A 72,089-nucleotide genomic window follows, 5' to 3' on the forward strand; every position below is an offset into this window, starting at 1 on the left:
TGGACAAAATTCTCTCCAAATGATAAACTATTGAGCATGAGAACATAAATGTTAGGTATTGTTTCACATTATCAATCTATGGATATTTGTAACTATTGGACAATTCAGTGTAATATTTGAATTTGGGCAATACCACTAGACAATTAAATCAATGATCCATTGTTTTCTTGTTAACATATAATATATGAAATACTAGTATGATTTCAATAAATTGATTAACAGAAATAGATCAATTGGTAAAAGTTGTAGCATACAAGATTAAAAGTGTTGGAACCGAAAAGTGTATCAGAAAGGAAATTTTAAGATATGTACTGAGATATACATGCATATAGGAGAAAATTGAAGATATGCATAGAAACATCATAAATACTTTAACAAATCATAAAAATAGATCAATAACATTAAATATGAGACCTCAATAAAGTATATATACATTGCATTAACGTATTTTAGTGGTCTTTATGAAGAAATACATCGTAGTCAACATATATCAACATATAGACATGTTTAAAAGGGTTATACTTACAAAATATCAATACCTAATAATAGAATACATGTAACACTAAAATGATGAATAATAAATTAAATATGATTAAGCATCTAACATTAGATATTCACAATTAAAAAAAGGCATAGTATAGAGTATACATTCGTGAATGATGGCATTCATTAATAACCTATATGATACAAAAAAATAAAAAAATATTAAAAAATAAATTATAAATAATTAATTATTATTTGTTTTTTAATTCCTAAAATTATAAAAATAAAAAAAATATATATTAAAGAATAAATTTCAATTTTTTCTATGGATATGATATATCATCCATAGATCTGCAACGTACTTAGTGTTTATGAGCAGATAACAAGAAATATAAATAATTAATATTTATTGTTTAATTTCAAAAATTGCAAAAAAAAATAAATATAAATATTAAAGAAGAAACTTCAATTGCCTTATGCATATGATAGAGCATCAATAGATCTATAACATATGTAGCCTTTATGAGTAGATCTAAAAGGCATACATTTTCAATTTTTTGTTATTTTATATTTTCCCAAGTTCTTATATATATACTCATAGCACAAAAAAAATCCAATACAAGAAATGTAGATCAACATAGATTTAAATATTCTAAAGCATTCATGCGAAAAAAAAAAAAAGAAATCATGTCATATTATAAGAAAAGTTGAAAATTTTACCTGTTTTCTCAATATTTTCAATCTTGAAAAGCCTTCAAAATTCTTAATAATCTACACTTGTTTATTGCATTTTTGTAGATCTAAGGCCCGGTTTGGTTTGCAGGAATAGGGGTTCGGAATTGGAATCAGAATGGACTATTTTGATTCCAACTTTTTGGTTGGACAGAATTGGAATCTCATTCCCTTTCCTGGTGGAATGGCTTTCCCCCATTTGAGGGAATGGTCATTCCCTCCCCCTCACTTGAGAATGAAATTCTATTCCTACTGATTCCAATTCTCATTCTCATTCCTGTCTGAACCAAACAAACTATAGGAGTAGACATTCCAATTCCAACTACGAACAAACGGACCTTGGCATTTTATGAATGGGTTTTTTTTAAGTTTTAAAGTCATTTGGGGGTGAAAAAAAAAAACTTATTTCACGGAAAAGATGCACTATTTCTCTTTTTATTTTTTTGGGCAAATTTCTTAAAATAGCCTTATGGTTTAACTAATTGACTAACTCTACCCTTACTATTTACATATTATCTTAAAGTACCCTTACTGTTTCTGACAATTGTCTTAAACCTCCCCTACTGTTCACATGTGCCTTCAAGTAACTATATATTTTTTGGAAAATCCTAAAATACCCTTTTGTCTGAAGTCATGGAAGAAGACGAGCGGTGACAGAGATGCCTAGAAGGGTGAAGATGAGCAGGGCTTCAACTGGATGTACAGTGGGTTCCACGACTGGTTGAGCAGCCATAGCGCTCAACTAATGCTTGCAACATGTGGTAGGAAATCTGGACTGGTGTGTTGTTCTCCCATTATTTATAGAGTATGCAGAGAGGAAAAGAGCCGTAGAAGCGTAAATTAGGATCATGGAGAAATCAATGATGGCATTACTAATCGTTGTCATTGCAGGAGCATCCTTTTGTGAGGAGCCACCACCATATAGCCTTCTCTAACTGTGATTGTTGTTGGTGCAGCCAACAACAACGTTTCACCTTTGCTGCCGTACGTAGAGGGAGTGATAGAACGCTACCACCTTCGGAACTCGTTTCACCTTTGCTGCTGCCGCTTTCAGGCATATAAAAAGAATCCACTCAATTACAAGCCTAACTTTTAGTTTCTTGCGTGAATTTTTCTCCACAGGAATATTTTTGTAAATATCTTCGTCGTCATCATCATTATCATCTCCTTTCGCCCAGGTGACGCCATCAATGGCGTTTTTGGTGTCACGGGAGCTGTCTATAAATTTTCTCTAGGAGTTGTGTGGAAGTGATACTATTAGTCGGAGAAGCCCTTTTAGGCGATGACATGTAAGGCAGTTTGGAAGCTTGGTTCGATAAGGTGTTCTCTTCAACCAAATTCACTGTAGTATGAGGTATGACCAGACAGATCAACATATCTAGCTTTGGGTTTTGAAAAAACAAACCTCAGCATCAACTTTCTCTGAACAAGGCCTAATGTTGAGATTTTGGGAGGCTTGTTTGCACTTGGAATGACCTTTGACATATCTGGAGAAGGATAACTCATAAGTGTTGACAGTTGCGTTTCGGATTTAAGTCCATCCAGCTCCCAGTGTCCTGCATTTGAAGCCGGAGATCCCAAGCTAGAATTTTTCCGAGCTAAAGCTTCTGAGTCCTTCAAATATGAGTAACAAGCTCCTGCATCTTTTGATATGCGTGTTTTAGCTTCTTTGTTCACTTATGAAGCTTCTTCTTTTGCTTGAGATCATGACAACCACTTCAACCCCATCATTATTGTTCCTCTCTGTAACACTTTTGTCAGTGTTTAGAGTAGCTTTTCCGTTAACGTCCATGGAAAACCACTCACTTTCTCTCTCAATCACTGAAAACCAGAAGCAATAGAAGCTCGTTTGCAGGTCTACACCTTGCTAACCTGTAGCAAACCAATTCCTATACCACTACCAGTTTTTCCTGTAAAGATACGAACACCACTTGCTATATTCAGAATTTTTAGCAATTTAAATTCAAATTTGTTCAAACATCCCATGGCCTTCTAGGGTTAGCTTCTCTATTCAGGAAGGCTGTAAAGCTAATGGCAATGGGGGTTTCCACTCAGAGTGGTCAGTCGTGTTTTTGGAATATCAGACGCCACTTGATTGCCATAGAGAAGTTTAATTTTAAGGTCTTCAAATCGATTGTATTCTTGGAATATCAGATGCCAATAAATGGATCGAAACCGAATGAATGTGGCCTGGAAGTTCCAGAACAAGAGAGCTACTCAACAAAATACTATCTTCTAGACTTTTCCCGCCTCAGCTTCATTTGTCATATTCCAGCATCGGACAACGTTTTTGCCGCTGCATTAGCTAGAGATAGATATATGGAGAGAGAGAGATTAGGCGCCACTGCCATAGAGGGAGTGATAGAATGCTATCACCTCTAGAACATGTTTCGCCTTTGATGTTGCAGTTTTCAACCCCTTCGTCGGTGGTGGTGGCAGTAGCAGTGGTGAGGAGGAAGAAGAAAGAAGAGGGAGTGAGAGAGCTGAAAGGGGAAATAGATTACGGTCTTCAAAATTTTCATTAGTGGAGTTTTATTTTGAAATTTTGAATAGTGGACATTATGTTTTTTCCTGTCAATTGTCATAAAAGTTATGGGTATTTTATGTAAATAATAAAAATAGAGTTAGTCAATTAGTTAAACTATATGGGTAGTTTAAAAAATTTGTCCTTTCTTTCGATTTCTTATTACAAATATGTGCATATCAACCAATATGCCACCGATACACCTCAATACACTACCAATATACTTTAATATGTGATCGATATGGAGCAATATAGTGGGGAAATTAAGAACCACCTTGTTTCCTATTGTTCTTGCATTGTATATATACGATACAATACACCTTTATCGGGCATGTTGTGTTGAAATTTTAAATGGTGGTAGCACATAGGGTAGGAGAGAGAGAGATGGTTAGTATGTGTTAAGGTTATTTATATCACATTAAAAAGCAAATGAGTGATGAAATTATATCAAGTGGGTTGGGGTTGTTTCTACCATTTAAAAATTACTTTTTATAAAACCAAAAGAAAGTGTGGTATAAGGGAAGTATGTAATTTAGAGAACATTTTGGCAGGTAAATGGAAGTTTTAGATATTGTAAAAAATAAGGGGATATTTTTTATAATTTGGCATTTTAAAATTTTGATTTTACATTTGCTTCGATAGGAGTTTACAACTAGTGATATGGCTATGTTTTGTTGCACATAAAATGAAGAAAGACATAAGATTCTTCTGAAAATTGATATTAAATAATAGTTGAATTCTATGATTCCAATGTGAAACTGCATTAGCTGGTTGGGACAGTGTTAGGAGTGTTGTGTTAGTAGCTAATCACTACCCATTGCATGGACTTCCCTAAATGGATTACCTGTTGGGCACGAACCCGGTTGAGCTTACTCCATGGATTCTTGATAGAGTTGCAACTTGGGCAGCCTTAGATTCAGCAATGGGCCTAGCCCGAGGACCAAGCCTGATACTGTGTAAATTTTTTAAGTCAGTTACTTGTTTTGAAACCCTAGTTCTTGAGGACATTTCTGTTTTGTCTCTTCATTTGTCATTCATTGGTATTCATTCAAATTGGCATGTGTTTCTGACTGGTTAAATATTTTTAGGTATGATTTCTTTCCAATGTTACAACATACTTTTCCATAAACATGTCTGTGAGTCTATGTTTTCTCACCCAAGGATTTAAGTATTGACACGATATGCCCGATACTAGGCGTATCGTATCAGTATCGGCTTTATTCGGCACACGATACACTACGATTGGAGGTATATCCTATCAGTCGTGTGTATCAAAGCGTATCAAGTCGATACGGGCGTGTATCACCTTGTATCGGTGCGTATCATTCCAATACCATGTGATACAGATTGATACACAAATTTGTTTATTAAAAATTAAAGACAATCACACAGCTCAAACTTGGGTCCTCCTAGATGGCAGGCACATTTATCTTAAGACAACTCGTAAACCATTAAGACAACTTTGCACTTGTGTAAATATTTAAAATAACAATACTTTTATTACATATAGCATCTACATAGTACATGTAATTCAAATAAATAACATATTTATGTACAATAATTTTAACTAAAAATTATAAAGAACAATAGTCAAAATTGATATTTTATAAAACAATAGAATAAATAATCTATCAAATCTACATGATTTTAATCTCTAGAAATTTATGCAAATAAAATATTAATAATAAAATAATTATTTTAATACTTGAAATTAATATATATTAAATTATTAATTAATTAACGTTTTAATTTACATTACATTAAATAACAACATATTAAATATTTCCAAAAATAAAAAATATTTAGAAAATATTTGAGAGTATGATATTATAAAATCTATCAACTCTACTAATCAACATTTATACCAAAAAATGATTTTTAATTTTAGAAAAAACTATAGAAACAAAATTATCAATAATGTAATAATTTTATTAGTAATTAAAAATTTGCATATTATATCTTATAAATTTTAAGAGATTTGATATATTTTAAATTGAAATTATATTTTTTATAAATTATTAATTGACTTTTAGTTTACATCTGAGAATTTAATATTTAGTTGACTTTTTTGTTAATGTTAAAAATTAAAAATAGTACAATAGAAAATAATTGATATAATAATTAAAATATGATATGTGCATATGTTATGTGTCTTGACTCTTGATTGATGCATTATCAATAAAATTATGTGATATTTATGCATCATGCTATATTAATTGTAATAAATTTTATCATATATACCATTAAAATGTACATTTCCTTTATATTTATACATTATTTATGACTATTTAATTTTAAATTTAGTGTTTTTAATATATTTATAAAATTTGTAATGTTTCTTAGTCGTATCTATGCATTTCTAAAGTGTACCCGATGTTACCCATAAACATCTTGGGCTTATACTGTTACGCACGATAGAGAATCACAGCAAATTAAGCAGATATACAGGAGAGACGTCTGGGTGGTGGCTGGCAGGTTGAATTCAAAGTGAGTGGTCCAATGTCAAATCCTCCTGATTGTTCTTGGACCTGGCATAAAACCCAAGAAGGATTTGAAACAATCCTGAAATAAATGAAAACCTGAAGTTTGATAGACATGGAAACCTATAGGAATTGCACATCAAAGCTTTTATATATATTCAATTAATATGAAAAATGGATTCTACATTTTACAAGGGCAATATATATTTATAGCAACGTTACAGAACCCACACTAGAAGATGAATGAGAAGCAGCAAGCAGAGCAGCTCCAATTCCTGACCCATCTTCTAAAATTTTGAGGACAACATATGGAGCAACCTCTTCCCCTAATATCTCGGCCACAGCTTCGCTCAAGTACTCCCTGAACATGGAATAACTGGCATATAGGCCACCCTCTATCGCTACAACCGTTCTTCTCATTCGGCTTGATGGTTCTCCAGTCTTGGTTCTTACACTCATTACGCCACCACTCCCATCCCTACCAATCTTCTTCAAGATTCCTACAATACCAGCTGCTGCCAATCGGGCAGCCCTCCGTGTCACGATGTCACATACTCTGACAATCACCTTTCTTACCTTCAGAGGGACATTGGTTAACTGAAAAGGAACACCATGACAAAAAGAGAATCAGAGGACTTGACAACTTTGATACAGTTAAATGATACACGAGGGGAAGCTATGTACCTCGAGAGTTTCTTGCAGGATTCTTGATACTTCTCTCAAGTCAGGAGATTCATCCTCATGTATGGCAGCCATAAGAGGCGTCCTAGATTTGTTTAGAGGAAAACATTTAAATTTGTTGCATATTTATTCAAGAATTTCAGCAAAAATAATTGGACCAAGTTGCAAAGACAACTACTTGCATAAATATGGACAACTCTGGTGTATGAATTTTCAGTCATTGAAGATTGTATATAAACTCCATCATTAATTGTCGTCATATCATTAAGTAGACGCCAAAGATAATTGCATGATTAGCAAAGAATTACATTTGGAGCATATCAAAAAAATATGCAAAAGCCACGTAGGAGTTGAACCACACCACAATGATGTTCCAAGAATATTGTGAAATTTGCAGGAAAGATACAGTTATAGAACTCCACCAGATAAAGGGAGGAGAGTGTGTCAGGTTGGCAGCCAGCACTAAAATTTCTGCAAAAATTCTCATGATATGGGTCCTGATTTATCTTTCTGTGAACTAAAACGGATTGAGAAAACAGGATTCATGTAGCCAACCCCATATAATTGGGACAAGGCATTGATGATGATGATGATACAACTAGTAGAAGGATCCAAAAGAGAATCCTATCAGAGATCCTTAGAGAAGCGATTCTACACAAGTATAACAAGCCAAAAATAGTTTAACCATCCCTAATAAGGCAAAGAAACAAGCCATAATAACAATTTACCTTGCACTAGAAAAACTGAAAACCAGGAAAAAAACTGTTCATCTATGTCGGTAAAGGGAGGGGGATAAGAAACAACTAGGCATAGGACTCACATAAATGACCAAAAGCAATACATGAAAATATCAATTAGAGAACGAAAACATGACACATACCTCAAGATAAAGGGCTCTGAAAGCCTACATGTGGCATCCCCAAAAATATCAGACTCCTCTGCCATCCTAAGCATTACCCTTCTTACAATATCACCAAGATACATTCCTGAAATCATCTTCTCAAATCCCTGAACATTACAAGGGCATATTATAAATTAAATCATCAATGAGGAAGGCAGATTTGAACAAATGTTTGTGCTGTAACAACAGTTGGCTCTTGCCTGATCATTAGGATTAGGACTATCAGCATCTAGATCAGTATCATATGAAGTTCTTGGCAGATGAGTTGACCAGAAATTTCCCCATTCCATGTTTACAACCTGATTAATAGGATATGACTTAGTAGTGGACATATAAATAGAGCAGGTGCATTTGTCCTTAAACTCAGCAACTAAAATATTCAGCTACATAGAAAAGATACCATGCCTCCAGATTTTGTTAGAAGGCCTTGGGACTTGATAATTGCATCTGTTCGCTCCACATAGCATGCATTTGTGCCTGTTCCAATAATCACTGCAGCAACAGTGTCCTCATCATGATAATGTCCAAGAGCTAATGTTCCCACAGTATCATTCACCTGCTTACATAGACCAGAAGATTATGCTCACATGACCTAGCTACACTACTAGTATCTCTAACCATGACAAATACAAATACAACTACATGCATATTTGTATGACAAATATATTCATGCCTATGCATATGGTCTTGAATCAGTGTTTTAAAAGGCGTGGGAGGCATACGCCTGGAGGCGCCCCCAAAACGCCCTGAGGCGTATGCCAGAGGCAATAATACCTCTGAGGCATACACCTTATACGCTTTTTCATGAGGCGTGCTAGAGATGTACGCCTCATGCACACCTCATGTAAAAAAACAAAAAAAAAGGAAAGGAAAGTTAAGGAAAAGAAAGGGAAGGGGAAGAAAAAGAAAGAGAAGAAAAAAAAAAAAAGAGAAAAAGAAAGAAAAGAAAAGGGAAGGGAAGATGAGGGGAAAGAAAGTCGGCCGGGGGCTAAGCCCCCGGACCCCTTGGCTGGGGGGGCAAAGCCCCCCTTACAACTAGTGCTATGCATCTTCATTTTTCTTAATATATAAAGAAAAATGAGAATTTTCTTCCTCCTTCCTCCTCATCCCCCTCCTCTTAAGGAGGCTTACGCCTCTACGGAGTGGAACGCCTCGTGTCACGACTCCGCGTTTTTAAACATTGGTCTGAATGTTACAAATGAGGAAAAGCTACCCATTACACATCAAATACAAATAACGAAAATCCCAAAGTAGAAACGTTGTTTTGAAATGTAAACAGATTTTTTTTCTCAATCCCTTCCAAAATTGACCAATTGTCGGTGGCTTATGAATAAAGTTTTCAATCTTGAAATTTACTATTCATAGTAAAAAATAAATTACTATTTAGTAGTAACCTTTGGGATGGTAATTTCCATAAATACTAGTTACATTAGAATGATAAGTTGAAAACTGACCATTTTTAGTAATTTTTTTATTTCTTTACATTTAGTTTTAGTAGAACTAGTAAAATGTTATAATAGTTGTTTTGGAGTTAGATTGGGAACTTAACTAGTAATATTGATAGTAGGGGTGTTCAAATTCGGATGGTAAACCGAAAACCGAACTGAACCAAACTGAATAAGCTAGTTCGGTTCGGTTAATTCGGATGTTGTTCGGTTCAATTTTTGCTTCTTTAAAAAATCGGTTTAAATTTTGGCTTGGTTGAGATTTTCAACCAAACAGAACTAAAAAACCAAACTAGTGGTTGTATCTAATTAACTCTATTAAATATATAATATTCTATTTAAAACTTTATACTTATTAATTAATAATCATTATCTTTTACAATGGCCAATTTGCAATTCCCCATAGTGCTTTACAGCTTTAGGTCTATTCTAGCTTTTAATTAATAATAGTTAATTAATTATCTAAAGACTCTAAACAACTAAGGCATTAAAACCTAGATTAATTATTAATTATTCATTAATTGTTTGTGAATAATGGGTGTAGTTGTTTTAAATAATTAGTCATTAACTTGTTCATTAAATGAATGTAGTTGAATTAATTGTACATTAAGACCTAGATTAATTATTAAAACCTATACTAAAGTCTAATAATTAATTGTTCATTAATTATTAAAACCGAACTGAATTCGGTTAGGATTGGTTCGGTTCTGAACTCTAATTCAGTTTGATTGGGAGAGATGGTCAAACCGAATAGTCAGTTAGGTCATCAGTTCTAACTGAACCAAACCAACTGATTGTACACCTCTAATCGATAGATTGTACACCCCAAATTGATACAACCTTTCTATTTTTATTAGTCTGAATACAAGGATAAGAGTCCAAGCACAAGTAGGAAGTGGCTATTTGTTGTTTCTTATTGACCTATAAAAGAGTGGCAATTGTCAACAGGTCTTATCAAAACACCCATTCACCATATCATTTTTTTCCAAGAAAAACTTTATTAAAGACAAAAAAGGATTACATCCACAACAGGTGTTAAGATAGCATCCAAAAATCTTCGCAGCTTCCTTCCTCATCCCAATTTTCTCCTTCAAGAGTATCTGCAATTCTCCCCGCATTTTCTTCTTTCCTCTTCCTTTCAAATGCTTTCCTAACAAGAATTTCCCCTCCCAAGAAGTATAAGCCTAGAGACTTTCCGATTTCCACTTCTCTATCAACTAAGCTCTTCAAAGTTAAGCTTCCTCTTTTTTCTTCTCCTCCATCTCCACATTTGAAGAGGATTCAATGCTCTTATTTTCAATTGAGCACTACAAACTCCCTTCCAAGCCAAACTTTCTCAGATCCTTATCTTGGGAGATTGCTGAAAGAATCATGTTCCCATCTTCAACCTGCGAGGGTTGTTTCTCCACTTGGGTGATCTCCAAATTTGAACTAAAAGAGTCGGGAGTCTCCACTTCATTTGAAGCCTTCGAGATCGACAGTTTTGGCTTACCTCCTTTTCTAAGATATACCCTTTTACCATTCACCATATCATTGCCATACCAATTTCTGTTTTATTCAATCGAGTGTCGAGTTTTCTTCTACTTTTCCCTATATTCAGCTACTATAGAGTTGTTTATTTATCTACTCTTCCATATTGTTCTATTGTTCAATAATAAGTTCTTTTTCTTCAATTAGTTTATTGTTTGGTGAAATCCAATTGCATCAGAGTTCCAACTCATCCCATTCAAAGGACGCAAAGAGAGTTTTTATGCAAGAACAAATAGTGAAATGTGACAAAATACAGGATAAACCAGCGTTCTGAAAGCATTGAGTGCTACTGTTATCATAGGCAAGCACCTTGGTTGCCTGGGAAGAGAGGTGAGGTAGGGGAAACCCAATCGCACCTGACTCTCTTAACTCTATTTCTGGTAGGCGTACCTGACTCTATGTGCACACCTCATGAGTCAAGTGGCAACCAAGGCACTGCCACTCACACCTAGCTCTCTAGAAGTATGAATTTGAGCATGCATTGGGTGAGGAGATCAGCTAATGGGATGGTGGATACTCTAGCTAAACAAGGGGTGAATACATACTACAACAATAGCGTATAGGAAGGGTTTTAGTATTATTTCATGTGTATAAACAGGATATGAAGGCTCTTGCACGTGAGAAAACCCTAATTCAAATCCAGTTAAAGTTCGAAGGGTTTTACTTTTAGTATAGGAAGGGCTTTAGTATTATTTCTTTTATTCATAACTTTTTCATGAATCTGTAGGTTTTCTATGGTTCAAATGAAGTTTATAAAATTTTTAATGAAGATAACAGACAATCACTAGTGAAAGATGGTTGTTTTTTGCTATGAAACCTACTAAATTACCCTAGGATTTATGATTTTTATTAAAAAACTCCATCACCTAGGCAACTAGAAGACAAGGCACCACCAGTTGCCTAGCCTTGCGCCCTTGCCTTGGCACCTTGAAAACTATAAAAGCAATACGACATACTACGAGAGAAAGTAGATTTCTGGTATAAGAGCTAGAGGCAATAGTCTAGTTGGTTCAAAGATCAGAAGATGGTTTAGCAGACAGATTGTTACATGTCATGGTTAAAGAGGGTTAGGTGGAGTTTTCCAGCCAATGCTATGGGATGTTATCATATTTGCAAATGCCATTCTTTTTGATAAAACTTTACAATTATCAAACACAGGAAAAATAATAGAGAGAGAATGTGTGTGTGTCAATCACAGAGAAAACAAAAAAGGGGGATTGAGGAGTGATTAGAGAGAAAAGGAAAGACACCGATTTGAGATAGAGGAAAAAAGGTATTTCTGTTGTGATTTACTCAAATCAACATTGTGGTTCTCTAAATAGAAAATTAATTTATTATGCTGCCTTATACACACTTTTAACCTTATCCATACAACACAACGTGGTTAAGATGCAGTAGACCTAAAATTTGTAAACCAGCGATACAAAAATACTAAGATGAGGCACAAGGTACCAACCAGCGGGTTGGCAAGGTCTCCTGCTGGTCGTAGCGGAGACTTGGGATCAAATCCCACCTGCACCTGGTTTGGGGGTTATGGGTTAGGGGGATGAAGTATACAACCGTTGTGTAGCCCTTCAAAAAAAATTTAAAAAAAAAATGCTAAGATGAGGCAAAGGTAAACCTGAAAACAACACATTATTGCCTTGAAAACTATGAGTCTCAATCAAACTCGTATAGTTATACTACAACCAACAAAATGGTAAAAGGTAGATTACAAATAGGTTTATCTTAAAAGCAATAAGGAGTAGTTTTTGGTCAATTCCTACCCTAAATTGAAAGCCTCCCAACTCCTAACTAATTTCATTCAAGAAAAAGATTGCAGAACGTATCGTCACAAGAATGACAACATGAACAATACAAAAACATCATAAAGCTTGTTGAGTTGGGCCGATTTCTAGTTATTGGGCTCAGTTATTTATCTCTTAGTTTTAATTTGTTAAGTCAGGAAGTTGTTGGACTTTAGGCCCATTAGTTTATGTTTTTTAAGTTGTGACTGCTCAGCCACTTAAGTAGCCGTCCTACTAAGGGCATTCTTGTAATCTCTTATTCTTTAAAGTATATAATACAATGAGGGGTTGGCGGCCAAAACTAATTTCAATTCTGGTTGACATCCTACTCTTTTCTTCTATACTGCTGAAACTCTTGTCAGACAATGTATGCCCTTAGCTCCAATCAGATTGATATACTCATTGTCATTTATTGTAAATGAATAAAGTGCATAATTGATTCATGTTATTATGGTGTGTTTTTGTGTAATACCGTTAAACTGGACACTTATGAGACTCGTATTAGTTTAAAATTTTCACAGCCATTGGATAGATCTGGGGAGATTTATCCTACCAAGGCTAACACTGGTGTGCCACCAAGTTGGTTGGGGTGGCTTGCCTCAGCTACCAGGGTGAGACCTGAGGTACATGCAGTGTGGGTTTTCTTAAAACCCTGAACCGGACCAAATTCCAGTATTGCCCTGGACCTTGGAGATAAATGGGCAAAACTGGAATGTTACTCCTGACCCCTAAACTTGATTATGGTACTACACTAGGTGTCGGATTGGGATGTCTTTGATATGCTGGGACAGTTCGAGGGCAATAATGGAATGATTGGGGTATGCTGGAACAGTCCGAGAATTCACCTGAGTGGGTGATCATAGTGACAGGATCAACCCCTTTGTTGGACAAAGTGAATGATCGGGGAATGCACTCTCTCTAATGGAAACCTAAACTACCAGTAGTGGATTTCAAATGTGTTTGAAAATTTGTTTTAAAAAATATATTTATATAGGGTTATACTTATGTATTATGGTTTCACAAATTGTTTGCAACAAGGTTTTAAATCCCAGGATCCATGTAAGTAGAGAGTGCAGTACTGTACCTTGCAATCGAGGGAGAGGTCCTCTCTTATCAGGCAGTGTTTGATCATTAAGGGCTGAGAGGTCAAGTGTAAGACCATTGAGGGTAATACCTGATGGGCTAATCTTGCATCTGCCCACAATCCTTGGGTTTTCATAAGGTGGTTGGACCCAAGGACCATTTAGTGTAAATGTTGGGCCCATTAAGAGCTCACGGTGATAGACTCAGGGGTTCACTGTCCCATATAGTGAATTCGGCCAGGCCTTGTAACAGAGGCTAGGCTAAACCCATGTGGCTAATGTGTAGATTGATGTTAGGGTCCCATGCCATACAAAGAGAGCCAAGCTAGCCAGCATATTAAAAGGTAAGTGAATTATGTGACTAATGGGCCTAAAGCCCATTTTGAACTAGCTTAAGCCAGTTAATTAAAAGGGGGCGAAATCTAATTTATAACCTGATCAGGATTAATTGAAGGATAAGATATGTCTTGTCCATTTAAGAGTCCAGATCCAAATATCAGATTTGGATCAAGAAACTCTCTCCTAATTGGATTAGAAGGCTGATCCAAAGAAGGCTATAAATAGGGGTGAATTCCTCAATTTTAACACACCCAATAACCTGCAGAATTCTCCCCAATTCTTGGGGCCCCTACCCAGTTCAATTTCCACCTGTGGAGCTGATCAATAAAGGTTCTTAATATTGTTTCTTGCTAGAAGAAACAATATGAAGTCGTGCTCACCAGCCCTTGTTCGATTCCTATTGAAAATATCAGGTTCTTGCTAAAGAACCATCCTACTGATCCTACCTCACCATACACTGTGTCATCTTCAATGGAGGCGGGTTTTGGTTTTCTCTTTGGGCGTGAACACTTACGTTGGGAGTTATTGTTATTTCGTATCAAGTATATCCCTCTCTTCCTTTTTGGTTTCAGATCTGGTCAGGTTTTGATTTAAGAACAAACCTTGAAAATGCAGTTTTCTAAATTAGGGAATACGATTCCCGGATGGGAGAGAAAGAAATTTTTGAAATTTCGCCCAACCTTTATGTAGGGTTCGGCCATCCATATGATAGATCTCCCATCCCTTCAACTCTTCACCTTCTTCTTCTTTCTCTTCACAAGGAATTCATCTAAATCTGCAATCAGTGATTTGTACTTGGTATCAAAGCAGGCTAAAGGTTCCTTGAGCTATTTTCTCATGCAACCCTAGATTGATCGACTGCATGGTGATTTAAGAGCCTGATCGAAGATCTCAGGTAAGCCTAGTTTTTGGATTTGTTATGGATCTGTTTTTCCCTATAGTTTGTCTAGGATTTCCCATCAAAATCAGGAAAAACTAGAGAAAGGGGGAGAGTCATGTTTCTATTGGACTCTTCAATTTTGACCTAGGAAGTAATTGTGCTACTTCAGGTGCTAAGCACCTAACACTGTTTTTCCTTGTTGTGGAAGCATGCCATTAATTAATAGAGGTATTGGCAGATGTCCTTGGAGATTCAATAATTTAAATTAAGCCAGGGAGATCAGCTCTCCAATTTCAGCCTTCAATCTTCATTTGATGGATGAAATGAAGGGGAGAGATGGCTAGGGGAGGATTGAAGGAGCAAGGAGATTTTATCATGGCAACAAGCTGGAGAAGGACCTTGAAGGTTGAGGCTAAGCAGTTTCTTTTTGAAAGCTTTAGGGTGAAAGGGAAGAAAGCTCTGAAAATCAGAGAACTAAACAAGGCTATGGTATTACTGGTTGGGAAAGAAGCTGTAGTTTGGTTTCGGACATTCTTGGAGAAAGCAGTTCAGATGAGTGGAAAGTTAAAGTGTAAAGAATCAAATGAGGTTAATGGTAAGAGATTTGTAGCAGAGAGGAGGAAGAACTCTAGGAAGGTTTGTGGCTTTGTTGGAGTTTTTTGGGGAAGGAAAAAAACAAATGGTTTGTTTCCCTGAAGAAAAGTTGGGGATTGGATGGAAAGAAGTGTCAACTATTTTGAAGGACTTCTTTGCCCGAGAGGGATTTGGAGAAGGTAGCAGCTCTGAGAGGAAGAACAGTTACAGGTAGTGAATGGAGTTGGTGGAGCTAGGAAACAAGAGTTCCAGAAAGAGGTTGCAAGTGTACAAATTCTAGGTAAAGCAGCAAAAGATTGCAGAATAGTATGCAATGAGCTCAAGAATGAGTGGGAGAAAAAGTTTATAGTAACTTCTACAGTACCTCCAAAAAACTGGAGGATAGTTGCAGAAGAGTTAATAAAGAAGTTAAGTTTGAACTATACTATCATCTTAACCCCCTTTGAGTCTTATAAGGCCTTGCTTGAGGTAGTTGGAGAGGAGTTACAACTATATGCTTTGTGTTGTAAATTGCACTCAGTTTCTGTATCTATCACAAAATGGACCCCTCATTCAAACTCTAAGGATCTGCATGCAAGGGACAAAGTAATAGTTCGGATATTGGGTCTACCATTTCATCTTTGGACTTCAGAGGTGTTTGATTCTATAGTTGCTCTATGTAAGGCAAGACTAGAAGGTTCCTTTGTGGAAGACCTCCATTCAGCTGCAATTTGCTTGAGTAATGTGCATCTGGAAGATATCCCTCATTCAGTAAAGCTGATGGTTGATGGAGTGTTCTATGTAGCCTGGCTGGTTACAGTCATTAAAGTTGCCTTGTGGAGTGAGGGGAGAAGGAAGGAGGATGAGAAGGTTGAAGAAGAATGGCTATGTGGAAGTGAGGGATTGGTGTATTCAAATTTAGCTGACAATTATACTAAAATGGGATTCTTAGGAAAGGATAACTTAAAAGGAAAGTTACCAACAACCAAGGGGAAAGAGCCATTAGGAGAAGAGGAAAAGGCGATGAGCTAAAGGTCTTGTGCTCAGGTTCTGACAGAAAGAGGGAGTAGAGAGAAGGCTATTCGACAGGTTTCACCAAATAAGAGTGGTTCTAGTCAAGGTGGAGAGAAAGGACCGAAACATTCTTTAAAAAAGCAAGGGGGTAAGGTGGTAAGAGTAGAGGGACACGCGGGCACAAGTAGAGAGGGAATGGGCCTAAAGAGGGCAGGTGGGGTGGGCCCACGTGGGCACAAGGGATTACTACAGCCCAGAAGAGGGCAATTGGGGTGGGCCAAGTCATTTAAAAGGCTGATTGTCAACAGGTCCTTAAAGGAGTGTTTGGGTTTGGCCCAGCCAGCCCACTTAAAATTAAGTCATGTGACCACTTAAGTGGTCACGTGGGCCAACTAAAGGGACAGATGATGGACTCTAACTGTGGTCCATCATCTTTTCCAATTCGAAGGGACGCAGGGAGGGGAGGTCCTGGGAGTTTCAGCTCGTTGCAGTGGAGACCTGTGTCAGCGCCAGAGCTAGGCTCGCCGGAAAGACGTAATCCAAGAAACAAGGGAGCCGGTTTAACAGAGGGGGTAGCAAAGGAGGACGATTTTCTGGAACTCAGTGAGGAAGATTCTGAGTTTGACAAAAAAAAAATTCAAGTATTGGGAGTGTTCGGCCAGAGAAATCCCTTAGGTTTCGAGGGGATGAAAGTTTTGACATAAGAGTATTATGATCACCTCTGAAGCCGCCTTAGAGGAAGACGAAGGCAAAAAAGATGACGGTGAGACTATTATGATCACCTCTGAAGCCGCCTTGGAGGTGGGTAGGGAAGAAGAGATGCCAACCAGCCTGGGTATTGGGCATTGCCCGAGGGATCCGGAAGCCATCTCGAGGTCTGAACAGGTGCAGGGCATTAAAGTTTTGGTTTCTAACTGTTCTTCTGAGCAAAGTAGGGGTGTAACCAGTAAGGAGGCATCGATTTCTCAAGTTCAGCCGCCCATTCAACTTCAATCTAACACCGAACCTCCGAAAACCGGTTCTTGTAGGTTTAGTCCCAAGACAAAAACTTTCTTTGGGAGTCCTTCAACAAAACCATCCTCTCCAGGTATGTTAGTCTTTGATTTTAAGAATAGTAATGAGCCTTCTATGAGTGCAACAGATTTCATCCAGACCCTTCCATTGTCTGCCACAATCTAGCAGGTTCCGATTAGAGGTAAGGAAGAAGGGTTTAATGGAGGCACAAGGTGATAAAATCTAGGATTTAGTCTATGATTTCTTTGAGGAGTTGACTAGGAGGGATGCAAGTTGGATACATTAAAGAAGACTTGAATCTACAGGAGGCTAGCTAGAGAAAAGGGAAGGAAAGGAATGAGGGTGAGGGAATGGGGAAGCCACTGATGAATCAAGTGGCTGAAGAGATGGGCCTGAAACTGAAAGAAGTAGCGAGTGTCATAGCATATTCCAAAAAGAAGGGGAAGAAGGAAAAAGATCATCTAAGAAAGAGGAAGCTTTCGGAGGTAGAAAGATTAAAATCAGATGTCGCAGCAGACTTAGAGTTCAATACAAGGTGGGAAAGAAGGAAAGGAACCAAGTAAGGGATGGTGGTGTCTAGGGTGGAAATTTAAGTAATCCTATGAAGATACTGAGCCAGAATGTAAGAGGGTTGGGTAGTGCTAGGAAAAGGAGGGTAATAAAGGATTTGATTAGAAAGGAAAACCCAGATATAGTCTTGCTTCAAGAAACAAAAGTGGTAGTTTGGGATAGGAAATAGGTAAGAAGAGTGTGTGGTGTTCTAGAGGAGTAGGGTGGTCTTTTTCTCCGTCCTACGGGGTTTCGGGAGGTTTAGTGACTTTGTGGAGGAAAGAGATAGTGGAGCTAATAGAAGAGCTAATAGGTCGGTTTACGGTTTCTTTGAAATTTAAGGGTGTGGGAGAAGAGTTTACCTGGGTGATGACAAATGTCCATGGCCCGAATAGATATGGAGAGAGAGGCGAAATGTGGGAAGAGCTCTATGATATAAGGGGATTGTGGGAGAGTCTGTGGTGTTTAGGTGGGGATTTTAACGTGATTAGGTTTACAAATGAGACCAATAACCCCAATCAAGCGATCACAATTAATGAGTGTGGTTTGTTAGAAATCCCCCTCCAACAAGATGTCTTCACTTGGTCCAACCTACAATCTAACCCAAGATGCTCTAAGCTGGATAGGTTCATCTTTAGTTCAGATTGGGCAGAGCATTGGTTAGGTCTATCAGCTAGGGCCTTGCCAAGAGTCACTTCAGACCATTGGCCGATAAGCATTGGAACTAGGAATTTCCTGAGTAGGCCTAAACCTTTCAGATTTGAAAATATGTGGTTAATACATCCAGACTTAAACCAAAATGTCAAAGAGTGGTGGAGTGAAAAAGTGGTGGGTACCCTTGAGAGGGATGTCAAATTTCACAGGAAAATTCAAAGGCTAAAATGTAAAATTAAAGAGTGGAACAGGGAGCATTTAGAGAGAGTGGAGAAGAAATTAAGTGTTATTTCCCAGATTGAACTTTTGGATGAAAAAGGACACAACTCTCTCTCTCAAAAGAATGGACCTTAAGATGGAATCTGAAGAAGGAATTGGAAGAGATAGTGCTAAGGGAAGAGATGTGTTGGAGAAAAAAATCAAGGCATCAATGGATTAAAGAAGGGGATGGTAATACTAAATTTTTCAACGCAATCACTAATGGAAGGAGAAAAAACTTCGTGGAAAAGTTAGAGATTAATGGTGAAGTAGTGGATGGTCAAGAGGAGATTGCTAATGTTTTCACGAATCATTTCAAGGCAGTTTACAAAAGACAAGGGGATGTGATGCTTAGAGTGGATGGGTTAGAGTAGCCTAGATTGGACTCAAAGGTGGCAAATCAGTTGGAAAAGGAGTTTGAATTGGAAGAAATAAAGGGAGTCGTGTTTTCAATGGATAGGTCTAAAGCTTCTAGACCTGACGGTTTCACTATGGCTTTCTTTCAGGATTGTTGGGATATCATCAAGTTAGATCTCTTGGCAATATTTGAGGAGTTTGCGAAGACTCACTTTATAAGTCCAAGGATCAACTCCACCTTCCTGGCTTTAATCCCTAAAAAGGGAGAGGTTGTTCAACCAAAAGACCTTAGACCCATTAGTCTAGTGACTAGCATTTATAAAACTTTGGCCAAAGTATTGTCGTTAAGGTTAAAATCAGCCCTGCCAACTTTAATAAGCCAATCACAAGGGGCCTTTATTCAAGGTAGACAGATCATAGATCAAATCTTGATAGCAAATGAATGTGTGGAGGACTTCAAGAAGGGGGAAGAAAGGTTTTGTATGTAAATTGGACTTGGAGAAAGCGTATGACATGGTTCATTGGTCTTTTCTATTAGAAGCCCTAAGGAATTTTGGGTTTGGAGAGAGATGGTGTGGCTGGATTGAAGCTTGTTTAAAAACTTTCCATTTTTCAGTTTTAGTTAACGGAGTGGTTACAGACTTCTTTCCAGCCTCTAGAGGGTTGAGACAAGGGGATCCTCTTTCTCCTTTCCTTTTCACCTTGGTAGCCGATGTATTTAGTAGGCTCATTTCGAGAGCTGATGGGTTGGATATGTTTAGAGGAAGGAGGGTAGGAAGAGAGGGTATTGTGGTGTCACACTTGCAATTTGCGGATGACAATCATTTTTTGTGAGACTAGAGATCCCTCAAAGGCTAGAAACTTAAAAGGAGTAATAAAGTTGTTTGAATGCGTGTCGAAGATGAAGGTCAATTTTGAAAAGAGTTGTGTTGTGGGGGTAAATTTGGAGATGGAGGAATTGAGTGAGATAGCCCTTGAAGTACTTAGGTATGCCTCTAGGAGATAATCCAAGAGAAGGAAGATTTTGGAATTCAATCATAGAAAAATGCACAAAGAAGCTGGCAGTTTGGAAGAGAAACTACATTTCCCTTGGAGGTCGGATCACTTTAATTAGAACTACTCTTGCGAACTTGCCAACTTACCTTCTATCTATCTTTAGAATGCCACAAAAGGTGATTTTGAAGATAGAGAAAGTCATGAGGGATTTCTTGTGGGAGTCGGGGGAAGGGAGGAAGGATTATGTGGTTAGATGGGAAATAGTGTGTAGGAGGAAGGAGCAAGGGGGATTGGGATTAGGCAATCTAAGGAAGAAAAATACAGCATTATTAAGTAAATGGCTATGGAGATGGCCTCTAGAAAGGGAGAGACTTTGGCATAAAGTGGTAAGGAGTGTGCATGGTGTTGCAGACGATGGATGGGATGCTAGTGTATCTCGGCGTGCTACGCTGAAATCCCCATGGAAGGCTATTCATAGTATTCTTCCCGTTTTCCTGAACCTGATCAGGTATGATGTTAGTACTGGAGATAGGGTTTTGTTTTGGGAGGATGTTTGGATTGGTGATTGTGCCCTCAAGGACCTCTTTCCCTCCTTGTATTCCATCTCATGTTTTAAAAACGAGCCAATTCAAAGGTTTGTATCATCATCTTTTTATTCTATTATAAACCGGAATCTGGGTTTTAGAAGATGTTTGAGAGATTCTGAGCTTGACCAGGTTGCTTTGCTCCTCAAAACTATTGATTTTGTTTGCTTGGACCCTCCTTTTGTAGACTCCCGTATTTGGAAGCCATTACCTTCAGGTTCCTTTTCTTGTGCCTCTTTCTTTGCTTACGTGTGCTCCTCTCCATTGCCTCAACCTTTTCATAACAAGGAAGTCTGGTCCAAACCTGTCCCTCCTAAAGTTGGAGCCCTTTGTTGGGAAGTCCCCCTCGGGAAAATCAACACTTTGGATGTTTTGCAAAAAGAGAAAACCTAGTCTTTGAATCTCTCCTAACTGGTGCACTGCAAAGCTAACGAGGAAAGTTGCTACCATATACTAATCACTTGCCCTTTTGTTGTAGGCCTTTGGGAAAAGCTTTATGAACATTTTGGGTGCAGGTGGATAGAACCGGTGCAGATTTGCAATCTTTTTGAACCAACGAGAAGAGAGAGTTTTGTAGAGGTGTGTTAGAGCTGCTTTGGTGTGGACTGTGTGGGAGGAACGAAATGCTAGAATCTTTAATGACAAGGAGAGGGATCAAACATGTGTGTTAGAAAGTATCTTATGTAGAGCCATAAGTTGGGTAAAATCCTTGGATCTGTTTTCCACTTACACTTTCGATGACATAAGGAGAAATTGAGAACAACTAGCTAAAAGTTCTACAATCAGAAGCAAGCCGGTGGTGGATTGGAAGCCTCCTGATGCAGGCGTCATTAAACTAAATTTTGATGGCAGTAGTTTGGGCAACTCGGAGCCATCTGGAATATGGGGAGTCTTCAGAAATGATGAGGGTCAAATTGTAGCTCTATTTTTTGATCCTATAGGGTGGGGAGACTCTGTAAATGCAGAACTCCGAGCTATGTTAGAAGGAGTAGAATATGCAAGAAAGTTAGCAGTGGAGAATTTAATGATTGAAGGTGATTCCAAATTGGTTATTGGATGGCTAACGGAACCAAAAACAGCAGCTTGGTCATACAGGGGGGCTTTGAAAAGATTTAAGTGGTTGACTTCAAATATTTCAATCACAATTCAATGGGAAAGAAGATCGGCAAATGGGTTGGCAGACCTTCTAGCTAAACAAGGAGTACATAGGAATCAGCTCTTTTGGGCTCAATTGTAAGCTTTATGATGTAGTTTGGAGGCTGCATTTCGTGCCTCTTTGTGGGGAATTGTATGATGAATACTTAGTTCTTTATTTAATAAAATTTTCATTATCATTATCTATCAAAAAAAATTTGACCTAGGAAGTGGCGCCCTAATTTTTTAGGGTTCCTTGGAGTTTTTTGTATGGGGCAATTCAAGTCCTGCCTGTTTTAGAGGTTTTTGGAGAGAGCGGCTACCTCTTCTCTCTCCTCTCCCGTCCCGTGAAAAAGGAATCTTTTGTGGGAGAACCATCTAGGGCACCAGAAGAGTGTCATTGGTACCAAAAGTGATTTATTTAATATTCTTGCATATTACAATAACTTTTTATCCCCTTTTTGAGAAGTATGGAGGGTAACGGAGTTGAAAACAAGCCTGGGAGTGAAATGGAATCAGTGAGAGGAGGTGTTGGAGACCTTTTTGGGGCTGGGATTATTACTACAGTTAAGTTGGATGGTTCGAATTACTTAAGAATGGTCACAATCTGCAAAGATGGCCATTGGTGCTCGTGGGAAGTTAGAGTATATCACTGGTGAAGAAGTGAAACCCGAAACTAATAGCTCCCGATGGGTATAGGAAAACTATATGGTGATGACTTGGCTATGTATTTCCATGCTACCCCACATAAGTAAAAATTTTTTGTGGACAAATACAGCCAAGGAAATATGAGATGGGGTTACAGAAACCTATTCACAAAGGGAGAATGTTGCTAGGACTTTGAGAAATCAGATTATTGCTACAAGGCAGGGAGATAGACCTATTGTTGTTTACTTTTCATCACTTAAAACCTTGTGGCAGGAGATTGACCATTTAGAGACAGTTGTTTGGGAAACCATAAGGATGAAACTGCCTATCAGAAGCTCCTAGAGAAGTATAGGGTGTTTGAATTTCCTGTTGGCCTTAATCCCAAGTATAGGATGCAACTTCCTATCAAAAGCTCCTAGAGAAACTCCTATGATATTGCAAGACAGCATATTCTTTCCATGGACAGTGTTACTCTCTCCCAGGCATATGCCTTCGTGTTAGGGGGAGAGAGCAGGAGAAATGTGATGACGAAAATTTCTGGTTTTGATCAATCAGCCATGGTTAGCACTATGAGACTTAAATAAGGTGGGGACCAGGGTGGCAGTGAAATCAAGAAGGAAGACAAAAAGGATTTGATCTATGACTACTGTAAGAGCCTAAACACACAAGAGATACTTGCTGGAAGCTTCATCTCCATCTTGTGCCAGATAGACTTAAAAACAAGAAGGCAAATGTTCATCTCCTTTTGATGTTATTCATTCTGACGTGTGGGGACCTTATCATGTTCCTTCTATGGGTGGTTATCGATATTTTCTTTTATTTATGGATGATTTCTCTCGATATTCTTGGATTTACTTAATGAGATCCCAAGATGATGTACCATCCTTGGTAAGGCAATTTCATCAGATGGTGCTAACACAATTTGAGATACGAATAAAGGCGTTCAGATCAGACAATGCCAAGGAATATTTTGAAAAACACCTTGCTTCATATCTATTAGAATATGGTGTTGTCCATCAGAGCAGTTGTTCCTACAGTACATAACAGAATGGTGTTGCAGAGAAGAACAAACACATTATTGAGATTGCAAGAAGCATGATGATCACATCTACAGTTCCAGTTCGGTTTTGGGGTGATGCAGTTCTCACAACAATCTTTTTGATTAACAGGGTGCCCTCTCGTATACTTGGTTTCAGCACCCCATTCAATCTCCTTTTTTCCTGAGGAGGAGATGTTCCATGTTCCTCTTAGGGTGTTTGGGTGTGTTTGCTTGGCACATATTCTTGGTCCTCACCGCTTAAAGCTTGATCCGAAGGCAAAGAAGTGTGTCTTCCTTGGATATGCAAAAAATCAGAAAGGGTACCACTACTATGATTTAGTCTCTGGAAGTATGTATGTTACTATGGATGTCACCTTTTTTGAGTCCACTTCTTCTCGAAGAATCCTTCTCAGGGGGAGTGTTTTGGGGAAGTGAGTGAACAATCTATCCCTCTTCTAGTTCCAGTTCCTGTGTCCGCCCCTGTGTCTGATCCTCCTATGTCACCTATACCTTTCCACCTCCCTTGGATCCTCCTTCTCAGTGTTACTCATGACAAACTTCACAGGGAGGTTGATTCCACTACAGCAAAACTCACATTACTTCATGTCGGTTCCTTGGAGACTCCAGATTCAGCTGACAAAGATTCAAGTATTCTTCCTAATCCCTCTACTGTTTCAGTTCTCATTGATTCTACTAATCCAATTACAGATAACCTGGACCTTCCTATTGCTCTCAGAAAAGGGAAGAGAAAGTGTATTGCTCATTGTATTTCACAGTATCTTTCCTACAATGGACTTTCTCCTTCCTACCGTGCTTTCCTTTCCTCTCTTGACTCTATGTCTATACCCAAGGGTGTCAATGAGGCCCACTCCAAACCTGAGTGAAAGACAGCTATGCAAGAAGAGATGGAAGCTTTAATCAAGAATCAGACATGGGAGATTGTAGATCTACCAAAAGGCAAGGAGACTGTTGGATGCAAATGGGTTTACATAGTCAAATATAAGGCAGATGGAAGTATAGAAAGGTATAAGGCCAGACTTGTTGCAAAAGAGTACACACAAACCTATGGCATTGATTACTTAGAGACCTTTGCACCAGTTGCAAAGATGACTTCTGTTAGGATACATCTTTCTCTTGTTGCCACATACTCTTGGCCCTTGTTTCAACTTATTGTGAAGAATACTTTTCTAAATGGAGATCTGCAAGAGGAAGTGTATATGGATCTTCCTACTGGTTTTTATAGTATGTTGAAAAGGGGAAGGTATGTAGACTTAAGAAGTCACTTTATGATTTAAAGCAGTCTCCCAGAGAATGGTTTGACAGGTTAAGGAAGGCCTTGGTTGCTTTTGGCTACACTCAGACTCAATCTGACCATACCTTGTTTGTTAAGCAGAGGGGATCCTTGGTGTCAGTCCTAATTGTTTATGTGGATGATATTGTAGTCAAAGGGAATGACCTAAGTGAGATTGATAGTCTAAAAAAAAAAATCTACATAGAGAATTTGAAATTAAGGATCTTGGAGAGCTTAGGTACCTCTTAGGCATTGAAGTTGAATGATCAAAACATGGAATTTTTATTTCTCAGATGAAGTATGTTTTGGATCTTCTACAAGAAACAGGGAAACTTGGAACAAAGGCAATCAATACTCCTATTGATCAGAATCACAAAATTAATGCTTCAGAAGGCGAGCTGGTAAAGGACATTGGGAGATATCAGACTTGTGGGGCGGTTGCTATACTTGTGTATGACAAGACCAGACATTTCCTATGCATTGAGTGTGGTAAGTCAATACATGCATGCTCCACAAGTCCAGCATTGGGAGGTTGTTGACAAGATTCTTGATTATCTGAAGGAACACCCAGGCAAAGGCATATTGTTTGCTGATCATGGACAGTTGAAACTAGAGGCCTATACAGATGCTGATTGGGCAGGATGCCTAGATGACAGGAGATCTACGTCAGAAGTATGCGCCCTTGTTGGGGGTAACTTTGTCTCATGGAAAAGTAAGAAACAGACACTAGTGGCAAGATCAAGTGCAGAAGTTGAATACAGGGCCATGGCACATGGAGTTTCAGAACTCCTCTGGATCCGTTCTATGTTAGGAGAGATTGGTGTAAAGGTAGAAGAACCTATGATGTTGTACTATGATAATCAGGCAACAATTAACTTTGCCCATAACCCAGTTCAACATAACCAAACAAAGCACAATGAAGTAGATAGACACTTCATTAGAAAAAGGGTGACTTCTAGGGAAGTTTGCCTCCCATACATTGCTTCTGATCAGCAGCTTGCTGATGTTCTCACAAAGGGTGTTGCAAAGAACAAGTTGGAGCATGATCTACACAAGTTGGGAATGTGTGACATCTACTCCCAACTTGAGGGGGAGTGTAGAGTTGGGCCGATTTATAGTTATTGGGCCCAGTTATTTATCTTAGTTTTTAAGTTGTCAAGCCAAGAAGTTGTTGGGCTTTAAGCCCATTAGTTTATGTTTTTTAAGTTATGACTGTTCAACTACTTAAGTAGCCACCCTACTAAGGGCATTCTTGTAATCTCTTGTTCTTTTGAGTATATAATACAATGAGGGGTTGGCGGCCAAAACTAATTTCAATTCCGGTTGACATCCTACTCTTTTCTTCTCCTCTTTTCTTCTCTACTGCTGAAACTCTTCACCTTCTTCTTCTTTCTCTTCACAAGGAATTCGTCTAAATCTGCAATCAATGATTTCTACTAAGCTGACCCACAATACAACTAAAAACAAGGATAAAATTTACATATCAATCCCTGGCCCTGGAGAACCCCATACAAGATCTTGCCTCAAAACACCTGCTTTTGCTAAGGAATCAGTCAAGCTATTTGCACTCCTAGGAGCCCACTGGAACAAGCAATTCAAGTGGGATCCCAATTTGAGTGACATTTATATGTACCAATGTTTTAAAACACGGAGGCATGACATTAGGCATTCCACTACCTAGAGGCGTAGAGCGTAGTTTAGAACGCAAGAGGCGTAAGCCTCCTAAACACAAAGAGGCATAAGCCTCCTGATATATACCCCCTGTTTGTGGTGAAATGCAATAACAATAACATTTATCAATGAGTTCACTCTTGCCAACATCCCATCTCACAAAAAATAGCTTAATAATATTTTTTTATAATCCCATGCCAAGAGAGTAGTAATATCTAAAATTCTGAAATGATGTAACCAAATAATTTCGGCCATATTGACATGTGAGAACTGATTGTTGTTCAAACCACTACCACAAGGAGATCACAAGGAACAAAAAACACATAACATAAAAGATTTTTGGAAAAGTACAGACAGGCCCAATGCAGATTTCTGAATTCCACTGCAAATCTACAAACATTCAAGATGTCAAAAACCCACACTCTATACACCAATGCCCACCCGTGAATTGGCATACATTCCGAGCCGGCACCTACCCCAACTGTACTTTGGGCCTAAAAATTCTGACCCTGGGCTGAACCGTCATTCTCCCAAAAATTTTTCAATCATGCAAACCAGTCCCAACTCAAGAGATGACGAATAATTCAAATGTCTGTCACAATAGATGAATGACCTTTTTGCCTCCTAACACACTTCCAATAATTCTCATGAACCATCCATGAGAATGATGTAATGAAGTAGACAACTACTAGACATCCATAAAAATAAAAAAAAATAAAATAAATAAATAAATTGTAAACAACTATTTGGGTACCCCATATGATTAAAAACTGCATAGATTTTGGTCATGTACATGACTCGGACGAGGAAATACAAGTGTGACAAAAATGATAATGTCTTTATTTATCAATCAATAAGACAGTCTTACCAATGCTACTACCCGCATATCAAGTCCTCTCCTAGATATTGCTTGCTGTAGACACTCAGCCACATCTTTTCCTACCTGGTTAAGCAAAAGTGAATGTCAGGAAAGAGATCACAAATATACAAAGAGAAATCAAGGTGGTAAAGCTTGTGCACTTTGCAACATTAAAGGGGAAAAGACTATATTGGCCCTTTTAACACAAAGTGCATTGTCAACACGAACTATACATGTATGTATAAAAACATGTGATGCATAATCATGTATATATGCATGTGCAAATATACATGAAAGTCACCAACTCATACATATTCATAAATAGATTTTCCTTGGCCCAAGTTCACATCATTAATTCTTACAACTCTTACATGGAAGTTCCACAAAAGAAACCAAATTCAATTTGATTTGAAACAGAAAGTGGGGGATCCAAACTAGTAAACATTTTCCAAAGGCAAACAGACAAAAAAAGTTTCAAAAAAAAAAACAAAGAAAGGAAAATTCATTTATTTTTTTTCACAAGCAACCATGTTCAAAGAACTTTATTATAAACAAAGTAAACACCCTTCTCTTAATTATGCAAGGGAATGAACAAATACAACAGCAGGCGATCTGACTCAAAACATGAAACAGAAATCTATAATGTATCAGCCCTTTGGATGAACTGTGACTTGGAATTCTCCATTCAAGAGAGGTTATTCCTCAGAATCCCACATCAGCATCTAGGGCCCAACCAAACAAGCTGCCAAGAGTCCATTTGGTTCCCAAGAATGGGATGAGAAAACAGAAATATTCCTGAATATTCCCCCTTTTCCGCGCTTGTTTTGCGATGATAGCGGAGAAAGAGGGGGTTTCAAATCTGAAAACCAAGGATGTGGGGCCGCAATGGTAAAAGAAAATCAAGCAACACTTGTGAGACAATTTATCGAATTCTATTAGAGCTCTCCCTCTTCCCGGGCTAGACCATTGACAACTCCTCCAATCGGCGGATCTCCATCATCGATTTTGGTTGTTCCAGGCCAAACAAAGGTGAGATCCATAACCTCCACATTCTTGCAATTCGGCCAACGCTAGTGATTGATATGTACAATTACCTTGATTGCCATGGATTCCGGTGACATTGGCTGTTAACTGACCAAGCTTATGCCATGTATGGTGTGATTCTTCACATTTTCAAGCAATGCCTATGAACTTGTCAAAGAAAGCTCTTATGCATTTTCTTTCATGGATATTGATAACTATTTCATGTTTTCCAACCTTGCTTTGCATGTCAACGGTATGGTATTTTCCAATAACGCATTCATATGATTCTAGCAACTTAGGTGTTCTTTGAACATGAATAGTATTTTTCTTTATATATTTTATGATATACATATTTTTCTTCATGGAAAGTAAACAAACAACTAAAAGTTTATTTTCCCGCATATTTGGAAAATGAACCAAATGCATGACACCCAATCAAGAAAAATTTTCTCTTTCCCATCATACCCTTTCTCATCCCAATTTTTGAGAAGCAAACAGGTCCTAAGCCCAGGGAATTGGTTTCTCTGATTTGATGAACTTGACTAGTCAATGTTTTAAAAATGCTCTACAAGCAAGGTTCATTTTGTAGGGTGTGCACTAAAACCCAAGTTTGCCTCATTTGATGTGTTCCTAACATTCTATGTTTTGATAAACTAACCTTGAAACCTAATTACAATTTTTCTCTACGGTTTGCTTTGATGATCTGTGGAGGAATTGGGGTGCAATAGCAAGGAGTTCAGTAACAAGGGTTAAGTCTATGATACAGTGGGCTCCTCCAGAACATGGTTTCATTAAACTCAACTTTGATGGTAGTTGTTTGGGGAACCTAGGGCCTTCAGGAGTAGGAGGGATTTTCCGAGATTCAAGTGGCAGCATTGTTGCTCTGTTCTCAGGAACTCTAGGTGTGGGAGAATCAATCAGAGCTGAGTTTCAAGTGGTTTTGCAAGGGATACAATTGGCCAAGGAGATGAATGTTGACAAACTACGTATTAAGGGGGATTCCACAAGTTGGTTATTAGCTGGCTATGGGCTCCGGAATCTGTTATTTGATCATATAGGGAAGAGGTGAACAAGTTTAAATGGATCACTTCTAACATGACAATGAGGACACAATGGAAAAGAAGATCGGCAAATGAGCTAGCTGATTGCCTAGCTAAGCAAGGGGTGCATAGGGATAGACTTTTCTGGGCTACATTGTAATGTTGTGGTTTTTGAGGCTGCATCTCATCCCCATTAGAGAACATTTTACTAACTTCATGCTTGATACTCTTTAATATGATTTATTCTTTAGTTATCAAAAAAACAAGACAATGCTCTAACCAATACCAATGTTTTAAAAGCACAAGGCGAGGTGTGCGCCTTTTTGAAGCAAGGTGAAAATTACAAAAAAATGCTAAACAATAAAAAAAATCAGAAAATTCAAAAAATGCTAATAAATTTTAAAAAATGCAAAAAATATTAAACATAATGTTAATAAAAAATATAAACTTACATTTTAAAATAAATGTTGTAAAAAACCTATTATCTAAAATTAAAATAAATAAACATAACATGTAAAGTGTATTCAAATGAAAATTTAAAAACAAAAGCAAACATATAAAGCATTTTCAAGCATGTAAAACCCACAATCTCTTTTTTTCCCCAATTGCATTACTTCAAGTAGCAAATGTGAAGTAAAACATATTGCATTCTTGATTCTATGAGTTGCCTTTGTACCACGCTCCAAGAACCCCCTATTTGCTAGTGTTGTTCATTCATTCATTCCAATAAAATATCTTCTTAAAAGGCAATTAAAAGTTATAAAATCATTATTTTTTATGTAATAACTAAGAATTTAAGACCCTAACATGGACTTGTTTTTTTTTTGATGAATAATAGTAAGTTTATTGATTCAGAAGCAAATTAGAGTGAGTTCATACATCATCCCAGTGAGAGGTGCGAGCTGCAGCCCCTTCTTGAAACTTACAAGTAAACTAGGAAAGAAAAACAAGAATCACAACTGAGCCCAAAATAATTCTTTCCTATTTACCCCTCGCTTAGCTAACACATCTGATAAGGTATTTGCTGATCTCCCCACCCACTGTACAATGACCAACATATTCCTTGTCAACCAACTAAATTTCTTCATTTCATTCTTGTATTGCCACATAGCCTCTTCAGAATTTTTCAACCAACCCACCACCACTTTGGAATTCCCCTCGATTATTAGTTGTTGTACCCCCAGCTAGTTTGCAAATTGGACCCCTTGTACAGCAGCTAAAAGTTCTGCCCTAATGGAATTCCCAATTCCCAAAGGACCTAAGTAGAGCAACAAAATCTCTCCCTTCTCATTTCTCAAAGCACCCCCCATTCCGGATAATCCTGGATTACCCATGCTGCTTCCATCAAAGTTCAACTTAATTGAGCCTTTGGGTGGAGGAGACCAGCTTGTAATTGATTTGGCCTTTAAAGATGAGCACCTTGCTACTGCTAACCAATTTCTCCAAATGTCATTAGAGGAGAATTGACGAAAGATTTCCAAGGTCTTCAGCCAATGTATTGCCCTGTTTAACACAGTCTTTCAAATCTTGGCTGTTCCTTTCCTTATCTTGAAAAATTCTGAGATTCCTTTCTTCTGAAAGAGTCCAAGTCAAGGCAGCACGAGCACATCTCCACATAATTCTCCCTATTTTTGTATGCCAATAAAAGGGAGAATGGTTGAAGAGCATGTGAACTTCTGCTGGTAGACTCCAACTACCCCCAAACAACGAAAGTAGCCAAGCCCAAAGGTTTGCAGAAAAGGGACAAGATACTAATAGATGGTAACAATCCTCACCGTGAGCTCTACAGAGGATACACCAATTAGGAGAAATACAGAGAAAAGGTCTTCTCTTTTGTAGGTTGTCTAAAGTGTTTACTTTCCCATGGAAAACTTCCCAACAAAAAGCCATAATTTTTGGGGGGACTGGCCTACACCAAATTTCTTTTGACGGAAAGGGTTGGTGAGTAGAAAGTTGAGAGATGGACTTGAAAAAAGAAGCACAAGTGAAGGTTCCATTGGGTCTAGGAGTCCAAACCCTCTTATCTGGCTTGGAGGGATCCAAACAAACCTGATTAATACACCCAAGCAAAAAAGAAAGAGACTCAATTTCAGCATCCCTAAATCCTCTACGAAAACCAAAATCACAAGTAGGATCTAAGGGTGTTCCCAAGGGTGAGACAAATTTTGAGACCACCTCTTTTTTGTACAAAGAAATAGAAAAAAGCGAGGGGAACAAAGCCTTTAACGGTGAGTCTCCTACCCAAATATCCTCCCAAAAAAGGATAGAGTTGCCAGAACAAACTTCATACCTGATAAAATTGAGGAATTGAGGAAGGGTGTTCTGAATAGCCTTCCAAGGTGCTGCTAGGTTAGCTTGCCTCGATACACCAGCTTCCCACCACCTCATGCCACAATCTCTCTCTTTCCAAAGGCCATCTCCACAACCATTTCCCTAACAGAGCTTGACTCTTTCTAATTACCCTCTCAATTCCCAAACCCCCCTCTTCTTTACTTCTGCACACAATTTCCCAATTAACCAAATGATCCTTTTTCTCTTGTCCCAGCTCCCATAAGAAGTCTCTCTAGCTTCCAAGCTTCCCTAACTGGTATCCTAAAGACAGACAAATAATAGGTAGGTAAGTTAGCCAAGGTAGCTCTTATTAGGGTAATTCTTCCTCTTAAAGAGATATAGTTCCTCTTCCAAGAGACTAATCTCTTCTCAAATTTTTCTAACACTGGGGTCCAAAATCTACTCTCCCTAGGATTTGCCCCTAAAGGAAGCCCTAAATATGACATAGGCCAAGCAGAGGTGGAACACTCAAGACACTCTGCAATAGCCTCGACCTCCCCTACCTCCAAATTTATACCTGCTACGCAACTCTTTTCCAAATTTATTCTCAAATTAGAGACATTTTCAAATCCTTTTATTAGCTCCTTTAGGTTTGCTACATTTTCTCTAAGACCTCCTTCACAAAAAATCATTAGGTCATCTGCAAACTGAAGGTGGGTGACGGGGACTTGGTGTCTCCCTATTCTCCAACCCCTGATGGCATCTTCGTTGTCCGCCTTAGTAATGATCCTACTAATCACATCAGCTACTAAGGTAAAAAGGAATGGTGAAAGTGGATCCTCTTGCCTGACACCCCTGCAAGCTAGAAAAAAATCCCTCACCGTACCATTTACCAGAATAGAGTAGTGACAAGTACTGATACACCCAAAGATCCAACTACACCACTTGTCCCCAAAACCACCATTCCGCATAACCTCTAATAGAAACTCCCAGTCCACCAACTCATAGGCCTTTTCAAGATCCAATTTACAAATGAATCCTTTCCTACTAGACCTTTTCATTTCCTCCACACACTCATTCGCAATTAAGATCTGATCTGTTATTTGTCGCCCTTGAATGAAAGCCCCTTGAGTTTCACTAATGATGGTAGGGAGGACTGTTTTGATTCTCAATGAGAGCACTTTAGCCATAATTTTATAAATGCTTGTCACCAGACTAATAGGCCTATAATCTTTTGGGTGGTTGGCATCATTCTTCTTAGGTATCAAGGCCAAAAAGGTGGCATTAACTCCAGGGCTTATAGTGTGATTGTTTGCAAATTCCTTAAAGACTTCAACTAGATCCTCTTTCAACACCACCCAACAGTCTTGATAAAAACCCACTGTAAAGCCATCTGGACCCGAAGCCTTGGATCTATCCATTAGAAAGACAGCTTTCTTAATCTCTTCTTCCTCGAAATCCCTTTCCAGCCACCTTGCCACTCCTTCATCAATCCTTGGCCAATCCACCCTTTCCATAACTGTTCTCTCACTCAAAGGCCTTCTATAAATCGATTTGAAGTGGTCCACAAATTTTATGGCTATGTCATCCTGGTTGGTCACAAAATTCTTTTTCGTCTCCCATTGGCCAAATCATGGAAGAATCTAGTGTTCCCATCGCCTTCCTTAATCCACTTGTGTCTAGATTTTTGTCTCCAACTGATTTCTTCCCTCAATAGCACTTCTTCCAACTCCTTTTTTAATTGTCTCCTTAACACTCTGTCTTCCTCGGTCAGCCCATTGTGAGATTCCTTTACATCCAAATTCTTTATTCGAGAGATTAGGCCCAATTTTTGCTCCTCAATTCTACCAAACTGATCTCTATTCCACTCTTTTATTTTGGCTCTCAACCTTTTTAATTTCTTGTGGAACTTGATCCCCTTCCATCTTACCCCCCTCTCCTCACCCCACCACTCCTTCACTTTTTTCACAAAATCTGGATGGGTAAGCCACATATTTTCAAATCTAAAAGGTTTGAGTCCTATAGGAAAAGACTCGGTTCCTATTTGGATAGGACAGTGATCAGAGGTGACCCTGGGTAAGGGCCCTAGCAACCAAGTTTTCCAAACTATTCTCCCAGGCAAGGTTAAAAAGGAATCTATCTAACTTCGAGCACAAAGGGGTTTCCTGAAGGTTGGACCAAGTGTAACTGGCTTGCAGTAGAGGTATTTCCTTCAGTTCACAATCTTGAATAAAACCATTAAATTTTCTCATGCTTGTTGAGATTACCTGTTGGGGATTACTGGTTTCATCAGAGAATCTAATGACGTTAAAATCCCCGCCCAAGCACCAAGGACCATCCCATAGCCCCTTGATTGCATATAGTTCCTCGCACATATCATTCCTCTCTCTATAGGAATTAGGGTCATAAACATTGGTTAAGACCCATACACACCCATTTTCTACATTCTTGCACTTAATGGAAACTGAGAATCTACCTATCAATTATTCCACCACATCCAACCTCCATAGTGTTACAATCCCCCCCGAGGCTCCCCAAGAAGGAGACGAGCTCCAACCTAAACCTCTAGACCTCCAACAACTCCTCACCCATCTCCCATCTAATTCCATCAGTTTGGATTCTTGTAACAGCACAATATCAGGTTTTTCCCTTCGGAGTAGGTCTTTGATCGCCCTTCTCTTCCTTGCACTCCCTAACCCTCTTACATTCCAGCTAAAAATTTTCATCGATACAAAATAGAAAAGGACCCAATAAGAGACCATATTCTCGTCATTTTAGGCCCTTCCTCCTATCCCCTCTACCACTGAATTCTAAATCCCCCTCAATGTCTGAGATTAGCCTTTCCACTTCAGATCTTTTTTTCTTATTTGTTCCTCTTTTCCCCCCCTTCCCAATTTCTCCATCCTTTCCAGCCAATGTTTGAGAAAGAATTTTACCCTTCTCACACTTAGTTTTGCTACAGCATCTTTCTACGAGTCCTTCCTTTTTATTTTGTTCCTCCATCATTGTACAGATCAACTCCCAAATTCTATCCGCCTCCCCCTTACTACTTCCTTCCAACACCCTCTCTCCTCCTTCCACTATCACCCTCTCTCTTGCATCAGAAACTCCTAGATGGGAAGCTGGGATATCTGTTACAGGCATAGCAAACAAGTCAGCACCTAAAACAGAATTGACACCCATACCTGATAGAACAGGGGTAGGACTAGAATCACTGAAAATGACTTGCTGACAGACGGCACATGGTTTTAAGGCCTTTCCCCTTTTTGGACAAGGTTGGGAAGTAGACATGGTGAAAGAATCACTTCCTGACGACCTACCCACTTGGAAAACCTTTCTCTGTGTTTCCGACACTGGAATACCCGCATCCATCCTCACGGCCGATTCTTGTCCCTCTCCACCAACATCCTGTAATTCATTAGACTCAGGGTCAGCTCCCTCGACGAAGGGAGGAGGAGTTTTCACAGCTTTAGAACCAATTTCTTCACCATTCCTAGTCTTTCCCGCCACCTGCCTCTTCAGTCTCTTCCTCTAAGAACAACTTTGTATGCAAACTTTCTGCTTCAAGAAGATCATTGTTGCTTTTCGGAGACAAACTTCCCAGACTTACCGTTTCGCCTCTATCAGAATCGTCGTTACTGTTTTGTTCACTCAACCAATCTTCAAGCCTTGTTCTGTTCTCATCACTAGGCTTCATGTATCTTGGGTTGCGCCTATCTAGTGAGAGACGGTTCACCAAGTTGGATGGGACCCACTGTAGAGAGCCTCGAGACTGCGAGTCTTGAGACTTTTTTGCGCCTGAACTAATCGGTCGAGAGGAAGGGTTCGGGGTTGAAGAAGATAGACGCTTTATCTCGTCTATCAACTCATCCCTCCTCCCAGTCACGTGCTTAGTTAACAAGTCCCTCGGCCCATCTGTCTTATAATGGGCCTTGGGCTCAAGACTATAGGAGCCCAACTTTAAGTCCTTTATTTGAAAAGCCTTCTCCGACCAACCATAATAGGGATCCACTCGATTGGGCCCTTCTTTTCGTCCCACGTGACCACTTAAAGAGTCACACCCCCCTGTTTTAATGGTCGAACCAGCAACCTTCCCTATTTGAGATTGCTGGTTCAGCCTTCTCCCTTTCGACAGTAGAAGCTTTTTGTCTTTTTCCCCTGACACCACCTACGCAAAGGATCTGCCATTTGACCCTCTTCTTGCTTTCTCCAGGTTTGACCTTCCAACTGCCCCAAAGCTTTTTGGCTTCCCAGAATATGTTGGCCCTTTTTAGTGAAACATCCCTTCCCATTTGAATTACCCAATCTCACTAGTCCACGTAGTGCTTCTTCTTCCTCCTTCTCCCCTCCTACCAACCGAGCCTCCTTCCACAGCCCTGCTTCAATGGAGGAAGCTAACCACACAGAGACAAAGCTCCCCTCTGTTCGTACCTCTACCTTTCGTGAAATTTCTTCTGGCTTCACACCACTTAGCAGGACTGTTACTGAATAGAGATCGCCCCAGAAAGCACCTTTCAAGATTCCTCCACACAACACAGCTATAGACTCTACTATTTCTTGTTTCCATAGATGGAATGGCAAGCCTATTACACGCACCACCACACCATCTTCAACAAAAAAATCCTTGGAGTTGGATGTTGGATTCCATTTGAAGACTGTGAATGATCCGAACTCAGCCTGAACATTGATAGCTAATCTTTCCAAATCATTCTCTAATGGATCTAGGATGGCTTTATAGTTATCGAAGGGGGTTACTATGAAGACACTCTTCAACTTCAACCTGGTTGCCAGTAAGTCAGCTACCCTCCTCCAATCATTAACCTTTTCCTTGGCTTGTATCACAAACTTACTATCCCACTCCTCTCTCTCTAGACCTCCCACCATTCTGCAATGGCCTTTTGTTTTTGCCATGACCACTGGCCCTTGTTGTACCCTGCTGTTACTGAGATAAGCCTTCTCCTCCCTTATGGAGGCTTTTTTCCCATTTGCTACTTTGAACTAAGAACTCTTTGAGCAACCTGTCTACTTCCCCCCAGCCTTAGTTCTGTTTTCCTGCAGGTAGACACACCAGTTGTCTCTGTCCCTTCCCAAAAAATTCAGTCAAAGCTATGAAGAACCCCTTTCTATTCCTCTTACATTCAACAACATATCTTCTCCCTTCTAGCGTACTAAAAACCTGCCAGTTTATCTGCTTACCTTTTGAACAGGCTCCAGCTATGAACTTTCTTAGCCACTCGATCACTTCTAATCCTTCCAGCAATATTGTACCCTTTTTCGTTTCCCTTACCTTCAGGCTTACCTTCCCCTTGATTCTCATCTCTTCAAACAAGAGATTTTTTGCTTCTATCTTCAAGGATCTCCTCCACTGACCTGCCTGCACGAACTCCATCCCCTCCATTTTCCCTCCCGCTGTGGAAATGAACTATTAAGGAACTTCATTTTTTGTTTGAGTCCTACATCCTATGTCAATTAGGAATTTTGTTTGAGTCCTAAATCAAAGTCTGCTCGACCTAACATGGACTTGTTTGGGCTTGCCTAAAGGGGCATGGTCGGGGGTCTAGGGGTGGAGCCCCCGACCCAGCCGTTAGGCTCAAAAAAATAAAAAAGCGCAAAATTTTAAAAAGGTGCACGCCTGGCTGAGATGCAAGGCACATCAGGCGCACGCCTAGGCACACCAAGCGTGTGCCTTTTGAAAGGGGTGTGCCTAGGACCTAGGCGAGGCACATACCCTAAAATGCGCCTTGCCTGTGCACTTAAGCGCACCTTTTAAATCACTGACCAATACACTAATAGACTTCTTCAAGAAACATTTATTCCTTTAATTTAGATTTGCAAAATCGTTTATACCATGTTATGAATAAAAAAAGATCTTGTATACTATGTTATTCTTTTGATTTTTTTCAAAAGTGGCACCTCACATTCAAAAAGTAGTCTCTTATTATGCTATTTTTTTTTGGAAAAAGGTAATGTAAATTTATTCAAAACAACACATACAAGTTGTAATCAGACCCAGAAAGGCAATCTGACAAACCCAACAATTAAAACCTCCACCAAGAGTTAGAACGAAATAAGACAGGCAAATTCAAACTTCTAAACTCTTCAGTAACTAACACCCAATAGATTAACTTGCCCACTGCTTTCTGAATTAAATCTTCTGGACTCTTAGCTTTATTACAGAAAATCCTACTATTCCTCTCAACCCAAATGGACCACAAGACAGCAGTAGGAATAGTCCTCCACACCATTTTCCCTTTCTTGCTTTGGCCTTTGAAATTCCAATAGCAAAGGAGCTCCTTTACCAATCTTGGCATAGAACAACTAATATTCATGGATTTGAGAAAGTGTTCCCACACCAGTGTTTTAAAAGTGCAAGGCACAAAAAAAGCGCAAGGGCCAATTTGCGCTCTGGCGCAAGGCACGTGCCTTTTTTAAGAAAGGCGCAAAATTACAAAAAAAAGGCTAAAAAATATAAAAAAAGGTCAAAATTTTCAAAAAAATGCCAATTTTTTTAATAAAAGGAAAAAAAATCAAAAAATATTAAACATAATGTTAATAAAAAATATAAACTTAAATTTAAAAAAAAAATGATTTAAAAAACCTATTATCTAAAATTAAAATACATAAACATAACATGTAAAGTGTATTCAAATGAAAATCTAAAAATAAAAGCAAACATATAAAGCATTTTCAAGCATGTAAAACCCACAATCTCTTTTTTTCCTTAATTACATTACTTCAAGTAGTTAATGTGTGTAAAACATAATGCATTCTTAATTCTATGACGCCTTTGTACCATGGCCCTCAAGGCAAGCCCGAACAAGTCTATGTTAGGTCCCAACCGTTAGACTCAAAAACAAAGCAAAAAGTGCAAAATTTTAAGAAGGCACACACCTGGGCTGAGGCGCAAGGCACACCAAGTGCACACCTTTTGAAAGGGATGCACCTAGGACCTAGGCAAGGCGCATACCCCAAAATGTGCCTTGCATGTGCGCCTAAGGCGCACCTTTTAAATCACTGTCCCACACCTGAGAGGAAAATGGACAATGAATACCCAGATGGTCTGTTGATTCAAGAAGGCACCCACAAAAACCACGAGATAAATCCAAGATTTGAATGCCCTGCATCACAAGATTAGATCTGGAAAGAAAGGAATGATAGTGCTGCCTTGATTTGGACTCTTTGGGAAGAAAGGAATGCTAGAATTTTTCAAGAAAAGGAAAGGAGCAGTCAGGAATTGAAAAACTGTGTGTTGAATAGGGCAATACCTTGGCTAAAGACCTTGGAAATCTTTCATCAATTCTCCTTTAATGACCTTTGAAGAAATTGGTCAGCAGTAGCGAGGTGTTCATCCCTAAAGGACAAATCAATTACAAGCTAGTCTCCTCCATCCGAAGGCTCACTTTGAACTTTGATGGAAGTAGCATGGGTAATCCAGGATTATCGGGAATGGGAAGTGCTTTGAGAAATGAGAAGGGAGAGATTTTGTTGCTCTACTTAGGTCCCTTAGGAATTGGGGACTCCATCAAGGCAGAACTATTAGCTGTTGTACAAGAGGTGCAATTTGCAAACCAGAAGGGGGTACAACACCTAACAATCGAGGAGGATTCCAAATTGGTGGTGGGTTGGTTGAAAAATCCTGAAGAGGCTATGTGGCGTTACAAGAATGAAGTGAAGAAATTTAGTTGGTTGACAAGGAATATGTTGGTCAGTGTATAGTGGGTGGAGAGATCACAAATACTTTGTCGGATCTGTTAGCCAAGCAACGGGTAAATAGGGAAGAATTGTTTTGGGCTCAGTTGTGATTCTTGCTTTTCTTTCCTAGTTTACTTGTAAGATTCAAGGAGGGGCTGCAGCTCGTGCCTCTCCTTGGGATGTTGTATGAACTCACTCTAAATCTGCTTCTGAATTAATAAATTTATTATCATTCATCAAAAAATAAAAAATATTAGATCTGGAAAGACATTTGCCAAGGGCCATCGTCCAAATCAAAAAGTTGGATTTTTATGGGCTTATAGGGTTCCAAATCTGAGTAGTTGGAAAATCAGTGAGACCCAATCAGCAAAGCTTAGAGGCCAGGGATTTGACAGAAAATTCCCCATCTGGATTCCACTTCCAATACCATTTGTCTTCTAAGAGCAGGTCAATCTTCTCCTTATGCTATAGTCCCTAGGAAAATCACTTGTTCTCAGTTGTTCTTCTCATTTTTAAAACATCACAACTAGCAGCCAATGATGCCATTGACCCTATAACCACTCTATAATCCCATTGCACAATTAAGTCTCAATTCAACAAGTCAACAGCCTTACAAAAGAAAGCTCATTCACTTTCAAGTCAACCCTTCAAACTCTTTCATGGACTTCTATAAATAAGAGTGCAATGATAATGATCTCTCACTTAAAAATATGATTGTTTCTTCCCTCTCACAAACCCATGTAACAAAATAACAATGTGAACAATAGCTTTCCAATGTAGTTGTCCCTCTCTCCAAGGTCCAAGGATTTATAATATCTAAGCATATCAATAATTATAACCAAAGAAAAACCACTCAAGCTCCACAAGACCCATGAAATGTCATAAACTTTGTCTCAGTAAGCAATACACTAGGAGGTTATTGCTTGACTTGGCATCGTTACAAACCTAAGAGAATCTTGGGGTTGTGTATCTGTATTGGAATTTCTTCTGGAGTATAGCACATGTTAATCTTCCCAAAATCTGATTCACACGAAGAAATTGGATCCCAAGGGAAAACAAGATAATGAAAGACATTCTTCTAGGAAAATCCAGTTAGCAGGGTTAGACATTAGCACTGAAGAAAGATTGGTGGAAGGGATATAGGCAGGATTTGGAGAGATACGAGTGCCTAGACTGGAGTGTGAAGGACAATATTGCAGACTCTCCTAAATGGATGACAAAATTGGTCTCAGACACACTACAGATTCTTGAAGACACTTCTATGTAACATTTCCTTTTTTATCTCTTAGCTTATTTTACATAAATGGGAAACTACTGTATGAGTTTGAGCGTGTCTGAGACATTACCTAATAGTAAAGGAAACAATTTGTGCAGGTATATAATGTTAGAATTCAAAAAGACAGTATAACTATTTTAATAGTATGTACTTTTCCATAGACATGACCACTAATCCATATTTTCTCATCTTTCCAAGTTAAAAACTTGAACACACATCAGATTCCAACTCCTTTGTCCGTATCCATGCAACATTGGTGAGGGAAGATGCAGACTTCTTCCTTTGTTTTTTTTTTCTTGATCAATAGACCTCTTCCTTTGTTTCTCAATCATTCAGGTATGACTTGTCCTCCAATAATAAGAAAATTTTGGGAAGATCTTTGGATTCAGGAATCTCCTTTAGAGGATTTGTTCCCGTCGTTTAATGCTTTGTCCAACCTCAGAGAAATGTCTTAGATGCAGACTTCTTCCTTTGTTTTTTTTTTTGTTCAATAGACCTCTTCCTTCGTTTCTCAATCATTCAGGTATGACTTGTCCTCCAATAATAAGAAAATTTTGGGAAGATCTTTGGATTCAGGAATCTCCTTTAAAGGATTTGTTCCCATCTCTTTATGCTTTGTCCAACCTCAGAGAAATGTCTTCCTGAATTCATTTCACCTTCCTCATCCTCCAAAGTGCTTTGGAATTTGGGGTTTAGGAGGAACCTTAGAGAACCTGAAATCTCCCTTGTGTCTAACCTTTTGAATTTGTTAGAGGAGGTGGTTCTGGATTTCCCTATTCAGTATTGCCATTTATGGGCTCCTAACCCTGTTGGTAGCTTCTCTTGCAAGTTTTCTTCAATTCCTTGGTGGCCAATCCTTCTTTTTCCTTTCCTGTGAATGAAGTGTGGTGTGTTCTTATTCCTCCAAAAATCAGTGCTTTTTGTTGGGAAGTCTTCCATGGAAGCATTAATTCATGTAATCTTCCACAAAGGAAAAACTGATAAAAAAAATATTTTACAAAGGAAAAGAGCTTACTGATAGTTGTCCCCCAGCTAGTGTATCATGTGTAGATTGAATGGCTGCCTATCACCTCTTAACCTCCTGTCCATTCATTTGTTGTATTTGGGAATGGTTCTTTACTCTTTTAGTTTGCAAGTGCAACTCTCCTGTTAGCTTGGACAGGTTGTTTGACATGCATATGATGAGGTGTCCAAAATGAAGGGATAGAAATAGGGAGATATTAGTTGATACCATCACTCCAAAAGTAATACATTGGGTAAAGGCAAGGGAACTCTTTTCAAATTTCACAACGGATGATATTATCAGAAATTGGGTGCAGTAGCAAGGTCCTCATATAAAAAAACAAAGTAAAAAAGGATTGGACACCTCCTGATAATGAGTAGCTAGAATTGAATTTTGATGTAAGTAGCATGGGAATCCTAGGCCTTGTGGAAATGGGGAGTATTAAGGGACAACAATGAAGGAGAAGGTGACCCAGTAAGGGTCAGTGTTTTAAAATTGCAAGGCGCAAGGTGAGGCGTGCGCCTTTTTAAGCAAGGCGCAAAAATAAAAGAAGGCTAAAAATTCAAAAAAAAAATGCAAAAAATTATTAAACATAATATTAATAAAAGATAAACTTTAAATTTAAAATAAATGTTCTAAAGAACCTATTATCTAATATTACAATACATAAATATAACATGTAAAGCATATCCAAATGAGAACTTAAAAATAAAATCAAATATATAAAACATTTTCAAGCATATAAAACCCACAATTTCTTTTTTTTTCTCTATTTCGTTACTTCAAGTAGCTAATGTGATGTAAAACATGTTACATTCCTGTTTCTACGAGAGGCCTTTGTACCACAACCCTCGAGGCAAGCCCAAACAAGTCCACATTAGTAATGTTGTTCATTCATTCATACTAATAGAATGTCTTCTTAAAAAGCAATTAGAACCATAAAATCATTATTTTTTGTGTGAGAACTAAGAATTTAAGACCTAGAGTGAACTTGTTCAAGCTTGCCTCGAGGGGCGTGGCACGGGGGTCCGGGGGCAAAGCCCTCGGCCCAGTTGCTAGAGACAAAAATGAAAAAGCAAAAAAGCGTCAAAGTTTCAAAAGGCACACACCTTATGAAAGGGTTGCGCCTAGGACCTGGGCAAGGTGCCCACCCTAAAATGCGCCTTGCCTGTGCGCCTAAGCGCGCCTGAGGCGTGCCTCTTAAATCACTGGTAAGGGTAAAAGATTATGGCAGTAGCGTTTTGAGGTGCACAACACCAAAGAAATAGGAGTTGAGAGGTTGATGATTGAAAGTAACTTTTACGTGGTAGACAGTTGGTTAATGAAGGAAAAGAATGTGGTGTGAAATCTCATAAATGAATTCAGCGGTTAAGTGGCTTTCAAAAGACATGCAGATACAAGTTAATTGGCTACAAAGAACAACCAAATGTTTGGCTAATGGTGTAGCAAACTAAGGGGTTAAATAGGGTGTGGTGGGGTCAAATAGTGATGACTATGCTCTCATGGTCTTACCATTGCATTCACAACAACTTTAAAATATTTAATCTTTAAAGAATGAATTCCTTTTTCTTATTGCTGATAAAAAAAAAGATTTAAACCTCACCAAGGAGATGAAAAAGGTAATTGAGTTCCTCTATCTTCACACTACTTGCATTATCAAAGCTAACCAAGAATTTATGGGATATTTTATGAGATAAAAGTTTTTTTTCCTTTTGATCAGTATATGACATCAAAGTCCAAACTATATACATCTTTCTTCTATGTTCTACTTCTACAACTGGTTCAACCATACCTAATCTCGAGCAGTGGTCTTTTTGATGCCATTAAACAACTTGGTTCATCATGCAACCTCTCTTCTTAGTCCCATATGTAATCTCTCTTAACTAGGCATTTTTTGTTAATTTCCTTGACCATCATTTTGCCCTAATCAATCTACATAATTTGCTTCTTGTCACTATAATCTTAAAAGCTAGGATATATGATATGATATCCCATTAACAATCAACATAAATCTTGAAATTATGTATCGGAGAAACATACCATGGCATTCTTACTACTAATAGTTAGAAAATGGTACATTTTACCATACAAAGAAGATTGGAAGTCCCATAATGATACTGAATGTTACGTGTTTGTATTGGTCAAGATCTTCTCATGATTCTATTGAGCATAAATAAAATAATCAGTGTATTCAATATCTATAGAAATGTATGAGATGCTTTCAATGCATTTTGTAAAAAAAAAAAAAAAAAACTTCAGTCTAAAAAGAAAAGAGGATAAAAAAACTATTTGATGTAAACCAGGAATTTGTTCTCTAGAGGACCATCCCACTTACCATGTCTTCAATGGAAAATCCTTTTGTCCACTTGATAAGAATGCCCGATGAGACAGATGTTTGTTTAACAGGAAAGGAAAATGTAAAACCAAGCTCCCTCCTTCTGTCTAGCGGAACAATATAGCCATTACCTTCTTTTTCAACAAACTTTTCTAATGTTGAGGCAATAAAATCAAAAAGATCCTGCATCCAAGATACGCATGAATTTATATTGCTCCAGAATACACAATGTCATGGAATAACATGGTAAGATTTCAATTCCAATGAAACAAAAGGTCAGGCCTGATTTTTTGTCCTCCTGTGTGTGTATGGATGGATGGAGGAAGAGGGTTGCTACCTCGCTTGTACTTGTCATCAAATGCTCGGGAATGGGTTGCCGTTCCACTTCATGCCCTAATATCAATGAATTTTTACCCCCTAGCTGAACCCGCAAGACTCTAAAATTGGTTCCTCCAAGATCAAGTGCATAGTAAGTTCCTTTCTCGTTCCTGGAGAAAAGAACCAATCAATCAAGGCAAAAATACAAAAGTATAATAATCCTGAATTGCTACATTACCAAACAATCGAAAGGGGAAAGTGGTTTAAATGGTTCAGCTATACCCAAGATTTTCAACTAAAATGTAGGCAAGAAATCAATCCAAAAATACATAGATATAGAGGCTTACAAACCCATCTTTCCTTTCACATTTTACTGCATTTGGGCGGTCTAAAACATAGAATATCTCTTACGAACTTGAGCAAATGAAAATGCAATGAAAGAAGAAAACCAAATTCTTTCTCGTTTCAAGGGGAGAAAAAGAATAATGGGAAGCGGTTTTCCAAGAAGCAATTGCACTATAAAGAAATGAAACAGTGAAGTAATGTTAAGAACAAAAAATAGAGAAGCAATGAACAAGCAAACCTAAACCAAATCCGAAATTGCTATTTCCAGGCAACACCGTACCAATTTGTAAAATAGTTTACTTTACATTACAGCAATAAGGAAATGGCAAAGAACACAATTCAAATTACTGTTCAAATAACTCTTAAACAGGAAAACTAGAAAAGAATTCCAACGACATAAAAAATAAATAAAACCATAAAACGATTCATTCCAATGTCGAAGTCAAGACAACTCAAGAAAAATAAAATAAATAAATAAACAAAATAGATGATAACACCATGAATCCTACAAAAAAAGAAGACTGGTATCAACATCAATAGAAAGGGCCGCAAGACCGAAAGAAGATAAAACCACAACAGAAATAACAAAAGAGACAAACCGCCTCCTCTCAAGGAAACATCAATAAAATAAAATAAAGGGAAGAAGAACCCAAAAAAAATGAAAACTTCAGAAACTACCGAACAGAGAGAGGGACGGAGGCATAGACCATTCAATCAATCGTCGGCATGTTCATAATAAAACCCATAAATCCTCAAAGCAAGGCAAACCCAGGAAAGGAAAAGCAGAGAAAGTTTTACTACCCGTTGGGAAGATTGTCGACGAAAGTAAGGAGCATCTTAAGCTTGCTCCCGCCTTCGGATGCCAACCCAGCGTGCATCTCAACAGCCATAGCATCAACGACCTGCCTCAATCTTCCTATCGACGTCGAACATCCCTCCTCTAATTCCCTCAATACACCGACCACTCGGTTCCACTTCCGCCGACTCTTCACTCGTCTACCAACCAATATAGCAGCGATCGTACACGACACTACCGCACAACTCACAGCCAAACCAAAACCCGCTTTCCCCATCTCCACCTCTCGCTCTCCCCTTGCTTCAAACCAGCCGAGCCATCGAAACAATACAGCCAACAAAACCACCCTTCACTCCACTCCCCCTCTTATATCTCCTTCACTTCAAATGATATCAACGGATTGCTTTTTCCGGCGGCAAACCCGGAGAACCTTCGCCGGAAATCTGTGAGGACGTACTGTTCGACTAGATGCCCAAGAGAATTGCTGTTGCAGAGATAAACAGATGGCGAAGAAGAGGAGAGAGAGGAAGGGAGAGAGCTCTTTGTTTCCTTTTAAGTAGTGTTGGAAAGCGAAGTGATGTTTACTAGCTTTGAAACGCAATGACTGATTTGCCCCGCATCTTATTTGGAAATTCCGGATTTGTTACCGATTCTCTGTCTCTTTCATTTAGTAAAAAGAATTGCGCGGTCATGGAAATTGACTTGTGTCTAATAACGAGCGACTTTACTAAATTGCCACCGACATTTCTGGATATTACGATTTTGCCATTGACTTTGGAAAATACCCTTGACGAGAAGAATAGTTGTTTGTTGACTATCTGAATGTGACCTCTTCAATGGGAGCATCACCAATTTCCCAATCCATGGATAGAATAAGATAAAGTAGAGCTTAAAGGATGATGATGTTCGATATGATGCATCCCATAATGCATTTATGTATGTCATACATATACATCATCAATTATTACATTATTACATAGTATAGAATCTCCTTTTCTTCTCTTTTGACTATTTGAAAGTAGATATTGTGGGGTTTGAAGATAAACTTGAAGCACATTTTGGATGATTATGGATTATGTTAAGTTGGGATGGAATGGAATAGGATTAATTAAGAAGATAATTAGTAGAGAGGCCTATCCCACTTAATAGGGTTGGCAAACAAGGGGAGGAAAGTTTAATGATTCTCTAATTAGTTTAAACAAATTAAGCCTATGAGGTCAAGCTTGTTTAGATCAAATTATGATACCCTAAGTGGCCTTAAAGTGAGCCTGAAATTGCTCCTCATTCAAGCTTTCAATATGATTTACAATGCACATCCCAAACAAGAATCACCACCCAAGCCTTGTCTCAATTATATGGGGTCAACTACATCTCAAACAAAAACATTATTTCAAAAGTAAATAGTATAAAACATGTTTGAGATGTGTGGCTTTAGATCATAGCGGAAGCTATGTGGATAGAATCTTGGGAAAAAAATTGGCTCCTGGGGTGTCTTCGCTTTTTTACAGTGGATGACAAGATCACACCTCCTTTTAAAAAATAATTGAAAGTGAAATGAGACGACTTGAACATTCACAATGAAAAAGACAATACCTACAATTATAAATATGTAATCAACATGTAAAATAAAGATGCAACTTGTATCAAATTAAGATGAACATTTGTTAAATCTTTAATGGGCCTAAATCCCGGATCCAAGTCCACTATAATTGAAGTTCTTTCTTTGGCAACCCAACTTGTGATGATCAAACCCTTTCTTTCTCTTCTTAAAGAAGAAGACTTGGCTATCTATTTATGGCCACTCTTTATTAGATATATATAATAAGAAGTTGGTAGTGGGGTAGTTTTACAGTTTTGAAAGATATAGAAGGATAGTTTAGTAAATCAGCCTCTATGTACAGTGCGTCACATGTTATAATGGTCAAAAGAGAGTGTACTAGTATCCAATAAAGTTCGCGAGTATCTATTTGTCATTTTTAGAAAGGTAAGGACATAAAATGACAAAGAGGTGGAAGTAGGGGTAGTAGCCTAAAAGCTATTTCCTTTAGCTTTTTGAGATTTATTTATTTTTTTAAATTTTGTGTTTCTGTTTTAGGAGGAGACAGCGCGGCTACAGTTTTGGACAGACGAACGGCGACGGTAGCTGCGTATCCGCCGTCGTACATGCCAGCTGTCCTCCGCTAATTCCAGCTAAGCCAAAAGCCATACCGTACGATCTATATTTTTTCCCCAGGGAGAGATTTCGTAGTTAATTCTTTTCTTTTTCTTTAATTAATTAAAAGAGAAAAAAAGCGGGGGCATTTATTTCTGGTCTCGCGTCGTAAATGCCCTCGTGACTCCAAACACACCCCCAGGAAGCTCCCGCTGGCCGCAGTCCCGCTCTTCCGACGAGCCGCTTGTTTTGGCCCTTTTCTCGTCTTTTGTCTACCGAGAAATTGAATATCTCGGGGAAGGATGTTGTAGATCTGGATTCTTCGCCGTCCGATTGATCACTAGATGGGCTATAGCGATCATGACCATATTCGATCCATGGACCACCCTTCTTTTGACCAGAGGAACTGAACTACTGAAGACCTTGAATAGTGTTTAACAAGCAAAAAAATCACGTTGGTTTACCAAGTTGAACCGGATTGGTTGGATCAATTATCCGGTCTAAACCAGAAAACAAATTGGACCATCTTCAAGTTTGATTAATGAATTTTATTTGGTTCTGCCCTAAACAATGTTTGCCACTTTACCTCCTAGTAAAAAACTAGTTGACTCGAGGGCTGGTCTGACCGGATTAACCATCCAACCCTAACCACTAGTTCGGCATCTGGCCGGATTTTACAATACAGAACCGGGGGATGTTTCCGTTTAAGAGTTGTCACGTGGATTCAAATTTTCGATAGGACAAGTATAGGGTTGGGTGCTCCCGGATCTTTGCCAGTTAAGCCTCCACTACCACACCCAGAATTCAGAAATCCTTTGTCCACCTCGAGATTTGGGTGCCTTCCCGGGGGCCCAAGTGAGCCCACCACAAAGAAGGACCAAAATTCGGATTAACTGAACGTGGGGCCCATAAATTAAATACTGGCGTGGTTCAGCTAGTCCGAATTCTTCAAGTAAACCGTCATTTAACCGAGACCAAAAAGGCCACTGGTTTTTCGGTTTTAGGGTCCGACCAGCCGGCCTGACCCAAATCTTAATAACACCGGATCGAACAATTATGCACTTACCACATGCTATTAAGCTTAGTATCCGTTGACTATAATCTCCAAAAGCATATATTAAGGTGGTGGTCCACAAATAAAGGGTCTAGATTGGCTGAGATTTGATCAGACCCAAATTGCAACTGAGCCACTAATGTTGATTTTGTGACAACTGACAACCAATTGTGGGCCCCCTCTTAATCCAACCACCTCAAGCAACTAATCTAGTGAGACAGAACAATTTGAGCAAATATATTATTAATTAAATGCTGTCACAGATGCATAAATAATTAATTACACTAAGTACTAATTAATTACTAACAAAGATTAAAATCAAACTTGTATTAAATGATTCAGTGGTTTGTGAGTTGTTGCTTACGTGGCAATCATCAAAATCCAGTTAAACGTGAGGAATATTCTACTATAGTTCGTTTTAACGCCCTAAATCAGAGGTATCTCTGTCTTTCATGTTGGCTATTAATGGGCCTCCAATTTTTTTTTTATGGCCTAATTTGACCGTGGATTGACCAAGAAGCCTCACATGGGAACACAAATGTGAAGAATTTTGATTATTCAAGGTCATGCAAATGTACTAATTTACCCATCCCATGAATATTAATTTACAGGATATTTTAAGGAGCTTGTGAACCCTTTTTTTGGTTTTTGTGGCTGGAGTGTGGTGACACTTTTTGAGGGCCAACGCTTTTTGAATATTCCTCTTTATTTGGCCCATGGTTTAAAAGAGGCAATATACCTATATCTATATGGCCTAAAGGTTCTTTGTGTATACTACCATAACTAGCAAATAAACTATGCAATGCATGGGAGTGAGGAAAACAAAAAAAAAAGAAAATTAGAGTGATTTATAAAATGGATTCACATCTAAAAAGGATTCAATATTAAGATGGAAAAAAAAAGAATTTTGTAATAAAATGAAAATAAAGAATAAAATAAGGGTCCATTTGGTAAGTCTTTTTGAGAAGATATTCTTGTAGCTCTGATAGTTAAAAGATGTATTGAGCTTTTGATATAAGATCTGGGCAGTTCAAAGACCGTTTGACAGACGCATGTCTTTCTGTGTGTCTTTCCGCGTCTTCCCACACGAGCATAAAATGCAAAAGACATGAAAATCTCCATTTGGAGCTTCTCGAAATTAGTCCAAAATGGGATTTTTGCGTTTTTTCAGCATTCCGTTTTTTGACAAATAGATCTTCCATGTGCCAAATGGAAAATAAACCGAATTCCGATCTATTCAACTTGTAAACAGCCAAAAGACCACGTTGAAAGGCATGCCAAACACCCCGTAAAATAGCCTAGTTTCTATTACTATTTCTTTCTATGTATTATCTCATCAATATGTCACCAAGCACCATACTCAAATGCAATGAAACTTTTAACAATATGACAAAGTTGATACAGTAGTTGTATCACTTTCAAGAACTTTTTTTCCTGAAACCCCATGTTTTGTTCCTTATGCTAGAGACTTGGTTAGAATGTTAGTGGCTCATGGTAATGACTCCATGATCTGATGCTTGAAAAGTGCACTAATGTGTGCATTCGTCATTGGTTATATAGCCCATTACATTGTTTTACGAGTAACCAAGTCCCAATGCCATGATAATAGGGATGTAAATAGGGCCCATTGGCATTCACAATTTAAGGGTTCACATTTGTACCTTCTAAAAGGAGGGTAATAGGCATGCATGTGTGATCAAAATTGGCATTCACAATTGAAAGAGCATTTATTTTCATGGGCTTGCATTCACACCTCCTTTAAAAGGGAGGAATTTTTTTGGGGGTATTATGTATTACACATTATAAGGGAAAAGGGGTGGGGATAATATGTATAGTGTACGTGTGGTCCACTAATGTTACAACAAAATGCCCATGAGTCTGTTGGGTTAGACCTGACCCATTGACAGTCCTATTGGTTTCATGGGTTTGATCTTATGCCTCCATATTTGGAGAGACACAAAGGGGTTGTTCAGTAATATGGCTCATTTTCAAAATAGCGTTATACCACAATGTAAATTAAGAGCGTTCTTACACTATAGCGTGGATTGAACTGGGTCATGTCGCAATTTTTTGTCCACACTTAAATCTCATGGACTAATCCACGCCATGGTAGATGCAATCATTTTTGTATAGTTTGGCAATAAATTCCTAAGGCACAGTTTGGAAGGAATACAAATACAAATTTATAGAGTACAAAATCTTATATTATATATAATTATACTGTACATATTTGCATTTATACTCCTTCCAAACTGAAGCTAAAACAAAATTTTGTGTCAGAAGTATTCACACCATCCCATACAAAACGACTTGACAAGTTGTGGTGTGGTCCCAACCATGTCACAGTGGAGCTCAATGGATTGAAATGATCCATGTTTTGGGTGGCCCTAAAAAAGAGGATAGTAGGGATGCATTTGCACCTCCTTAATAAGTAATTCATTCTGTTTTTAAGCATGTGTGCTTATTATCTAGGCCTTGTACTTGGTTTATAACTCCTCATTATTTGTTACTTGTATTCATAATTGTTTTGATGCAATGAATTACCTAAGAGTTTTCTTTACAGGAAAAGGTGTAAGATGCTATGCTAGACTTGATTAACAAGTTAGATTTAAGGTAGCAGAGATGGGGCCCACATGCATTTGAATTTTTGAAAGAGGGATGCTAACTAACCACCTAGGTTGGACTTCATATTCATTATTGTCAATGCTTAAATCTTAGGCATCTTCTATGCTACAAAATATGTTGGAAAATTCTGGGTAGGTGCTTAAAGCTTGGTTCCATTTGATAGAAAGTTGAGAGAAAGTTCTTTACAAACTTTATAAAATTCCTTAAGAATCTCTCAGCTTTCTATTTCTCTCTTTTCTTTTTCTTTCAAACCAAATACACCTAGTTGTAAAATTATTATGGAAACAAAGATAATATATATGTTGTACCATATTTGGTGAATGTAATTCAAATAGAAAGAACCACACTTTTTTTTTTCATATGAAGTTGTAGGCTAATAGCGATTGAAAAAACAATGGCAAAGGAAGCTAAGGAACATTGTACAAAAATGCTTTAAAGGCTTTTTTCTAAGCTCTTTTAATATATGTAAGGTTGCCACTAAAGTCCAGGGGCAAAAAATTGATCCTATTCACCCTCAATGCAATCACTAATTTGAAGAAGATACAAAATCAACTTTAATGTGTCAATTTAGTACTTGTTTGGGAGGGCCTTCATGTAGCAACTTCTGGCATTAGAAAATAGGCCCCATGGAAAAACCCTCAAGCCAAATTTGGTGAAAAATAATGAAACAACTCAATTAATCAAACAATGCTAAAACCCTCCCAAACAGACCATTAGTAATAAGACGTGGAAAATAGGAGTCGTGACAATCAATGTAGCAAAAGCACATGTAGCATGGGAAAAGATTAAGATAGCAACTTCCATGAATTTAAATAGTATTAGTTGAATGGTAAATTCATAAAATGTAAATCACATGCATGTATACAGATATAAAAAAGCTTACAAAGCAATAGACATTTACTATACATAGGCCACACCATTGGGGAAGCCTAATGGGCAAGCCACCATCCTAGATACTAAAGTGGTGACAATATGATTTGAGACCTTTGAAGCTGTACTACTACTTGTCATTGTATCTAATGTTAAAAACCTATTGAACTTTGAGTCTCTTTTAACCGTATATGATATATGGTATTTGTATTTAATTTTTATGGTCTACATGAAAACCAAAGCAAGTATATGCTTTTATAGTATAGATAATGGTTCATATTTTGTCTTAAGCTATTCTTAAGTTTTCTGATAATTGTCTAAAACCTCCCTTGTCATTAATTTTCCATCATACTCCGTTCACATATGACATTATGTGAATAGTAATTATTTTAAAATTCCTCAAATACCCTTATTGTTCACTACCACTGTTTGAAGTTGTAGCGGTGGCGGTGATTTTGGTATCGTCGTCACAGGTGACGACGGCCACTGCAACTTCCAAACGAGGAGTTAGGCAGTATCGGTCCTTGTGTTTTCACCCAGGAAACCAGTGGCACCCCTTGCGCCCCTTATAAGCAACGTCGCCGAGGAGTTTGGCGGCCATGAACGACTATAAATCCATGTCAAAGGGACCTAAATCATTGGCGTTGCAAATGGTAGAGGAGATGAGGAGTTGATGAGTGGCATACTAAGACCTCTAGTGGTGAGTATCTGATCGCTGGCGGTTTGGGTTTGAATATTCCAAATCTACTGCTGAGAATGTTGTGGGAATGCCCGTGTTCTGGTTCTAGCTACCTGGTAGAAATCAAACGACATTGCTACTGAGATCTTCTTCTCCATCGAGTGAGAGAAAGGTTTGGAAAACCTAAAGCTGATTAACATTCCCATTTGAAGTGGCGCCAATGTATTCTTCCTCAATTTCGTAAGGATCAAACTTGAATTACCAGAGACCATCCCCTCAAGCACATCGATGATGGTTTTGTAGAGAAATCTCTTGAAACAAACTCTTGAAGCAATTAAGAAGGTTCAACATATCTTGCTCTGTAGCAAGGGACCTACAACAGATGAAGTCCTTGAAAAGCGAAAGAAGTTTCTAGGGACCTACAACGAACCATTCTCCCCTCCTTATACTTTGAAGGCACAGAGATGTAGAGTCCCACCAAAAGCACATACTAAAGATGGTTTGGGCAGCGCAGTTGGAGGGGTGGAGGGAGAAGAAAGATTGAATCAAGCTGTTCTTCTGGGCTTTATTCCTCTAACAACTTGTTTTTCACCCCAAATTGCCTTTTGAACAAAGGAGATAGGAGTCTGTTAGCTGCCCTTGATCCAATAGATGGAAGAGTGCTTTCTGTCGAAGTTTTCCCTGATGCAACGGTAGAAGGTGCTGATTTCATTGCTTTCTGATGCAGAGGTAACTTGATATCTTTCATACATATGGAATTCTACGCTTCCTGGGCAAACGTCTGTGGAGTTAAAGCACTTCCAAGGTGCCACTCTCCGCAGTGTAATTCAGAGTTGTTCGTAGCTTTTCTTTATCAGGGAGAGGTAACCTCTGCATCCAAAGATGAAGAGGACCGTTTGGGAATTCCCCCAATGGATAAGGGGCCACTAGTTGGCCAAGCGCCAAAAAACTATGGAGGCCCCCATTTTTTGCTTGTCTCCTGCTTTGTCTACCACTGCTACTCTATCAAGTGATGGATATGGTCCCCAATGTTGATTTGACACTCTTTCTTCCATTGAAGGCGTGTCTGGAAGGGCCTGTTGGAAAATGGGGTCACTGTAACTTTGGAGGAGAAGCTCTGAGGTGCGTCTGAAGACACTGTCTTTAGAACGTTATTTGCCCCCACTCAGTTTCATTGAGTTTGCTGTTGGGTTACAGGCAAATCCGTTCCTAGGATACAACAAAGCCTTGGGCGAGAATCTGCAACCAACAAAGTTGAAGAATCTCCGAAGGAACCTTCTATGAGACTGTAGCAGATCGGACTGGAAGAGAGAGAGAGAGAGAGAGAGAAAGTGGATTTCGAAAATGTGTGTTTTTGAAGTTTGATTCATGCTCCTTAAATAGTTTATGAAGAGGTATGAAGAAAAGGTAAGTGCTGGTTTAGAGAAGGCACCTTGAACAGTCACAATTTAAAAAGTAGTTAACAGCTAATGACTGTTAACTTTGAATTGTGCCTCTTGATCACACCCGATCGAATCGTGACCATTGATCTCATCAACGGTGATCAATGGTCAACATCGCACCAAAACCAAAGCCGCCCTTCACGAGCCACGCGGGTGCGAGCAAAGTGCACCTCTAAAGTGCCTCATTGCGCCGCACACACGTGCGCGCACGTTGCACGGTATCAAACCCCCATACTCTCCTCTACTATTTCTAAAGAGTGTAAATCAGCTCCTATTAAAATACTGAAAACAAAGCTTATAATTTTCCAATGTGGGACAAGTTCAAAACTGGGTTTTGTAAGAGAAAAACTAATTTTTCAATCAAGTGTGTAGGTGCAATTTCTCATGTAATTGACCAATCAAACCCATTGGATTTAATCTCTTATGAGATTAAAATCCAATAATCCCCCACATTGATTGATCAATTACATAGTTCTCTCTCAATTCAAACTACTATGACACAGTTATGCATACAAAAAAGTGTTTATTAACTTAAACATTTTGTTAGTATAGATATCTCAGAGCCTTGCCAACCATCATACTGTGCTTGTTGTTGTTGTTGTTGGGGACTAAAAGATGACAGGCTGAATCCCTGTAGCAAAGTCAGATTAGAACCGAAGCCACGATATTCTCTGCGTAAGGGACGCCACCATTGAAACCTAACCAACCCATCCATAGTAGACTAGTCCCAACTAAGGGTTTTTCATCAGTTGGGTTTTATTTTAAAACTTTAATGAATAGTGAAGGGTAAATTCTATATTTCATTTTTTCTCCATTAGTGTTTACCGGCGCGTCAATTGTCAGAAAACTTAAGGGTACTTGAAGACAATATGTAAATAGTAAGGGTACAATTTGTCAATTTCACGAGCAGTAGGGATAGTTTAAGAGATTTAACTTCAAGAAAGTTAAAACCCCCTTTCTCCTCATCCCATATTTCATAATGAATCTCAAGTTGTCTTGCTAAAAAACATAATTAAGAGAAAGAGAAATGCAAAGTAACATAGTCTAATGGTGTTGTCTAGGGTTTTTCTCTTGGTCTATATTTGGTTTAATAAAAAATGAGATATAAAGTTAGAAACATAATGTCGATAGAAAGCTGTTAACAATTTTGTGAAATTCTTTATGAACTTTTCCTTCCCCTTCTTTTTCTTGCTTTCATTCTTTAAGATAGTGGATTTATATAAGTGCATTAACTTGTCTAACTTGGAGCAAACCTGAGTTAGACTAGACCAGTTTAAACCAATAAATCTATTTTCTTATTATGGAGGGGGAGGAACCCATATTTTCTCTCTCTCTCCCCCTATTCTTTTTCTCTCAATCTCCTCCAACAACTACTACTTTATCGAAGCCAGTGGACTTACACTTTCAAATCAAATACAACCTTAATGACTTCAAAAGACAAATGCAATAGCTACCTCATATTTGTTTAGAGTAAGTTATGCTTTAAAAATGATATAACTATGCTAAAACATTATATCTCTAACTCCTCACCCAATGTTTCAAAATGGCCAATGATCTTCACCAAGTTTCTATTGTCAATATAACCACCTCAAGTTTAAGTAATTGAAATAGCTAATAAGTATCATGTAAATATATAACAATTTTACCTTTAACTTTTATTAACTTGATAAGAAAATTATTTTACACATTTGTTCACTTACCTGGATGCTATGGAGATGATGATCATTTGAAAAATAAGCTATACATATTAATGATCTAATGTTAAAAATAATGGTTAATTCTTTTTCTTGTTTTCCATGTTCACATTGGGGGTGTTCTTCAATGTGAATTGTTTTTCTTTTTGCATGATCCAAGAACAAAATGAAACCATTAGCTGGTTTGAAAACAAATTGGTCATTGAAACAAAAAACATAAAAAACAAATTCTTGAATTCTCCAATGTTAGCATCGTGCTTCATATATAAGATATATAATTTCTACAGTACAAAATTTGTTTTTCTTTTAGAAACCATTATTCTAATAGTTTCAAAAGCATGTATTGCTTTTTGAAACAAAGCCAACTTGTTTTTGCCTTCCAAAGCAAAAGCACAACTCAAGAACATTTTATTATTATTTTTTGTTCATATGGCAATTTCAAAAACAAATTAAGACAAAAAACATTTAGTGTTTTAAAAATTAACTTAGAGGTTAAATTGTTTTGCCTCTATGTTGTGGGTCACTAGTTCCACCATTTAAGTCAAATAGGTAAAACCGTGACATGTTAACATATTACACATAAATACATACATACATACATATTCCCCTACTAGCCCCATTCTTAGCAAAGACCACTAGTAGATTCGAAAAAACCATGAGATCAACCATTAATAATTATGGGGAATCAACAATTGAAAACCACCTTTTTATTGAGCTCAATCTAATCAACATAAAGGCCAATTTTCTCAAGCATTAAAATACTCTTGAACAATAGAGATACTATCCATAATACTCTGACCTTTCACAAAAGTAGCTTGCTTAAAGGAGATCAATATTGGAATAATGAAACCAAGTCTACTAGTAACAATTTTGGCCAGGATTTTGTAAACAAAATCACCCATACTTGTTTCTGATATGTGAATGCACAAATCTCCTAATTTGTAACATTATTCGAGATAACAGAGAACAAACCAAGATCAATATAAATAGGACCACTAGAAGGCTGTATTTGGAAACGATGCAAATGGAGTGTAAATCCTGATTAAAGGTAAATTTGCACTTTGCCTGTGTTAGATAATATTACCTTTTTGTATTGACAAATACAGAAAACACATATTTTATGGGATTGTCTTTTTGCATTGGCAATATTTACATTGATTGTTTAAATTTTTTAAATACCCAAATTACCCTTTCTTTAATTTATGAAATCATATAATTTTTTTATACTTTGTACTGTTCATTGTATTCTCCGTAATCGCAGTATACAACACACTACGAAATGTCTAGAGTTTTTTAAGATCCATGCCTAATAGGTGAATGTCCATTTCTCTTGTTCCTCCTCAGACTTTATAGTACAACTTTTTTCTTCATGCCCTATAATACCACAAACAGAACATCGATTGGAAGGCCTTTGCGTATGAACTCTACCCATATCGACTCTTTCCTCGTCTATTCACCAACTCCCCTGCCTGTAATGGTTTATTGAGATGTATTTCCATGAATTTGAAGCCAGAAGGGTGAGCTATCGAACTTCATCTCCTTGAGAGTTGTTTGAGGCCTCCATCGCTTCAAGACTAGTATAAAGCCAAACCTTCTAATGCAGTCCGAACACGGATTCATATGAAAGGGAGATTGCATTGCTGCTGGCCCTGATTACAGAGCAATCTGAGACCCTCAATAAAATTCAAACACATACAAGAGTTGTTTTGGGGAGGCATAGAATTAGAAAGAAAACAAGAATAGAAATATATAACTCGGGCGAGGGGACTCTGACGATTAAGTTAGCACCGAACTTACAAGGTAGAAAGAGAGCTAATGGGCAAGAAATCAGAGTAGAGCAAGTGTGTAAAGAAGTGAGTGTACCTTGAGGCCTAGTGAAGCATGCCCGACACGTTCGGAGATGAAAAGAGTACTTATCCGCTTGTTGTTTACGATGAACACTCACACGGTGTCATGATCACCCTTATTTGGTTCTTTGCAAAGCAGAGGAAACCGGGCTTGTTGTTGCCAGATGGCATCATGTCCACATGCATTTTGGAGGCGTTAAGTGGTGCAGATGGATAAAGCAGAACGTGCCACGTAGGTTAGAGTGGTTCTAAGGTCGACATAATCCCCCAGGTCGTTGCCCAAGTCAAAGGGGTAGTTCGACGCTCATGGCAATCAAGGGACACACATGTCCATCACATAGGCCGATCTGTCGGTCTTTGTTTCAGCCAGGTTGGGACTCGCTCGAGTTACATGAGCCAACCTGTCGAGGAGCATTCAAGTGAGGTCGTGCTACATATGATACCAAGGTGTTGTAAGACGGTTCTTGATCATTAATTCTTTTTCTAATTTCATATAAAGTTTCAACATATAACCGATGAAATTATAGCCCGAACTATGAATATCAGCAGGTTGGGTTAGGGCTGTCAACCAATTGACACATAATCATAACCACATCAATTATATAGGGTTTGTATGAAATTATGCCTTGATTATAATTGGGTTAAGATTGATTTTGGTTGTTATATATATCCTTTTCATGGTATACTCGTAATATTATTATATTATCGTGTCTAAATGCGCCAATTTAACAAATCAATAATTTAATTATTATAAAATTACATGTCATAAGTATAGCTGTCCATTATGGTCATGTCAAACTCTATAGTCCCGATTGATAATTGGGTCAGTTTTAGGTGGGACTGGTTTTGCACATTTATTTATTGGCTCAGAAGTCAGAACCGGGTCTACTATGACTTAGATCATATCGGATCCATTGACAGTTCTGGGTTGGTTTGGCAATGGTAAGTGTTCCCCACTCTATATAGGCATTGGGTTTGGGTTTGGGAACGGGTAAGTGATAGAACACTTTGGATCCGATCCATCAAACAGTCATAAGTAGTATTCATGGCATATCTCATAATTAATCGGATCCATGTCGGGGCCATATATTCAAGAATAGGACCCAATTTCTTTCCGGACCAGGTGGGACCCATTGACAGTACTGCTGGGTTGGTTTGGCAATGGCAAGTGTTCTCCACTCTATATGGGCATTGGACTTGGGTTTGGGAACGAGTAAGTGATAGAACACTTTCGATCCGGTCCACCAATTTTATGGGATATTTCATAATTACTCATTTTTCACATGGAATTGCACTAAATTTATAGTTAATCATGCAAAAGCGGAATAAAATGAAAGAAATCATATACTGGGGCATTTCTCAGGCACCCATTAAAGAAAGAAATTGGGTCCTATTCTTGAATATAATCTATGGATCCGATTAATTATATATTATATTTTGAATTCAGGTAATCATGTTTACCCTTAACTTAAATGGGTTTAGCTAATGGTATCAATGGGTTCAAAGAAGTCCTTTGCTCTGGTTTATTTGTAGTGCAATTTCATTTGCAATTGTGTTTATGTTAAAGTCATCATCATCATCCGAGCCTTTTACGAATATATAGGATTGGCGACATGAACCCTCTTTCGTCATTTCATTTGTTTAATATCATATACATTGTTGAAATACCGGTATTTAAATCATTTCTAACTATTTCGGCCCATGTCTGTCGGCTCGGTCATAAATTATCAGGCTCGAGGTCAAGTTCGAGCTTGGTTTGAACTAATGACTTGAGCTCGAGCTCATGGTTGCCTCTGATTGCAAGTCTCTTTAGCAGTTGAGGTCTCCCTCAGATGATGAGGTGCTAAGCCGAGGTCTTCCTTAGTTGTTGAGGTGCCGAATCGAGGTCTCCCTCGGTAGCTGAGGTGTCGAGCCCAGGTCTCCTTCAATAGCTAATCCGAGGTGACACCATATATACATATACTCAACTAGGCTCGCGAGTCTCATGAGCCAAGCTGTACTAAGCTCGAGCTCGGCTCGATTACCAAATGAGCCCATCTATTAGGCTCGAATTTGGCTTAAAGCTCGGTTTAGACTGAGCTAGGCCGAGCTTTTCATGAGCTAAGCTCAAACAGCTCATGAACAGCTCGGCTCGTGGCCACCCCTATTTGCAACTTGGGGGTGCAATTTAGGTGGGTTCGGGTTGATTTTTTTCTAAAATTTGAATGGGCCCAACCCAAAATCTTAAACCCAAATAGTATAAAATGCTAATTCGGGCAAACCAGATTTGCACCCCTACTTGCAACACACTCATGCAAAAGAATGGTAATCCTAATGATCTCAGTGTAAAGTGAGATAAATTTTTATTTCAACTTTTATCTAAAATTATTTGGTTGCAGTACCAGTGAATTAAAATAAGATCCGAAGCAAAACGAAGTAATCCAAAACAAAATTTGCATTCTTTTCATTTGCACTCTTATGCCTTTGTATTAATACAAATGAAAATGCACTAGTACAAATTAGATCGATTGGTTGTTTAAACAGATTAAATTAAGGAGTAAAACAAGTGCACTTGTGGCCGATGACATTCTAAAACAAGTGCACGAGGCCCACTGATATTTCATTTTAAAGCTGTTATAAGAAAAGTATAAATTAAGGAGTTCAAAACCAAGGAAAGACAATAGATTGAGAGTCCAAAAAAAGATCACTCAAGACAATAAGCAGGGGACAAAACGAATAAAGAAAGCATTTCTATATAAAAAACTAATATCTATTGAAGTACTTGTAATACCAAATGCTGCCCTTTATAACATTGCAATTTGTAAAGAGGATACAATATAGATGATAAGGGTAGTTTTGTCTTTATATAAACCAAATCTTTGTAATGTCGTTGTATCTCTGTATATTGACAAGAATTAATAATGTTCCTTACAGCCTACGTATGGAGAGGATCCGGATCCTTTAATGGGGCCTAATTGATTTTTGGTTGAACTGTCCTACAACTTGCATGGGTTCTAGCTAGCAGCCTACCATAGACCTGTTTGAGGACCCGGATCCTTTGATGGGGGCCATTTGATATTTTGTTGGACTCTCTTGCAACTTGCGTGGTTCTAGCCAGTAGCCTACCATAGATCTGATTCAGAATTTGAATGGATTCATGTTTGCATTATCTGACCCGATCCGTTTCAGTCTAGACCACCTCAAACGAAATCGGATTTATTTCTCACATATCTGTGCTTACACCGTTTACAATCCTTTTCAGCTGTGTATTAAGAATATCTTTCTATAAATTTTATGAGGACTGAATCCACCCCTCACCTAAATATATATAATCCAGCATTTTATTCATCTCTCTCTTAACACACATAGTAATTGAAGGGGTTAGTTTGCTAAACTGACTGTGGAATAAACTGAACTGATAATGTTGGTTCTAGTTTTTTGGTTTATGTCCTAATTAATAATTGGATTGTGATTGGTTCTTACTGTTCTAAACCAATTAAAACCCGAACTGATCCCAAACCAGACCCAACCCGTTGACAGCTCTATTTATGATGTGTCTAACAGGTAAAAAGTAAAAACAAAGTTCATTTAATAGGGTAAATTGTTGAAACCTCCCTTAGGTTGTTACTGAAATCTCCCCTGAAGTTTGATAATTGTAATCATCTCTTCCAAACTTTGATATAATTGCAGGTAGACCCCCTTAATCCTCTAAAAATAAAAAGAGGCATGAAAATATCAAAAATACCCATGCAAGTACTTTTGACCAAATTGTTTATTTTTTAAATTTTCTTTTCATAAATCGCTACCCCAAACCTTTCTAATATCTTTTCTGAAATTGAATTGTTTTTCAAATTTTCCCTTCATATCAATTACTCAAATGTAAAGTTACATCCTTACATTTTTTCTTTTTTTAATTATTTACAAAATTTGTATTATTTTTTTCTATAGAAACCAGCTTCAATATTAATTGCAACTGTGTCAGCAAGTTCAGGACCAAACTACAGAGAACACCATTAACAATTTATGATTTTTAACTGGCAATTCTAGCTACACCTAAATATTTTGATCTGTTTTTGCCAACTCATTGCCAAGTATTAAAATTTGTCCTAATTGACTGTTTGGTTATTAGTTAGTATTGACAGTACTGCTATTCAGTGGTTGCCCCTCGTGGGTCCCTCCAATCTGGTCAGGGTACAGGGCTAACCCTGATATCCTGGTAACATGGGCTGTCTTCTAATTGAGATTAAAAGTAGTAAAAAGATTTAATGCCAATCCTAGTTCAACACTGTAACTCACTGACCAACTTGAGTAGTTCAGCCAGAAATTTTAATGTTTTTAACTTTTTTTTTAAAAGAAGAAAAGTGTAATTGAGTTCTGTAGTCAGATTTGGTCCTTATTCCCTGGATTGGGTCTTAAAATTGATTAAAAAAGATACATTTACCAGATTTTCTGTTCATCCCCCCACCCCCTCCCCCCCCCAAAAAAAATAAAAATAAAATAAAATAAAGTTGAGGAGGAGAATTGAAAGAAAAGGGTTTATGAATGTGAACAAAAGAAAAATCCTTTATATGGGAGTTGTGGGTCAAAGTAGAAAAAAATGATTTAAGTGTTTATATATAATTTAATAATAAATATGACATTAAACAGAATGGAATGGCAAGATGGAATTATATTATTCACACCATATAACTATGATGCTAACACCTATTTATAGTATTATATTAGCAAAATAAAAAAAAAATAAAATTAAAATAAAGTGCAGGGAATTGATGAGTGGAGGAATCCACAATTAAAGGAAGAAACATTGTTATATTGATTTGTCAAGCATCTAACTTGGTAAGCAGATGTTGGCTATACAAGTCAGACCTCATTGTAATTTTTTATACAATTATTTTAATATAAGACTTTATAATATAACTTGGATCAAGAAAATATGCCCCTAAAACAAAACTGAATTATTAAGCCAGATTTGATTATTTAATTGAATTTTGACTCAACAAGCGTCCCCCACATGAAGAGGAGCTTTCCTGTCATGAGATTGAAATCACTTAACAGCCTTCTTTCATGAAAAAAAAAAGAAAAAACAAATTCAATTGGCCAAATTCCATTTGATGTAATAGTGGAAATAAGCAATAAATAAGCTTCTCCTTTTCTTCCTTTCCTTCCTCCTCCTCCTCCTCTTCCTTTTATTTTTAATCTGTATGCCATGAAGCTGTTGACGTGAGAGAAAAACCTCACATCACAAAATGGGTGTGATATTTGCTTGAAATGTACATCCTTTAAAAGACAAAAAAACACCCTATTTTTTAATTTCTATGATAAGCAACTTTGGTTTTCTTTGACTTTTCACTAGGGAAACAAACAAGTGAAAGATAAGTGAAATCTCTCAAGAGGGACTTGAGGCAACAAGTACATCATTTTTAAATACACTCAAACAATGTTTTAAAAATCAATTTGGAACCGAAATCATTCTGGTCACCAGTTTCTGGGTCGATGGTTCAATCGTCTGATTTGAATGAACAATTCATTTTGATAAAAGTTTTAAAAAATAATTAAAATAAAAAATGACCAAAACTCATTGAACAAGTTGAATAGATTAATGGTTAAATTGCCCGAATCAATGAATCATTGAGTAATTCAATGGTTTTTGGCTAAAGATTGCATTTGAAATAAAATGAAACAAATTGCCTGAATGGTTTTTGGGCCGAATGATCCGATCGTCCAGATCAAGGGCGATTCGAAAACATTACACTCAAATACTCAATAGTGTTGTTAACTTTAGGGAAGATATCTATGTCCAAAGCTTTTGAAGAATTCGAGTGGTTTTTTTTTTTTTTTTTTTTTATGGAAAGAATTCGAGTGGTTTCAATCAATTTGGCGAATACCCATGAAAGTTTCTTGGTGGAACTTCGACTTTTAACCTCCATTATGGTTCCATTGTTCTCAGTGTGGTTTAATTGTGTCCATCAACTGTTTGATATATGGACCAACTTGACTTCATCACCGACACTCTCTCAAAGGTATACTTGTCTTTTGATAACGGCGAGATCGAGTAGTGGACGCATTCAAATATTGTGTTGAGCATGGACTTGCTGTGATTCCCGGAAAAGAAAAAAGTTAAGTGGGTTCTAAATTGATGTGTTAAACCTGACTGCTCATTTCAGACAATCACCCCCACTAGTGGAATCAGAATCCATGGAAATATATAAAGAAGCACCCTTTATTTACAAATGGCTAATTCATGAGCATCTAAGATTAATGTTTACCAAAAAAAAATCCCAAGATTTAAAGTTGCATTTATTGAAACTCTTATTCTTTCTGTTTGACCCGTTGGGTTTGAACAGATAGCTTATTTTGACAAAAAAAAGGTCAAAAACTATTGAACGAATCAATGATTTGATTATATAAATTAATGAGTCATTAATCATTTCAACAGTTTTTTGTTATGAAAAATCAAGTTTGAAATAAAACGAAACCAATTGCCTGAACAATTCCCGGGCCTAATGATTCAACCGTCCAAACAGAAGATAGTTGGAAAACATTGATAAAAACTTAAAAAGTGAATACATCACCTCCTAACTTCCTAAACTTCAAAGTATTGAAACTCTATACGTGAAAATGGCATATTGAGAATTTCATTCCATCAAAAGTCTTTAATCTATCTGGACATCACATCAAAATCAACACATGTCATAACCTTGGTTTTTCCACTTTATTTCCTTCCGTTCCATATCCATGTTTAATTTATGGGTGTTTAGTTCATTTTTTATTATTTTATCCAATTTTTTTGTCTGCCCCTAATTCTTCTAACCCTTCAACTTGTAATATTTTTAAGTATATTAATATTTTAAAAATTAACAACCAATGTTCTTGAACTATATTCTAATGACAGTATTACTGAAATAATGCATAATATATATAATATATTAGGATGGATAATGTATTAAATAGGAATATTTTAAGTAACAATTTATATATTATTGTGTATTTGGATGCATTATACATGAGAGAGAAGCACCCTCAGTTAGGGAAGCTAGCTTCTTTCCTTAGACAACCCCACCTATTTCTGCCCTTCTGGATTGCATGGAGGATCCTCTGGATTGGCCTTCGTTCGGTCTTTAATTGGTGTCAGTCATATATTCATATATATATATATATGCCCATCTTCTGTTGGAGTTTTTCTTTAGGCTATGTTTGGTTTGAAGGAAAAAATAGAAACAAGAAGAGATAGGTTTTCCTACCTTTTCCTTCAAACCAAACATAACCTTAGAATAGTATTCAAAAGTTGCCAGCTAAGAGGAGAGGTTATTATGGATCCATACCAAATGATGATTCCTGGCTGAAGTCTGGAATGGTCGTGGCAAGAAGATGAAGTACGGTTATTTTGGATGATTTCGTAATCAGGATTCAGGAAAAATATATTCAGGGAATTGTTTTGAGGCCTCTGAACACTCTTTTTGGCTACCTGAAGGCCTGGTTCTGCTTACGCCTTTCATGGAAGGAGTGAATTGAATTAAATTGAACTCCTTTTGGACTCTCAACCAGGTTGCCACATAGAAGCTTCCCTTTGATCATTGATCTTTTGTGTTAAGCTAATGCATGCATGTGCACTTCTGCATGCCCATGATGAATACTTGTATTATTGTTTATTTTTTTCGCGCTTGGAGTATTTTTAAGGAACATATTTAAGGCCTGTTTGGTTTGCAGTCAGAATCGAAATTGGAAATCATAATCAAAATTGGAAGTGGAATAGTCTATTTTCATTGTCTGTTTGGTTCAGACAGAAATGAAAATGGGAATTGAAATCAGGAGGAATAAGATTTCATTCCCAAGAAAGGGACAGGGAATGACTATTCCTTCAAATGGGAGAATGACATTCTAGCGCAGAAAAAGGAATGAGATTCCGATTCCATCGACAAACTTTTCCTTCACACTCTTTCATGGTTTATCCTTTTTCCATTTGATGATAATTAAAGGAGATTTAGGCTAGCTCTATTTGTTTGTACTTTGTACCACATTATTTATTTTTTGCACCAGTACAAATGCATGGGAGTTCTAGTAAGAAGATGCAAATTTTGATTCACATTTACTTTGGTTGCATTTGTTTGCAGTGTAAAATATTATCGATGTAAAACATCATCACCGGTTCGGTTTTGTCAGCATTTGGATGCAGTGTAATACGTCATTAACACAGTTTTATAAATATTTGAATGGAGGTTTGGTTTATATCGTAAGTCAGTATAAGTGAAGTTTTACACCGATTATCAATGTAAATACTACATAAAATTCATGTAATTTTTATATCGATAGACACATTTTCAATGCTCACTTTTTTCAACGCTTTACTTTTTCCAAACGATAAAATTTTACATGGATGAAATTTACACTCCAAACAAACGCAGTCCACCTGATGTTTCATTTTGCAAATGAATATAATAAGTCAAAATCTAAAGGCCGTTACTCAATATTGGCCCCCCAAAGTAAGGCAAAATGTTAAAGCAAAAATAATTTAGGATTTGCACTTGAATCATTTACACTCTCACATTTTACAGCACTGCCAAGTGTCAACAAATTAACCAAAGAATTTAATGAGCTAAATGTTAGCAAAACCTTGGTTTCATGGACAAAGTATACAATATTTTCAAACTCAGTTGTAATACTTCTAGCTAGCTTCATCACTGGCAGCAGAAACATTTCCTTATTGGTGTAGGTAAAAGCAAACATTTAGGTTATATTTGGTTTGAAGGAAAAGGTATAAAAAGGAAGAAAAAAACAGGAAAATCTATACAAAATTTATAAAGATTTTCTTATCTTTCCCTTTCTTTCCTTACCTTTTCCTTCAAACCAAACATAGCCTTATGGTCACCCTTCAGGAAGTTATTTGAAGACCAACTGTGATGGAGGGATTAAATCAGAATATTAATGCTGGCTCTTATGACTTCATTGTCGGTCTTTTCTGCGCAGCTGCAGGTGGTTGCTGTTAGATAAATCACATGGAATGGTGGTGATAGAAATGAAGCAAATTCTGATTTTGGAGTCAGGGCCATGTTATCCATTTCTTGCTAAAATAGTCTTCTTTTCCTCAATTCCCTTGTCTGTTTGGTTTCTTTTGGACGGTATTAATTAAAGCTTATAGGGTTCTTCTTATTTCATTTATTACTAAAATAGTCTTCTTTTTTTCTGAAATCTCAATTCCCTGGTCTGTTTGGCCTCTTTTGGACAATATTAAAACAACCTTTTATAGTAGTATGGATAGACATCTCTCCCCTCCCATACAGTTAGCCATACAACTTATCAATTGAGTCAATTCAGGGGTGGTAATTCGTGTTTTCAAGGTAGGGGTACTCAAATATATGGGTCAACATGAATACTATATATGATTAATTAATTGTGTCAAAATTTCAAATAGGAAAACAACTTGTTTATGGCATAAATAATACAACATGACTAATATATTTAAATTAAACAATAAATCAAGGTTTTTAAAATCAATCTGGAGAATGAATCAGTCAGGGATCGGTTCTCGGGTCGAACAGTCGGCTCGTTCTGACAAAAAAAATAAAAAATAAAAAAACGGAATTAACAGCTCGGGTCAGCTGTTTGCTGACCAAAATCAATAGTTTTTGGCAAAAATCCAGTTTTGGAGAAAAACGGAACCGGTCACCTGACCAGTTCCTGGTTTTTTCCGGTCTGACCATCCGGTCCGGTTCGATTTTGAAAACCATATAATAAATTGATTTAAATAGTAGAATAAACATTCAATCGGCCATTACTTAAACAAATTAATAAAAACCATTTAATGTCATACTTACTTACCATAATAGTATTTTATCTAATATATGTACATCATCTGATACTAGTTGTATTTGGTTTGAAGGAAAAAGTAAGGGAAAGGTGGGAAAACCTTTACAAAACTTGTATAGATTTCCCTATCTTTCCCTTCCTTTCCCTACTTTTTCCCTTGAACCAAACATAACCTTAAAGTAAACCTTAAATATACCCTGAATTTTCGTAAATTGACTTAAACATACCTTATATTTTGAAATAGACTTAAACACACTTTGTGGGTTAACCTCATTGGACTTAAACATGCTATTCATTACTAAATTGTTAAGAACAGACAACATGTAATGTCATGTTAGCTATTTAAATTTTTTAAAAATCCTATTTTACCCCTCTATGCTCTGTTTTAATAACCTTGTAAATTACAGGGATAGGCTAGTGTTTGGTGGATCATGTACCAGCATGTTTGAATGAATATGGACCAAATTACTTGCCACCATGGTAGTGGCCACTATTGGGTTTCTTCTTGTTCCTTTTTTTTTTAACTTTTTTTGGAATTGAGATTGAAGACTGATCATGGGTGTGAGTCAAGGTTTGGTATTCAAGTTCAACGGTGGGAGTCATACAAGATTTTTAAGAGATTTTCATTCTTGTAGTCATTCCATTGTAAGCATCAAACAGGATTTGGTCGTTTAGTTTCTTTGTGAGATTCATACCTTGGGATTATTTGGATGAAAATACTGATCTGTTAAACAGATTAAATTTAAACACATGTTGTCTCTCCAAGAAGTAATTTGTTTAAATTTAAATCCTTGTTGTCTCTATAAGAAGTAATCTGTTTAAATTTAAACCCACTCCATGTTTTATAACCAAGTAATTGAATTGTCTTTGAAGATTTTAGAACTTTTGAAAATTAATTTACTTCTCAAAATTACTGCTACTGAGGATTCTGATAGAATATATAGTTAGAAATTCTAAGTAAAAAGGTCTACTTATTAATTTAACAAGAAGAAACCCAATAGCGACCACTACAATGAATCAGCCAAGAAAGTCCATCTACTTCTATTTTCTTCCATTCTATTAATGAAATCCCAATTTAAGTGCAGATATGTGAAGTTAAGATTAAATATTAGATCTCTCGCCACCTTATTATAAATTTCAACGCAACGTATCTATTAAGGATGTATTTGTTTTCGGTCTAAATATTTATCGATGTAAAAGCACATGGATGGAGTTGAGCACCAACTGGTATAAATCAGTGAATCGTTGTAAAATGAAAATGCATGATTATCGATATAAATATTTACATCTATTTTATCGATGTTTGTTTTCACATTAATTTATCGATGTAAAACTCTACAGTGAATGGAATTTGCATCGATTTTCGATATAAAACTATATTCAAAACAAATGCTGACAAATATAGATCAAGAGTGGAATTTTACACCGATCCACATTTACATTGAAAACAAATGTAGGCTAAAGGTCTTAACAAATAGTTGATGACTGGTTTTCTAGGATTTGTAGGGTGGTGTGTCAAGGTAGAATACAATCTTGTTTCACCTCTTAATGAAGAATAAAATTGTCTTTTCATTCAATTTGTCAAATATAATGGTGGGAAGGTACATTAAAGTCTAACCGTAAAACTCAAGGTACCTATAAGTTAGTTTATGAAAACTCAGGTATCTTTAAATTTTAGGTTATAAACATGTCATTTTCGAGTTAAGTGGGTGAATCTGAAATTGACACGTTTATTAATTGGGTTAAGATGTTAACGTAGTTTTGACATAAACGCAATAAACCCAAGGGGTTTTTATAGTTCGGTCCACCCATAGAATGGAGTTAGGATTTTTAGGGATGAACTGAATCCTGCCCATGAATTAATGCCAAATTTATAGACAGAATGCGGTGGTTACTAGTCGACTAAAAGAGACTACAATTTCAAATTTCTGAAGTAGATCGCAGTCTACTTATTCCTAAACCCATAAATTTGTTGTGTTTAACGAAATTGGGTTTGAGCCTTAAATTTGTATTTGGATGTTTTTTTCAGTATTTGACAAGATAAAGCCCAGAAATTTGTCTTGTGTACAGAATTGATGTAAGTTTAAACCTTGAAAATTTGTCTTTGCATTAATATTTTTCCATGAATACTCTATTACCCATTTGACACGGCTGAACTTATATTTAAGAGTTTGGTACTTGGGTTGGTTTGGATTTAGGCCCATTGTTCTTATAGTAGTCATCTCACCCCTGGGTACCTCATAAGTCATACCTGATGCCTATCAACATATTAAATGAAATAGCTGGGTATCGCCCAATGGAATGGTTTCTGCATTCATCTTACAATTTAATGCACATTAATGGTGAAATGTAGCCATTAACCAACCTTACTCCATTAACAAACACTCCCCCAGTAAGTATCTATGTACTCTTAACAAATATAAAATGAAATAAATTTGACTTGAGTTAAATATATTGATTCAGAATGGCATATGTAAAATTGAAACTTTAGATTTGATTCACCCTCAAGTAGTGGCCAGTTGGTATGTTAGCTGTGGAGTCCCAACGGATATGCGGATTCCTACGGTTGAGAGTTATTAATGCATTGTATTATATATATATATATATATATATATATATATATATATATATATATATATATATATATATATATAAATTGATTATCTGAGAATTGATCCTTAGTATTTACGTGATCAACACCCTTGGTTAACTTTTCCTCATTTTGCCATCTATTTTTTGCGGCTACTCTTCAATGCTTTCTATGCATTTATTTTTAATTCTATTCTTTCTACTTTTTCTATTCATCTGTGTTAAAAACTTCATCTAAGTTATAAGTAATCTTCTTAGCTATTAGCTTAAGAATTATGCACGATCAAGAAATGATTCAGAAGATTGTTTGGTAAAAGCCATTACCCATGTTGGTTCCAGCTATCTGGGTTAGCCCGAATCTAACCTGAAAAAGTCGGGATGGGTTGAAGTTTGGATTAGGGTTAGGGTTGAGGTCTTAGCCAAAATTTTTCAAATTAATGATAATTATGTCCTTTTACATATACACATTGCTAAAACTGAATTGACATCAACCTTTGAGTTGAGAAATAAGAATATTTGGCAAAAGAAAGTACAGAATCGGGGCAACCTAAACCCAGACCGAGCCCAACCTGGAAACTTTGGGTTGGGTTAAGGTTAGAGTTAAGGGTTCCATAACTTGGATTTATTAAGATTGACCTCAACCCAACCTAACCTGGCCTGACTTATACCCTGTTTGGCGGAATGGACTAGATAAGATTGTAACCTTTGCCATTTTTTTTGTACAAAGTGATTTTTTTTTTTTGAGGTTAAGTTGAAGGTTCTTCAACAATTTACCTAAGTTAGGACATTTTAATTTAGAAAACCATAAAATTGTCACCTTTTATAGTTGTTAAAGAGTGCTATAGAGAAAATTCATTCACTTTATATTTGGAGTCATCGAATAAGGCCCAGGCGTGGGTTTGGCCCATAGCCTTAAATCCAGACCAGCCCAACCCCACCAGACTGGGTTTGGCCGTTTGGGCTGGGTTGGGCCTCGCCCAAGTAGCCCTTCACCTTCCTAATACAACAACGGTTTCTTTCATGGCCCACGGAGTTGACCGTATGATTGTGTACTGTGTACGGTGTACCAGTACCAAGGCAAACCACCGACATCCGACAAGCTCTAAGCCAAACCGCGCCGAACCGAGCTGATCAGAGCGAACTTGAGCCAAGCGGCACGGCTTACTGTCAGTTCACTCAGTTTTTAATTTAATTTAATTTAAAGCGGTCAATGGTCCCCGCTCCCCCCCTCACCGACGTCGCTGTCATCGAATACCACGTGACAAGAAAATAATGAAACGTGTTACAAAAAGCAGGTTCGCTAAGTGGGGACCACTCCAGCGACACGTCCCTACACATTCGTAACTGCCTTGCGCGCTACAGCTCACCTCCAATGATTGGGACCAGTCCTGCTATTTCCCATCTGTCCGTGGGACCTCGCCCACAGACGGTTCACCGCATGCCACGTCAGATTCCGTACTCAAGTCACGTGACAGACAGACAGGTCAGCACATCACATAGTCGTTGGTGGGGCCCAATGACAGAGAACAAAATTATCTGGCAATCCTGGCCGTTCAGAAATTCCTCAGATGCTCCGTCCGGTTGACGGTCAAATCAGTCGGGCCCATCAATTATAGCTCACCAATCAAGATCGGGTCCTTGTTCTCTGTGGCCCGCATGTGGATGTGGAAGTTCTGGTGATTCGGTGTTTGAAAATGATGCACCGTATTATGGTGTCGCCAAACACGGAATCATTCTGCCCTTTCAATAA

At 37.6% G+C, this 72,089-nt stretch overlaps 1 protein-coding gene across 1 annotated transcript; it reads right to left on the bottom strand.

The window, feature by feature from the left end:
• Positions 1-6,343: 6,343 nt before the first annotated feature.
• On the bottom strand, positions 6,344-46,132 carry LOC104589874 (hexokinase-3-like). Its single transcript, XM_010248323.3, has 9 exons — positions 45,610-46,132; positions 44,483-44,633; positions 44,146-44,328; positions 27,515-27,589; positions 8,202-8,357; positions 8,002-8,100; positions 7,781-7,908; positions 6,904-6,985; positions 6,344-6,816 (listed from the first exon to the last, which is right to left on the bottom strand). The coding sequence occupies exons 1-9, from the start codon at positions 45,879-45,881 to the stop codon at positions 6,427-6,429; spliced, it is 1,536 nt and encodes a 511-aa protein (XP_010246625.1). The 5' UTR covers positions 45,882-46,132; the 3' UTR covers positions 6,344-6,426.
• Between the last annotated feature and the right edge of the window lie 25,957 nt (positions 46,133-72,089).

Source organism: Nelumbo nucifera, chromosome 2, assembly GCF_055504915.1.
Source record: "Nelumbo nucifera cultivar China Antique chromosome 2, China Antique-T2T, whole genome shotgun sequence".
In the NCBI taxonomy this organism is placed as follows: Eukaryota; Viridiplantae; Streptophyta; class Magnoliopsida; order Proteales; family Nelumbonaceae; genus Nelumbo; species Nelumbo nucifera.

What these genes read in the sequence shown, in the direction of transcription:
- LOC104589874 (XM_010248323.3), bottom strand. Translation starts at nt 45,881, where the DNA reads ATGGGGAAAGCGGGTTTTGGTTTGGCTGTGAGTTGTGCGGTAGTGTCG. An exon ending in GTCGACAATCTTCCCAACGG is followed by an intron (nt 44,634 to 45,609) that starts GTAGTAAAACTT and finishes TCTTTTCTCCAG; the next exon opens with GAACGAGAAAGGAACTTACT. An exon ending in GTCCTAATCCTAATGATCAG is followed by an intron (nt 7,909 to 8,001) that starts GCAAGAGCCAAC and finishes TGTAATGTTCAG; the next exon opens with GGATTTGAGAAGATGATTTC.